Here is a 72,089-nt window from a genome sequence, read left to right on the forward strand (position 1 = left end):
AATCTAGACCGTTATTGGGGGCATTAGACTGACTTCAACATCATACACTTTGCACCACATAGTTTTCATCACTCGAATTATTGAAATTTTAATGTGCAAGTAGCTCCTATCTAAAGGGATCTTATTACCTATCAGAATGATAACATGCGCTAAAACAATCACAGGACCTTTGTCAAGTTTTCAGAATGGTTTCCTAAAATGATTTCAACATCAAACATAAAAAATCAAAATCCTTTCAAAAAATCAAAATCAAGTATTTTCAAAAATCAAAACCCGTAAAACCCTAAAACAAAAATAAAAATCCATCAAATATTTTTAAAATCCAAACCCATAGAAACCCAAAGCAAAAATCAAAATCCATAAAGTATTTTCAAAAACCAAAACTCGTAAAGCCCCAAAACAAAAACCAAAATCCATAAAAAAAAAAAAACAAAATTTAAAATCCATCAAAACACAAAACAAAAATCAAAATCCATCAAATATTTTCAAAAATTAAAAACTCAGGACAAAAATCAAAATCCATTTCCAAACTCAAATCATAAGACAAAACCCATCAAATATCCAATAACCAATTTCAAAAATCAAAACCCATAAAAATTTAAATCAAAAGTAAAAAATCACCAAATATTTAAATAAAATAACCAATTTCTAAAATCAGACCCTTAAAAATTTAAATCAAAAGCCAAAGTCCGTCAAATGTTTAATAAAATAACAAAAACTAGCACTAATTCAAATATTTAATCAAAATTCAAAATCTATGAAAATTCAAATCAAAATTGGAAATCCATCAATATTTAAATCAAAATCAAGACCTGTAAAAAACTCAAATAAAAAAATCAAAATCCATATCAACTTAGTAAAATTTCATCAAATATTTGAATCAAATAACAAATTCAATCTTCAACATCAATTATCAAAAACATCAAAATTTATAAGCTTTCATCAAATCATCAATTCAAATATCACAACATAAAGAAGGTCAAACCCATACGAACTTAACCTGAAATCTCCTATCAAATAACAAATTCAAACTTCATAACTTCAATTATCAAAAACCTAAATCCATAAAAACTCAACAATCTTTCAAATAAAAAAACCTAAGTCCATAAAAACAATCTTTATAAGCATTTGAACTTCATAGCAACAGTCAACAATCTTTCAATCTTTATAACCGGAAAGCTTCTATCAAATAACAAATTTGAACTTCATAACAACAACTATCAAAAAACCTAAATCCATAAAAAAATCAACAATCTTTCAAATCAAAATTATCCATAAAAAAATCAACAATCTTTCGAATCAAAATTTATAAGAATTCATCAAATCATAAAATCGAACTTCAAAAAATCAAGCCCAACCTATAAGCATCCAATAAATAACAAGTCCATAAAAATAAAATAAAATAAAATAACTTAACAAGCTTCATCCCATACTAAAACATTTCAAATCCTCCAAATCATCAATCACCACTACATAAATCAAAAATCAAACATCAACTAGTGCTATCTATTTTTGGGATGACACCACTATGTTTTTCTCGTGTTTGCTTGATAGTTGCAATTTCCTTCCAAAGCTTGGGATGGTACAGCACCTTCCAAATAAAAGGTTTTGCACTACATCAACTTCAACCTTGACTGAAATTCCAGCAGTGAAATCTCCACCTCCAAACTCTTTGCCCTCACAAAATCTTCGTGTGCTCTTTCTTTGTTATTTGGTAGCTTGCTACCTCCAACAAAGAGGGGCAGCAATTAGCACCCAATTTTTGCTCAGTCCCTTTGCTCAGTCCCTTGACTGAAATTTTTGCTCAAATCCAACATATCCATCACCCCCAAGATCACTAGGAAACAATCAACTAGCGAATCCCACTACGAATCTACGACAACCAACCACAAAAACATCAAGATCCCATTCCGATGGCCCTGAACGATTACCAAGATCGATCATATCTTTCTCATATCAGAACCATCCACTTGACTCCTCCCCTCAACCCATGCCTACCCACCAAATTGTAGTTCAAAATTCACTCGTTTGATTTTCCATCAAGCTAAGATCCTATTTCAACAAATCTCATTAATTAGAGCTTACCATCCATCATCCCAACTTTATATGATCACTCAGACCTTACCACTATCTTCGAAGACCCAAAAAACCCCTCCACGTCAAATTTCACGACCAAACACCTCTGTTTGACCGTTGAAAAAGTAAGATTCCATTTCAAACCCTCTTGTTAATTGAAAAACCATAAGCTAAGACCATGATCTGAACTAAATAAATCAATCTACACCTTTGATCAAAGATCCATCACTTCCATTAGATTCAGGATGTTCAAAAGTGCCAACCCACCAGATTTTATCCCAAAATTCCTCAATTTGACCCTTCATCAAACAAAGATTCTATTTCAACAAATCTCATTGACCCAAACTTGTCATCCATAGATCTCAGTCATCCCGACCCCATTTGTCCGATCAGACCTCACCACTATGTTCAGGGACCCACAAAACCCTAGCACACCAAATTTCACATCCTAATTCATTCATTTGACCGTTAAACTAGAACGATACCATTTCGATGCACCAGATTAAATTGTCACATCATTTGTCCCAACCTGAAACCTCAAAAGGGTGATGTTTGATGTTAGACCCTTTCTTGACTCATTAGAACACTTGGACCAATGAAGCAAAGCCTAATAGGCTTAAAAAGCTCAAAATACCAAATAGACCCTACTTAAAACCAAGAAAAGACAAAATGACATTTAAAAGTTCATCAAATTTATGTTTTTTGCCACTGTCAACCCCAAATACGAGACTGCAATGTCCGACACGCCCCAAGCTCCCATTGGATGCACAAAACCCATGAAAACCACCCCCAAATTGAAGAAAATGTTTCACCGAACAGGAAAGCTTGACTGAACATCTATTTTTTTAAAGAATTTTTACCTATTTTTGTGAAAACCTCTATTTAGTCCTAGGCATTGTAGCTGGGCGAATTTCAGACCCATCTCCCTCAATTTTCTCTATAAATAGAAGCCCAACTTGAATCTGAGGGGGGGAGGAGAGAAGACCTGAGGGAAAGGGAAAAGAGAAAGAGAGGAAGGAAACCCAAGAGAGGCTCATAGAGAGAGAGAGAGAGGAAGAGAACCAAAAAGAGAGACCAAGGGGGGATTAAAGGAAAGAAACCTGAGAGAGGTCCCTAGAGAAAGAAAGAGAGAAAAGGAAGGGAGAGTTTCCCAACTAGTGTGTACACCCATTCTGCTTGTGATCCCGAAATCCCTGAAGCCAAGCTCAAGCCTCATCCCTTGTCTTTCAAACTTAACATAAAAAATGTTCAGCCTAACTCCTACCTTACTCAAGTTTCGCTTGAAGTCCTTTTAGTTGCTGGAAATCTTTTGACAAGATACATACGAAAGGTAAGTCATTTTTTTAGTTTTTCTGTGTTACTTAAGGTTTTGAAATGTTGGAGAACCATTGATTGCAATTTCTTCTTGACTAAGAATAGAGGCAGAGAGGCGAGGGTTTTAGGGAAATTAATACCTAAGACCTGATAACATCACCTCAAAATCAGTATTAGGAGAAATTGAAAGCATGTTCCTCTGCATTTGAGAAGTTCTTGCAACCATTTTTGTTTTTTCTCCAAAAGAAACTAAGTCTGAATAACCCCCGTATTGGGCTACTAAAGCAACTTGGAGAGAGGGGTGCCTAATACCTTCCTTTTAACAATCCTTAGAATCCAAAATCTCTTGGTTGTGTGCCTTTTCCACAGAAAATGAAATCATTATCAAAGACCTAAATCAAGTTTTCCAAATCTGAAAATGAGGGCCCATTTCCTCTAAAAAATGGGTGGCGACTCCAACTCTTTGAGCCAGCCACGAGCTTCCTAGAGCTTAGACTCACTTAAGAAGGTTGGGCATAGTGGACCTTCCTAGCGCAATCACCTAAAGCCATTCCCATTCCAAAATCACACCTAAAAGCCATTCCCATACCTTTGTTGAAACCGCAACCAAGGTCTCACCTAAAACACTTCTTCAAAATCACACATCATTTCACCTTTGTCACAACCTTAAAGTCTAAAATCACAATTCCTTTCACATTCATCACAACCCAGAAGTTCGAAACCACACCTCCTTAGAGCCATCACAACCCAAAAGTCCAAAACCACACTTCCTTAGAGCCTCATCGCAACCTAGAAGTCCAAAATCGCACTTTCTTTCAACTTTATCGCAACCCAGAAGCCCAAAATCGCACTTCCTTTCAACCTTATCGCAACCCAAAAGTCTTAAATCGCACTGCCTTTCAACCTCATCGCAACCCAAACATCCAAAATCGCACTTCCATTCAACCTCATCATGACCCAAAAGTCCAAAATCGTAACTCAGTTCAACCTCATCATAATTCAGATCAACTTCATCGCAACTCAGTTCAACCTCAGTGCAACTTAGATCAACCTCATCGCAACTCAATTCAACCTAATCGCAACTCAGATCAACCTCATCGCAACTCAACCCCATCGCAATTGAAATCAACCTCATCGCAACTTAGATCAACCTTATCGCAACTCAAATCAACCTCATCACAACTCAGTTCAACCTCATCTCATTGCACCTTGGAGCCTACCCATCGCACTGTATTTCAGTCTTATCACACCTAATCGCATGCATCTACCATTCCCGCCCCCTGTTATCGCATTACACCCTCTATTGTAGTGCACTAAGTATCTACCACGACTAGCCTTCTATAGGTATATGCCGCTCACTCAGACCCTCAAAGAACACTTAAACACCAAGATTAATACCATAGAAGCATATGCAAACAGCTTGCAATCGACCCCCATGGTACGATGAACTTGCGACAAATTGTCACCTCTGCGATGAACTCGCAATAAACATGTGGTCCACCGACCCTAGTTAACGCCCGAACCTAAAGAAACCCCACAGGGACCCATCCAAAGGACCCAAGCCCACCTGAGCGTGCGATAAAGCTACACTCGCTACAACGTGCGATGAACTCAAAACTGATAACCCTGCATTTTGATGCTTTAAGGACATCAATTCAAGGGTATTTTTGGCCTTAGAATAGTCAAAGTGTACATTTTTCCCAATTAAAATTAATTATGTGACTTCTGAGGGTCTCTGTGAAATTATGTAGAAAACTGGGAAGTTTTCATGGCTGAAGTGTAGCTTTTGGGAAACTGGTGTAAAGACCAGCTGAGAGAGGGGGTGTTTTTGTAAGGAACTGAGAATAGGAGGGCACCTCCTATCTGCTAAACCTAGTTGGCACCCATCCTACTGTATTATCATGCTCCCCTCTCCTTAGCAAATCCTAGGGAGCCTTTTTAACCAATTCTTTTCCTCCTTAGCTAACCCTAGCTGCCCCAACTATGTAATCTCCACCATCCATTTTAGGGCTCTCCTTTGTAGCTTTTAAACCCTAAGGCACCACCTATTCTGATAATCCTCACCATTCAGCTCCCCATCATTAAATTTCAGCCACTCCCTCCATCTTATATCTCAACCATTCAATCTAGGGCACCACTTATTCTTTTAATCTTAACCCTTCAACCCTAGATGTTCTAATTTACTCCCTCCATTTCTAGGTGTCCAAATCTCAGCCTTACATGATATTAGGCACCCTCTCCTTCCATTCTCAGCAATAGGATCACCCCAAAACCATCTTAGCCATCCATTAGAAACCCTAGGGTGTCCCTAACTTTGATAAATCCTAGCTGCCACCCCCAATCTTTCTTCCTATTTCTAGTTGTGTCCACCATTCTCTATAAAAAGGGTCCCAGAGGCCCTGTAGAAGGGGTTGGTCAATTCACCCAGGTAAGAAGGAAAGGCTGATCTTGAGAAGTTCAAGGGTAGAGGAAGAGGTTGACGCCTAGGCAAGAGGAGGGGTTTCTACTTGCAGTTCGCCAACACCACTACTGCAGCCTCTAGATTTGAATCCCAACCATTTTTTCTTCAGTTTTAGAATTACTTTCTGTTCTTTAATTTCCAGTTTATTTTTCCTTCCTGCAAATTTTACTTTTATTAGATTTAATTTGTACTTTATTTCTTTTCTGCAAATCTGAAATTCGGCTAGGTAAGACGGAAGGCCTAGCTCGAGAAGTTCGAGGGTCAACAACGAGATCCGGAGACTTCAACCTCTGATCGAATTGTAGATTTCTTCTTTTTAATTTATGTTGTTTATTTATTGTTGTTATTTATTTTATTTTCAACAGTGTTCGAACAACATTTTTATTTAATTCCAATTTAATTAATGAAAATTTTGTGATTCTACAATTTCCCTTTGCATTCTTTTACCCAGATTAAGGTTTGTAATAATTTTTCCCTCGCTTCCTTGTGGATACGACCCGTTCTCACCATTTACTATGTTTATAGTTGCTATGAGAAACGGAAAAATTATAAATGTTTAAATTGGTGTTCCGGAGTGTTTAACGATGCGCTTCCGGACACACCAACAACCCGCGAGCCCACTCTTGATGATGGGTTAGAAGGGACAGTAGGCCGAGCCCATGGCGAGGCCTGCGTGTGCCCGGATCTACACGGACCCACAATAGCAAAGAAGTTGGCCATCAGAGCATTGGCAGAGGTATTCCGGTACCCTCTACAACCCTATAGTCGTGACCGCAGCAGCGTAGAGTTCATAGAGGACGACTTGTTGGTCGCTGATCCTCACCATAACAGACCCCTATACATCATGGCAAAAATAGGGGGCTTCGACATGAGAAGATCGATGGTCGACCTGGGAAGTTCTATTAATCTTATCTTCGCCCACACGCTAGAGTTGATGAACGTCCGAAAGGAGGACATCAAGGGACTATGTGACATGCAAAATCCCGGAAATCATAATAGGCACTTTGAAAAGTGGAATCGTTCATGGGGTGGGTTCTGATAACTTGCAATATGCTTCATGTTACAGCAGAATCTGTCCCAATTAAACTCCTACTTTTTCATTAAATCCTATACTTAAGATATTCAATACCTTTTAACAATATAAAACCTATATTTTTTTCTAACTTGACCTAAAATATAATACAGCCATTTGGGTCAAATGAGTTAATGATATTATAATTAAATAATAAAAATAAAAAAAGATAAAACATAAAAATTACAAAAAAAATATAAAAGTTGTAGGAAACATTTTGGAACATCTCTGATATTACATATTTACCATCATTATCATCCATATTCATGAGGGTTTAGTAGTGGTTTTAGTGCTGATTGCCAATCTGATGCAACTCCTTTATTCGGGCTTGGAACCGGCAGTATATGACAATCTACGGAGTGATATATATCATATTAAATAAAAATAAGTGTGATAAATTAGAATTTTTTTGTAGGTATAAAGATACGAAAAGAGTATATATAGAACAGTTTGGACACATATTATTACCCTTATCATCGAAAGAATGTCAGAAGTGCATTCTTTCCAGAATGATCTCATTGAGTTGCTTTAGATAAATAATACCAAATGGTACACATTTTAAGTTCTTAGACTACTCAAATCAACTTTTGAAGGACTAGCGGGACACCATTTTGCACTTAAATCTCATTCAAATTATCCAATTGAAGGAATTCTAATACCATGAGCTTTTGAAACTTTCCTGTCTGGAAACATATATAACTTTTGCCCGATATAAACGCCCATCAATTGAAGTTCCAGTGGATTAGGCAAATTCTCAAGGTCCTCCATGGGCTATCACTTAATTAATTTTGACCACTTCAGACGTAATCTAAGCAAGCTTTCAAGCGTCGAAATCCAATTCGGTAACTTCTGTAGGCGGCCTTTTAGATGTAGATGCTCAAGAAGAAAGAGGGGACGAGTGACAGTAGTGGGTAAATCCTGCAAATCCAGAATCTCCTCATGTGTTGATTTCACATCCAAAGGAGTGAAGCTTTGGCATTTCTCTGATAGGGGCATACAAAATCTTACCATTTTCTCTATCAAGATCAACTATTCCTAACTTTCACTTTCGTTGTTGAGTCAAGCTTCCCAGTTCTGTAATTATCTGTATGTTCTTGCTTGCTTTGACAAATGACAATTTCTGCAAGACTGCAAGGCTGTCAAATCCCTGATTCCTGCAGGAACTTTCAACCCTTTTTGGCCTTTTTAACTTTTTAACTATAAACAAGAAGATGGCGTAGGCGTTGAATTCAGGCAAACTAGAGACCTTTGTACGTCTAAGATTCAAGGTTTCTAGATTTAGAACCTCACCTAGGTGTGAGAAATAAAAATAAAAAAATCGAATCGATAAAAAAACTGACCGAAAATGAACAAAAAAAATTGATTAACAGAACTGGTCGGTTCAGTTTCAATTCAGTGTTTTAAAAAAATCAAAGGTACTGGTTTAGTTTTGATTAATCAATATAGAAAACTGGCGATTAACCAAACTGACTGGTATACATATATTTCTATATATTTTATATATATTTATGTATGTTATATATATATATTATAAATTAAATATGCATTCTATATAGTTATAATATATGATATATTACTTATTATTTAAAATTTAATATTATATATATATTACTTATTTAAAAGTTTGACTATTTTAACCAGAAATATAATGTAATATATTTATGGAATTTATATGCATTTTCCAGCATATCCAATTGTTTCCTTGTTTTTTTCCATATCCATGTGCTTCTAACTTATATGAATTTATATGAAGAAGCACATGGATATGGAAAAAACATGGAAACGATTGGATATGCTGGAAAATGCATATAAATTCCATAAATATATTAATAACATTATATTTCAGGTTAAAATAGTCAAAATTAATGTAACTACATAGGAAATGTATATTCTAATGGTATTTGTGAATAAATATATTACAATTAATGTAGCAGGATAAATAGGAATGGTATAATTTTATTAATATTGTATCGATCTAGAGTCTTAGAAAATATTATATAAATTTTACAAATTAATACATGTACAATGCTATTATTTATTTTCTATAGAAGTTCATGTCACAAAACACATGCAATTAATATATGTAATTATTATATCAATTATTTTTATTTTTCTATTTTTAGTTTTTATCAACTATTATCAGAGTGCAAAGTTATGGCCACCGAAAATTTGCATACATTGAGTGTGCAACCTGTGATCCGGTGACTAGGTCGAATGGGTCAGCGGTCGAACCGGCTGGGTCAAATTATTTTTGACCAAGTCAATGGTTTTTGGCCGTCTGACGGGTCTTGACTAAACCAGACCCAAAATCCTAGCCAGGTGATGGTGCGAACGGTTCGACTGATTGGGTCAATTGTGGGTTGAAAGCATTGACATCAAGTACATCAATGGTGATTCCGAGGTTCAGCCGGTTTGTGACAAATACTGAAATACATAGGCATACTACAAGAATTGTGGCCTTGTCGTATTTGTGACAACAATACATCGCGATCTGTGAAGGTGTTCAGGGATTCCGACCTTAAAACCATCAGACTTGGGATCTGAGAGATGAGTCGGATGGGTGTGTTCATAAAACTGGCTTTGTTTGTCAGCTTTAACACTGAAGGGGATGAAGCTGCCTAACAGTTCTAGGGCATTTGTAGATGAAAGCATGATTTTTGAAGAGTGCACAACCCACAGTCGAAGTAACTGTTCTTCTCCAGCTTATGCAAATACTAATGTAAACAAAGGAAGCGATGTTTTGGGTAGTTGATCTGATCCGATCTTCGGAAGTAAGATGATTTCTTCAGCAAACTCTCTTCTCCAGTGACCTCCATTACTGTTTGGATTCTGGTTGCAGCGGTGGTAGGGGTGTCAATTGGACTGGATTTGGTCCAATTCCATCCAGTCCAATGTGAGTCTATTATAAGTGGATTCTGTCCAATCCAGTCCAATGAATATTTTGGACCATTTTGGATCGGTCCAATTTAATGTCTGGACCATCCAATCTGTTCAAGTATATTTTGATTTAGATTTGTTTCAACCCAATCCTGGTCCATTGATACCTATATTTTTATCTTAAATCAATGGACTAAATATTGACTTAATCCAACCCAATCCAATATAAATTTATTACAGACGAACCAGGTCCAATCCAATATAATAAATATTTTGGATTGGATTGGTCCAATCCAATATGTCTTGTTGGTTTGTCCAATTCTTCTAAATTGATTTTGGATTGGACGAGGTCCAAACCAAAACCGGTCCATTGACACCCTTAGGCGGTGGTGATTGAAAGAGAGAAGGGCAGGGTGGGGGTGGAGGAGGAGGGGTAGTGTGCCGATGGAAGAGAGAAAGAAAAATAAGGGTAAAGAGGGGATGGGTTGGGCGGGTTAATAAAATTTGGGTAAAATACAAAAACCTCCCCTGAAGTTTCTGACAATCATAAAAACTTTCCCTATACTTTCACTTTAACAAAAGCCTCCCCTCTATTTTCGAAAAAATCAACAAATGCCTCCCTTCCGTCAATAACCAAGACGAAAAACGTTAAACCAATAAACTTTTTTTTCAACAATACCTATTTTACCCTTTTACGTGTTAATGTACACCTGTTTTTACTAAAATGCCCTTATCTATATATTATACTCTTTGCCCTCTCTTCTTATCCCAGTTCCAATTTTTTACTATCTGAATGAAGAAGAGCAACTGAAGAGGAATGAACCTGGAAGAATGACAAACCCACGAAGAACGAAGTACGAAGGAGTGCCATTAGCCGCAGCAATAGCACAACTTACAACTCCCACAAACTCTTGTAGTTCAGACGCAGAGGAGCACTTTGATGCTTAGTTCATTGACAATAGAAACCCAAGACACAAGCTTACCAACAACCAAATTAATTAACTCATCCACCTCTTTACTTCATTTACAGAACTGTCTCCTATTTTTCTCAGCCCATATAGTCCCTAACAGAGCAGCAGGGGTAGACTTTTTTTTGATCGATAGCAGGGATAGACTTCCAAACAAATTTCCCCTTCCCACTCAGGTTCCAGCACCAGAAGAGCTCCTTAACTGAATTTGTCATGACCTAAAAACATGTCCCTACAGATTTGATGAAATGCCACCAGATTTGAGAAGAAACCGAACAGTGAATGCACAGATGGTCAAGAAATTCCATCACCTGCTTACACAAGCTATAGTTCAGATCTTGAATTTGCACATCCCTCATAAGAAAATTCTCCTTGGTCAAACACTTATCCAGTGCCATGGCCTAGACTAGGAAATTGACCTTCAACGAATTGACAGGGTTCCAGATTTGCTTGGTGGGAAGGCAATCCTGCTGACTGCCACCACTCAGCCTGGATGCTAGAGACTTCACAGAGAAAAGACCACCCCCACTCCACTTCCACCTCACAGAGAATAGTTCGAATACTATCACTGCTGCAAAATAAGCGAAAAGAAAGTCAAGAAAGTCACAGTCGTTATCCGGTGAAAAAATCGAATTTCAGGGTGAAAAACGATCATTGTCAGGGAAGAAATCGAACTCTAGGGGTGAAGAACAGTCGTTGTTGGTGAAGAACAGTAGTCGCCAGAAAATGAATGGAATATTTTGCGAAGTGGGATATTTCAAGTGCTATGAAAAAGTATGGAATTGTAATGAATTGGCCAAGTAAGGGCAAAAATGGTATTTCACAAATAGCTCAGATGATGCCCAAGGGTAAAAATGTATTTCTACATGTTTTCTGTCTTAATCATTGATGGAAGGGAGGTATTTGTTGATTTTGTCGAAAATAGAAGGGAGGCTTTTGTTAAAATGAAAGTATAGGGGAGATTTTAATGATTGTCAGAAACTTCAGGGGAGGTTTTTGTATTTTATCCATAAAATTATAATGAATTTAGGATTCGAGCCATTAAGTATCAACTTCCCTTAAATTTAAGTTTCAAATGTAAAAGATGACGTGGCAATTTTCTATTGGATGGGACAAAAAATTTTCTGTCCCTAGAGGACAAACCATGTGATCTTTCTAAACTTTCATACATAAAAAAGCGATCATGTATAAGGATAAGGAAAAATTTCAGATTAGTATCATGTACTTTGGCTCAAGTGACAATTTAGTCCCCAAACTTTAAAATGCAACAATCCAATAACCGAACTTTCGAAATGCGACAATCTAATACCTATTGTTAACCATGTTTTAATAGCATGTGGAAATACACAAATTCCCTTCGGGTGTTATCTAATTTTCTTCACCAACCATCCGTTCAAAATAGAACCAACTGTCAAATTTTTGATCCATTTTAATTTTTCCATCTAAAATCAAATCCTGGTCTTCACCATCAGATTTTGTATCTCTTCTCAGCAGTTTCTTCACCTTTGTCTTCATCTTTAATACTACTTGCGTTAGCCTGAAGAGACGAAATGAAGAGTCCTCTTCATCGACTAATTTCTTTGGATGATCATCACTCCCTTCTTAATATGTCAACAAACGGATTTTTTTGGATCCTACAACATAGAATGATTACCAAATTCTAACAATACAAAGTTGATTCACATATGCTCTAACCAAGACTCCAGGTTTCGTTTACATATTTAATAGTGAGAGAGACCACCATAATCTGAAGCTCCTATCCCATGGCATATTTCTGTGTCCAAGAATGGGTAGTTGCTTCATTCTTTTCTCTATCAGTCTTGTACATGTGGGCAATCTCAGTAAACAGTGGATCGTCTGGGTTTGGAGCAAAAAGATACCTTTGCTCTTTCAGAATGTCAATACAGATTCTCCCATTATTGTTGTTGATGCTGGAATGGAATACATTGGTACAAAAAGAAACCTTTGGCGACTTGAATGGGTAATCTGGTGGAAAATGAATAGTTACTAGAAACACACCACGACAAAGGGACTGTTCGATGATTGTTGCTTGCCAGTGGAACATGTCTTCTGCCGGACCAGCACTGCAAGAGGTGGGAGGATCTTTCTTCAGATCCTTCAGCCTCTTTTGAATCCATTTTGAAGCCATTGATGATTATAAAATGTCAAAAGAAAGAAACAAGGTTAACACTAAGTGGAGAGAATTTTAGCATATGCTAGGGTTCTTCCCCTTTTTCTGTTTATTAGTGTTTTGTTCTTCTCATGATGGTTTATAGGGAGAAAACATGAAGTGCATTGCACTGCTAGGGATTTCATGGAGAGATCAAATGGAGTATCTGATAGTTTTTCAGAATTTAGATTAAGAGCTGCTGTAGGAAATGCACAAAACTTGCTTCTGTTTTATTTTCTCGAGAAAGAAGATGAACAGTATTTTATTTTTAAGAGATATTTTTAACATTTTCAAAAGTATTAATAGCAGATGATGTCACATGATACACAACATAATTGACAGTGGTTGGTTAACCATAGATACTAGATTGTCGCGTTTCCAAATTGTCACTCAAGGCAAAGAGCGAGGCAAACTGGCAAAGTAGAGATCGAATGGTTGAATGGAATTGTTTTGGACGTCTTAGAAAAAAGAATAAAAAGACAACAAACTTTTGACTCTGATCCGTTCGAGACTTCTTGTTTTATTTGAATTGCCAAATTCTTTTACAAGGATGAATTATTAAGAAGGCTTAAGCAAGGAAATAGTAGAAAATCAAACGTGAACTATATATTAATTTAAAAAAAAGAAGATCGGAGAGATTTTTAATTCTCTCGATCGGTAGAACCTTCACGTCTTAAAGTTTGATTATTTATACAAACAAACCTTGTTTGAATCCAAATGATAAGCAAATTGATACACCCACAACAAAATAGAAGAAAAAAAATATTACAGACAACTAATCCCAAATATGTATTTTTTCTTCCAGCTTCTCCGTGTGTTCTCAGGGTCACCACAACCATCCCTTCAGTCCTTGGGTTATCAATCTGTGGAGAAACTACATTCAAGTAAGCGCATGAGATAACCTGAGAGGAGAAGATCCATATGTTAAAGAAGATACATAACGTGGCCATGTATAAGAATCATGAGAGAGAGAGAGAGAGAGAGAGAGAGAGAGAGAGAGAGAGAGAGAGAGACCAATTTAGAAGGAAATTAAAGATATTAAACAATAAGAGAAATGGCAACGTTTATGCTTACCAAACTGGTGTCCTAACCTCTGCAACTTAAAGGTTGCAATCTACACGAATCAAATATATTCACGAATCATGGTTCCATCACTTTCCAGACGATAGTTAACAATCCTCCCCCCATTAATGGAGGAAATATGCTGGACCAACGGACGATCTTCCCCTCCATGTCGAAGCTTTGCCACAAGTTCCTCGGGCATTATTTCCAGAATCAATTCTTTGAGTTGAAATAGATAAATGGTACCAACTGGCACGCATTTTAAGTTCCTGCAACTCCTCATGATCATTTTCTCAAGGCTTGGCATGGAACCATCTTGCACTTCAATTTCATTCAAATTATCCAATTGAAGGAATTCCAGTACCTTAAGCTTTCGAAACTTTCCTTTCTGGAAACATAATTTTTGCCCAATATAAGCGTCCATCAATTGGAGTTCCAGTAGCTCAGGCAAAGACTCAAGGGGCCCCAATGGGCTACCACTTAATTTTGACCACTTGAGACGCAATTTAACCAAGCTTTCAAGCGAAGAAATCCAATTCGGCAACTTCTGTAGACGCCCTTTTAGATATAAACGTTGAAGAAGCAGGGGATGATCAGTAGTGGCCGGAAAATACTGCAAATCCAGAATCTCCTTCATGCATGTTGATTTCACATCCAAGGATCGAAGCTTTCGCATTTGTCCAATGGAATGGCATAAAACCTTACCATTCTCTCTTTTCAGATCAATTATTCCTAGCTTTCTTAGTTGTGTCAAGCTTCCCAGTTCCGTAATTATCTGTTTGTTCTTGCTTGCTTTGACAAATGACAACTTCTGCAACGCACTCAAATCCTTGATTCCTGGAAGAACTTCCAACCCTTCAACACAATCAAAGTCTAATAAATTCTGCATCTTGTAACTATAAACAAGAAGGTGGCGCAGGCGTTGAAGCTTGAAGATCTCCACAGGCAACCTAGAAACCTTTGTGTGTTTAAGATCCAAGGTTTCTAGGTTTAGAAGATTACCAACAGCTTTCGGTACCTCACTAACTGTTGTATTTCTCAAGCTTAGATACCTTAGTCGATATAGAACTTTAATTTCTTCCGGAAATTTCTCTATTGGGGCTTTTTCCAAATCTAAAACCCTTAATGATTGAAATCTGGAAAGAACGGTTTGCCCAGATGAGTCTAGCAAAAAGTCAGCTACAGGGAACTCGAAAAGAGAGCGTGTGTAGTTAAAGCTCATGTTTTTTGTAACACTCCAGCAGTTCCTGTGGATGCTTAGGCGACGAATTTTCTCAAGGTCATCCCCATTTGTATTGTTCTGTTGGTGAAGAACCAAACTGAAGTTATCCTCCTTGCATTTTTGAAGAAGGATCAGACGCATAATTGGATGAACACAACACTCTCTGGGTCGACCATCGAGATCTGTTTTCACTGCTTGAACCAAGTTTCTATAGATGAGCTCCATGAGGCAGTCATCAGCAACCTCCTCGGATGATCGATCATCCTTGGGCTGCAGAAATCCTTCGGCAATCCACAGTCGGATCAGCCTTGTACGTCTGATGGGTAGGTCCTGTGGGAAGACGCTGAAATACAGGAAACAATATTTAAGTTGGACAGGCAGATGGCTGTAGCTCAGTTCTAAAGTCATTGCTATATTTCTAAGGACGATGTTGCTTTGTAGGTATGAAGGAAGCCCATTTAGCAGTTCCTGCCATTCACCAATAGGTTTGTCTTTCACTGTGTTTGATAGGAATTCACCCATGGCCACGACTGCTAGTGGCAACCCTTGACAGATTTTCTCACACTTGTTTGCCAATTTAATGAAGGAATCTCTTAGATCCAAAGGGCAACATTTGCTGGGTGTTGACCGGAAAACCTTTTTTTCCAACAGTTGTAAAGCTTTTTCTTTGTTGAGAGGCTGAAGATGATAATAAAGTGTGGGGGATTGCAGGCATGAGACAATTTTCTGGTTACGTGTTGTGATCAATATCCTACTACGGAGGTTATTATCTGGCAATGCGATTCTTATCCTTCTAATATCCTCCCATGTATCTAGACTCCATGCATCGTTGAAAACAATAACGTACCTCCTTTGCTGCAAGATTTCTTCCAACCCTTGGGCCAGTGCGTCCTCTTCCATGTCGTCAATCCCTTCATAAGCTTTTCCCATGCATTCTTCGGTGATCTGCTTTAGCATTTCCTGTAGGATCTGCTTGGATTTGTATGACTGTCGAACATTGATCCAAGCATGGCTTTGGAAGTGATGATTCTTCACGCTCTTGCTATCATATATTCTCTTAACGAGAGTGGTTTTGCCTGAACCAGCAGGCCCCGTCACTAAAATCACAGTACGCCTTGGGTCCTCTGCACCTGTTAACAGCTCATTTAGTTCCTGCATGGGCCTCTCAATTCCGACAATCTCATCATCCTGAGCCATGATCAGTTTGCTGGACATTTGGCACCGGGAACTGAAACTTGATTCTGGTTGGGGGCCAGATGAAGAAGGATGCCCATGGAGGCTTAACTTTTGCATCTGCATATTGGCATTCAACTTGTCGATGTCTTGCATCTTGGTGTTGATTTTCTTCATTCGATGGGCTATCTCACGGAGGGGTATGTGGTGTATGAGATTGTGGAGAAACCGAGACCGTGAAGAAGACCCAAGAGACTGCGGATGCACATGAAGCATGAGATCATCAAGAACATCCTCCATGTCGTAAGCTAGATCTCGCAACTCCAGAACCCATTGTTTCCCAACTCCATGAACTTGCTTTTTTTCTGCCACCTCTAGAATTGCTTTCAGGGTGTTTAGCCCTTGTTTGATTTTTTCAAGATCATCTGGAAGTCCTACATGAACTTCCATTTCTTGGCCGAGCAAGGCGACAACCCTTTCGAGCAGAAAGGATACTGCTCCATCTGCCATAGCTCTCTCTCTCTCTCTCTCTCTCAGACGGACACAACTCACAATGGTCAAATTAAGAAGTTGCTGAAGAGTGAAGGACCTTAATTTAAACAGGGTGAGACCTCCTCTCTCTGGTTCACAACTCACAATGATCGAAGAGCTTGTTGAAGACCTTTAAATAGGGTACGATTATGATTTTCCTCCTATTAAAATGGGTTTCTGCTACGCGGTTTAATTTAATTTTTTTAGTTATTATATTTTTCTTTGACTGAGTAAGAAAGAAAACAAGGGCTGATACACCGGAATATCAGCCAATTCCCCAAGGAACAAAAGTACTGTTGATTTTACTTTGATTAGTGAGGACTGAGGACTGAGGAATTGGGGTAGGGTTGGTGGAACTATGAACCATGGTTAAATGACGGTTTTTTCACGGTTAAACGGTCTAAGCGTCCAATTTACCTGTACCCATAGAGATTAGAGCATTGAAGTACGGTTTTCACGTTTCAGTCAGGTCCAAAACTCCAAGACTTCCAACATTAACGACACCATAAATTTGGATGAGTCCAACTCCAGATCCCCTAGCTTCCAACGAACTATACGACGCTACCCACTGTTCCCAAAATAAAATAAAACAGAATAAAAAATATATAAAACACTAGTCTATGAATGACAGACCGAATCTACTACCCACTTGCTACCAACATGACCCCATATTGTGTGTCGGCCATCAATGGAGATGTGCGGATGTAGTGTCTTATGGGTATAGAGCAGATCCGGTCTCAAATTGAATGGATATTAGACTATAACCTGTGGGTGCTACTGGTACATATTAAATATGAGTAAGCCAAATATAAATTATTTTCATTTGATCGATACATTGGTTTAAAACATTTAATTTTTTATACATTTAATTTATATTTTTTTATATTATATACGACACACTACAGGGTTGTGGGGTGGGCCAGAACAGATTACATGTGAGGCTTGTTGATCATACCATGGAGAACCTATGGTTCCACACTCCATGGGTTTGATCCTGCACTTCCTATTTGGAGAACAAGGATTGGTTAAATTTAATGGCTGTTTGGCGAGCTGTGGACCAATAACAATAAGCCACGACAGTCATAAATGTGACAAGTGACCCTCTCGACTACTGGGTGAAATTTTCTTTTGTTTTATATGTAAATATATATACAAAATATATTAAATATTTGCTTATTTAAAATTATTTATATAACTCAAATTTTCCAAAAGTTGGATAGCATACATATTTTGGAAATTTCATAATATTCACTTATTATATGATTTTCTTCTCCAACTGACTGGTTATAGGTTTTTCTAGTCTTTTTGACATGATGGTCCATTAAACAAGGAACTAAAGTAAATTAAAATTTACAAATCCATTTGCACCGCAGACAAGTACATCCTGAGATTGGCTTCCATCAGGGCAAACCTGTGCCCACACCGTTCTGATAGCCTTTCCCAATCTTGCATTGGGAATATATCTCCATGAAATTAAAGCACATAAGGATGGAGATATTCTGAATGCAAAGCAGTAAAGGCTGCACGAACGGACTTTGCCGTGATTGAAGCCAAACTTGCACATCCTATGATGCAATTATGATGACCAATAAAAATGAGTTTGTAATTTCATGATAAAGTTCTTCACATCTTCTCTTAATTTACAAACTTTTTTATCATATAGGAGTGCAAATCATAGTTACATACAAATGAATGCAAAATTGAATTGCCTATTTTATATATTTTAAAAAATAAGCAATTTGGATTTTTTTAATACAAGTAAGAATAGAATACATGCATATATTGTATGGAGAGAATCTTTATGGTGGTGGACCTAGATTTGCCTCATCTTTTCTTCTCTTATTTTATTGGAAGATTTTGCCTTATTTAATCACTAATAAACAGCTAGAGCAGTTTAATTAAATGGTATCCAATATCCACATCGAATAAGGGGATTACTCTGACCAAGTCAACATTGACCTTGCAGAACCAGCCTGGGACATTTGTAAGTGAAAGGTGTCCACCAATTAATAAGTAGACTTCACTATGACCCAGTCAAAATTGACTTTGGCACTAGCTGTTTCTCATCCTCAACTTCAATGGTACTCATTGCATAACAAACAATTTTTTTTTTTTTAATTCTTGATAAATGTTCTCATTTCTCTCCTCAATATGTTGAATTGGTGATGGAACACACATGACTTCTAAGTGAAAGAGTAGCACCTTGATCAACAATATACTACAGCTCCCCTCCACTTGTCGGGATTATAGCTACAAGTACAACTCTTCACCTTGTTCAAATTACAAGCAAATGTGTGCTGCATGTGACAATTTCTAATAATATGAATTCATGCAAAAGAGACATAGTTATCAATGCAGCTAGCATTGAGCTTAACAATTGAATTGCTTGATCTGTCTGTCACTTGAACAGATTCTTGAGACAGTTTCAATCCAAACCACTTTGATGCAAAAGAAAAAGAAAAAGGAAAAATTGTTGGTGAATTGGTCAACAAGTTGACAACCAAATTGGTTAAATCACTGACTTGTTTGACCTGATCAACGAGTCATGGGTTAGAGATGTTAATTTTTTTTTCTATTTTTATTCATTTTTATCTTTAATAACAATAACTCTCATTTATTACATATATTTTTGTTTAATAACATGAACATATGATCTTAGAGACATGCATGCCTAATTTTCTAACACCACATACCAGAGTTGAGTTGTTTAACCCAAAAGGGAAATACATTCTCAATCAGTTTTTAAAACAACTGTGTTGGATCAGTTTTTTAATCCTATGATTAATATGTTAATATCAACCAATTGAACTGGTTGATTGCTTGACCAAACTTTACTTGGTCGCAGAAAACTGTTGACTCAGACAACAACTATTGGCTATCGGTGATCTAGCTCCTGTGCTGGTCAATCGATTCTGTTGATTAATATGGGAATGGAAATTGCCAGCCCAGGCCAGGTGAGCAAGAATGGGCCATTACTGGGCTCCCCCAAGCCCAGAATGGCCCTTTCCCACTGAGCAGACCCCAAATCACCACCTTAATTATTGCATAATTATGTATTTTAAAATATACAAATTAAATATTTATGTTTAAGAAACTAATTTTTTCTTTGTTTTAACTGGGCTTTAATGCTGGCCCAGAATGACCGCAGCTGCACATGCATGGACCAGTTTCTGTGCCTAGCATGCTATTGCTATGGTCTTTTTTTGGGTTACGTTCGTTCTCTTTGTATGTAAGTTCATAGGCTATGAGACGAGGGATTCTGTTGACTATCCATCTGGAGATAAAGCGACCCCTTTGGTGTATATAATGGCTGAAGTGCCTGAAATGTATGACTTACCTGTTACCATTGCTATGTCTTTTAGGCTGTGTTTGTGTTTGGTTTGAAGGAATACAAAGGGAAAGCGCAGGAAGAAAAAACTGTACAAACCTTATATAGGTTTCTTTACCTTATATCCTAACTATTTTATTACGTACTGTTCTATCCACTTTTGTGTGTACCCTCTTAATTAACTATCTACCACTCTTGGTTGGGTAAATGAGTATAGATATTTTGGTAAGTGTGGAGATAATGGATTGGTATATTCTGATAAATCTTGTAAAGATCATCCATCTAACAAGGTTTTTTGCACTTAGGAGCTATTGAAAAGTCAATGTAAGTTTAAGAGAATCCCCGAAAAATGAGGGGAAGTTTAAAGTAAATTAAACCTATAATCTTGTGATAGCTTATCAATAATAAGAGGTTCTCATCTGTTCATGACTTTTTTTTTTTTTCCTTTTAATACTTGTTTTATTTGAATTGGTAAATTATTTCAGAAGGATGCGGATTATTGAGAAGGCTCCAAACAAAGAAGTAGTAGAAAATCCAATATGAACTATTAATTTAAAGAAAAGAAGAAAGAAGATATTTTCTCTCCCTATGACATTCAATCTTTCACGTCTTAAAGTGTGACACTTTGGATCCTTTTCTCCTGGCATCTCTACGTGTTGGAAATCATTACAATAAGTAGCGCATGAGATATACGAGAGGAGAAGATCCATGAATTTTACTCAGGCTATGTTTGGTTTGAAGGAAAAGGTAGAAAAAGAAACGGAAAGGTAAGGAAACATTTACAAACCTTGTAAAGGCTATATTAGCTCAGGCCATATTTTACAGGATTATGACTTGTAATGGCTATATTAGTTCACCCACTCACCGATTCAGACGGAAGTGGGCAACCTTACCGGTTGGTGGCATTATCCCCACCTAACATGAAAACAGGTCCCATCAACGGGAATCCAGGAACTACTCCACCAAACCCACGAAGACTCCAGTATATAAAGACCCCAGGGAAAAAGAAGAGATAAGTTAGTAATCTCTGCTCTCTAGCTCTCCCATTCTCTAATATCAGCTCACAACTAAGTGCTGACTTAGCTATCATAGTGACCTCGCCGGGTAAACACCCCCGGGTTCTCTGATTTAGTTCTTGCAGGTTCCTCAGTTCCCGCCGTCTACAAAGATGAATAAATCATCTCCTACAGGGAACAGCTAGGTTGCGCTACGCTAGAGAGCTCAACTTTAGCCTCTGAGTCATTGGCCACTTGGGAGCAGACGAGATGACAAGGTTATCATGACAAGAAACCATTACATCATGAACTACTAATAATTTAAATAAAAGAGGATATAGGAGAGACTTTTCTCTCCGTGAAATAACCTTCACGTCTGGAAGTTTGATTAAAATACTAACAAACCTGAATTCAAATTGATAAGAAAATTGACACACCATCAACAAGAAAGAAAAAAAAGTCACAAACATGTAATCCCAAATATGCCATTTTCTTCCAGCTTCTCTGTGTGTTCTCAGGGTCACCACAAACATCCCTTCAGCCCTTATTGGGTTTTCAACCTGTGGAGAAATTAGATTCAAGTAAGCACATACATGAGATAACCTGAGAGGAGAAGATCCATCAATATTATTAAAGAAAATACATAACATGGCCATGCATAAGAATCATGAGATGAGAGAGAGAGAGAAGTACCTACACTGTGATTTCACAAATTAGAGCTTGAGTACAAATATGAAACATCCTGCAGCCAAAAAATAATGAACTCTGAATTTAAAATGTTGTTGCTAGCTAACTCAATAAGATAAATGTTTACATAAAATGCAACTAAATAACAAATTTTGATCATTAGGCTGTGTTCGGTTGCAAATTGCAATGCAGATAAATTAGTTTGCACTGATGCAAAACTATGGCAGTGCAAATGATTTGAGTGTAAATTCTGACCTATTTTTGTTTCAAATTTTAGCTTATTTTGTTTGATTGCAATACAAATGAAATAAATTAAGAATCGGAATGGCAGTGGCGGCCGTTGGGTCCGGATCTACACGGACCCACAATAGCAAAGAAGTTGGCCATCAGAGCATTGGCAGAGGTATTCCGGTACCCTCTACAACCCTATAGTCGTGACCGCAGCAGCGTAGAGTTCATAGAGGACGACTTGTTGGTCGCTGATCCTCACCATAACAGACCCCTATACATCATGGCAAAAATAGGGGGCTTCGACATGAGAAGATCGATGGTCGACCTGGGAAGTTCTATTAATCTTATCTTCGCCCACACGCTAGAGTTGATGAACGTCCGAAAGGAGGACATCAAGGGACTATGTGACATGCAAAATCCCGGAAATCATAATAGGCACTTTGAAAAGTGGAATCGTTCATGGGGTGGGTTCTGATAACTTGCAATATGCTTCATGTTACAGCAGAATCTGTCCCAATTAAACTCCTACTTTTTCATTAAATCCTATACTTAAGATATTCAATACCTTTTAACAATATAAAACCTATATTTTTTTCTAACTTGACCTAAAATATAATACAGCCATTTGGGTCAAATGAGTTAATGATATTATAATTAAATAATAAAAATAAAAAAAGATAAAACATAAAAATTACAAAAAAAATATAAAAGTTGTAGGAAACATTTTGGAACATCTCTGATATTACATATTTACCATCATTATCATCCATATTCATGAGGGTTTAGTAGTGGTTTTAGTGCTGATTGCCAATCTGATGCAACTCCTTTATTCGGGCTTGGAACCGGCAGTATATGACAATCTACGGAGTGATATATATCATATTAAATAAAAATAAGTGTGATAAATTAGAATTTTTTTGTAGGTATAAAGATACGAAAAGAGTATATATAGAACAGTTTGGACACATATTATTACCCTTATCATCGAAAGAATGTCAGAAGTGCATTCTTTCCAGAATGATCTCATTGAGTTGCTTTAGATAAATAATACCAAATGGTACACATTTTAAGTTCTTAGACTACTCAAATCAACTTTTGAAGGACTAGCGGGACACCATTTTGCACTTAAATCTCATTCAAATTATCCAATTGAAGGAATTCTAATACCATGAGCTTTTGAAACTTTCCTGTCTGGAAACATATATAACTTTTGCCCGATATAAACGCCCATCAATTGAAGTTCCAGTGGATTAGGCAAATTCTCAAGGTCCTCCATGGGCTATCACTTAATTAATTTTGACCACTTCAGACGTAATCTAAGCAAGCTTTCAAGCGTCGAAATCCAATTCGGTAACTTCTGTAGGCGGCCTTTTAGATGTAGATGCTCAAGAAGAAAGAGGGGACGAGTGACAGTAGTGGGTAAATCCTGCAAATCCAGAATCTCCTCATGTGTTGATTTCACATCCAAAGGAGTGAAGCTTTGGCATTTCTCTGATAGGGGCATACAAAATCTTACCATTTTCTCTATCAAGATCAACTATTCCTAACTTTCACTTTCGTTGTTGAGTCAAGCTTCCCAGTTCTGTAATTATCTGTATGTTCTTGCTTGCTTTGACAAATGACAATTTCTGCAAGACTGCAAGGCTGTCAAATCCCTGATTCCTGCAGGAACTTTCAACCCTTTTTGGCCTTTTTAACTTTTTAACTATAAACAAGAAGATGGCGTAGGCGTTGAATTCAGGCAAACTAGAGACCTTTGTACGTCTAAGATTCAAGGTTTCTAGATTTAGAACCTCACCTAGGTGTGAGAAATAAAAATAAAAAAATCGAATCGATAAAAAAACTGACCGAAAATGAACAAAAAAAATTGATTAACAGAACTGGTCGGTTCAGTTTCAATTCAGTGTTTTAAAAAAATCAAAGGTACTGGTTTAGTTTTGATTAATCAATATAGAAAACTGGCGATTAACCAAACTGACTGGTATACATATATTTCTATATATTTTATATATATTTATGTATGTTATATATATATATTATAAATTAAATATGCATTCTATATAGTTATAATATATGATATATTACTTATTATTTAAAATTTAATATTATATATATATTACTTATTTAAAAGTTTGACTATTTTAACCAGAAATATAATGTAATATATTTATGGAATTTATATGCATTTTCCAGCATATCCAATTGTTTCCTTGTTTTTTTCCATATCCATGTGCTTCTAACTTATATGAATTTATATGAAGAAGCACATGGATATGGAAAAAACATGGAAACGATTGGATATGCTGGAAAATGCATATAAATTCCATAAATATATTAATAACATTATATTTCAGGTTAAAATAGTCAAAATTAATGTAACTACATAGGAAATGTATATTCTAATGGTATTTGTGAATAAATATATTACAATTAATGTAGCAGGATAAATAGGAATGGTATAATTTTATTAATATTGTATCGATCTAGAGTCTTAGAAAATATTATATAAATTTTACAAATTAATACATGTACAATGCTATTATTTATTTTCTATAGAAGTTCATGTCACAAAACACATGCAATTAATATATGTAATTATTATATCAATTATTTTTATTTTTCTATTTTTAGTTTTTATCAACTATTATCAGAGTGCAAAGTTATGGCCACCGAAAATTTGCATACATTGAGTGTGCAACCTGTGATCCGGTGACTAGGTCGAATGGGTCAGCGGTCGAACCGGCTGGGTCAAATTATTTTTGACCAAGTCAATGGTTTTTGGCCGTCTGACGGGTCTTGACTAAACCAGACCCAAAATCCTAGCCAGGTGATGGTGCGAACGGTTCGACTGATTGGGTCAATTGTGGGTTGAAAGCATTGACATCAAGTACATCAATGGTGATTCCGAGGTTCAGCCGGTTTGTGACAAATACTGAAATACATAGGCATACTACAAGAATTGTGGCCTTGTCGTATTTGTGACAACAATACATCGCGATCTGTGAAGGTGTTCAGGGATTCCGACCTTAAAACCATCAGACTTGGGATCTGAGAGATGAGTCGGATGGGTGTGTTCATAAAACTGGCTTTGTTTGTCAGCTTTAACACTGAAGGGGATGAAGCTGCCTAACAGTTCTAGGGCATTTGTAGATGAAAGCATGATTTTTGAAGAGTGCACAACCCACAGTCGAAGTAACTGTTCTTCTCCAGCTTATGCAAATACTAATGTAAACAAAGGAAGCGATGTTTTGGGTAGTTGATCTGATCCGATCTTCGGAAGTAAGATGATTTCTTCAGCAAACTCTCTTCTCCAGTGACCTCCATTACTGTTTGGATTCTGGTTGCAGCGGTGGTAGGGGTGTCAATTGGACTGGATTTGGTCCAATTCCATCCAGTCCAATGTGAGTCTATTATAAGTGGATTCTGTCCAATCCAGTCCAATGAATATTTTGGACCATTTTGGATCGGTCCAATTTAATGTCTGGACCATCCAATCTGTTCAAGTATATTTTGATTTAGATTTGTTTCAACCCAATCCTGGTCCATTGATACCTATATTTTTATCTTAAATCAATGGACTAAATATTGACTTAATCCAACCCAATCCAATATAAATTTATTACAGACGAACCAGGTCCAATCCAATATAATAAATATTTTGGATTGGATTGGTCCAATCCAATATGTCTTGTTGGTTTGTCCAATTCTTCTAAATTGATTTTGGATTGGACGAGGTCCAAACCAAAACCGGTCCATTGACACCCTTAGGCGGTGGTGATTGAAAGAGAGAAGGGCAGGGTGGGGGTGGAGGAGGAGGGGTAGTGTGCCGATGGAAGAGAGAAAGAAAAATAAGGGTAAAGAGGGGATGGGTTGGGCGGGTTAATAAAATTTGGGTAAAATACAAAAACCTCCCCTGAAGTTTCTGACAATCATAAAAACTTTCCCTATACTTTCACTTTAACAAAAGCCTCCCCTCTATTTTCGAAAAAATCAACAAATGCCTCCCTTCCGTCAATAACCAAGACGAAAAACGTTAAACCAATAAACTTTTTTTTCAACAATACCTATTTTACCCTTTTACGTGTTAATGTACACCTGTTTTTACTAAAATGCCCTTATCTATATATTATACTCTTTGCCCTCTCTTCTTATCCCAGTTCCAATTTTTTACTATCTGAATGAAGAAGAGCAACTGAAGAGGAATGAACCTGGAAGAATGACAAACCCACGAAGAACGAAGTACGAAGGAGTGCCATTAGCCGCAGCAATAGCACAACTTACAACTCCCACAAACTCTTGTAGTTCAGACGCAGAGGAGCACTTTGATGCTTAGTTCATTGACAATAGAAACCCAAGACACAAGCTTACCAACAACCAAATTAATTAACTCATCCACCTCTTTACTTCATTTACAGAACTGTCTCCTATTTTTCTCAGCCCATATAGTCCCTAACAGAGCAGCAGGGGTAGACTTTTTTTTGATCGATAGCAGGGATAGACTTCCAAACAAATTTCCCCTTCCCACTCAGGTTCCAGCACCAGAAGAGCTCCTTAACTGAATTTGTCATGACCTAAAAACATGTCCCTACAGATTTGATGAAATGCCACCAGATTTGAGAAGAAACCGAACAGTGAATGCACAGATGGTCAAGAAATTCCATCACCTGCTTACACAAGCTATAGTTCAGATCTTGAATTTGCACATCCCTCATAAGAAAATTCTCCTTGGTCAAACACTTATCCAGTGCCATGGCCTAGACTAGGAAATTGACCTTCAACGAATTGACAGGGTTCCAGATTTGCTTGGTGGGAAGGCAATCCTGCTGACTGCCACCACTCAGCCTGGATGCTAGAGACTTCACAGAGAAAAGACCACCCCCACTCCACTTCCACCTCACAGAGAATAGTTCGAATACTATCACTGCTGCAAAATAAGCGAAAAGAAAGTCAAGAAAGTCACAGTCGTTATCCGGTGAAAAAATCGAATTTCAGGGTGAAAAACGATCATTGTCAGGGAAGAAATCGAACTCTAGGGGTGAAGAACAGTCGTTGTTGGTGAAGAACAGTAGTCGCCAGAAAATGAATGGAATATTTTGCGAAGTGGGATATTTCAAGTGCTATGAAAAAGTATGGAATTGTAATGAATTGGCCAAGTAAGGGCAAAAATGGTATTTCACAAATAGCTCAGATGATGCCCAAGGGTAAAAATGTATTTCTACATGTTTTCTGTCTTAATCATTGATGGAAGGGAGGTATTTGTTGATTTTGTCGAAAATAGAAGGGAGGCTTTTGTTAAAATGAAAGTATAGGGGAGATTTTAATGATTGTCAGAAACTTCAGGGGAGGTTTTTGTATTTTATCCATAAAATTATAATGAATTTAGGATTCGAGCCATTAAGTATCAACTTCCCTTAAATTTAAGTTTCAAATGTAAAAGATGACGTGGCAATTTTCTATTGGATGGGACAAAAAATTTTCTGTCCCTAGAGGACAAACCATGTGATCTTTCTAAACTTTCATACATAAAAAAGCGATCATGTATAAGGATAAGGAAAAATTTCAGATTAGTATCATGTACTTTGGCTCAAGTGACAATTTAGTCCCCAAACTTTAAAATGCAACAATCCAATAACCGAACTTTCGAAATGCGACAATCTAATACCTATTGTTAACCATGTTTTAATAGCATGTGGAAATACACAAATTCCCTTCGGGTGTTATCTAATTTTCTTCACCAACCATCCTTCAAAATAGAACCAACTGTCAAATTTTTGATCCATTTTAATTTTTCCATCTAAAATCAAATCCTGGTCTTCACCATCAGATTTTGTATCTCTTCTCAGCAGTTTCTTCACCTTTGTCTTCATCTTTAATACTACTTGCGTTAGCCTGAAGAGACGAAATGAAGAGTCCTCTTCATCGACTAATTTCTTTGGATGATCATCACTCCCTTCTTAATATGTCAACAAACGGATTTTTTTGGATCCTACAACATAGAATGATTACCAAATTCTAACAATACAAAGTTGATTCACATATGCTCTAACCAAGACTCCAGGTTTCGTTTACATATTTAATAGTGAGAGAGACCACCATAATCTGAAGCTCCTATCCCATGGCATATTTCTGTGTCCAAGAATGGGTAGTTGCTTCATTCTTTTCTCTATCAGTCTTGTACATGTGGGCAATCTCAGTAAACAGTGGATCGTCTGGGTTTGGAGCAAAAAGATACCTTTGCTCTTTCAGAATGTCAATACAGATTCTCCCATTATTGTTGTTGATGCTGGAATGGAATACATTGGTACAAAAAGAAACCTTTGGCGACTTGAATGGGTAATCTGGTGGAAAATGAATAGTTACTAGAAACACACCACGACAAAGGGACTGTTCGATGATTGTTGCTTGCCAGTGGAACATGTCTTCTGCCGGACCAGCACTGCAAGAGGTGGGAGGATCTTTCTTCAGATCCTTCAGCCTCTTTTGAATCCATTTTGAAGCCATTGATGATTATAAAATGTCAAAAGAAAGAAACAAGGTTAACACTAAGTGGAGAGAATTTTAGCATATGCTAGGGTTCTTCCCCTTTTTCTGTTTATTAGTGTTTTGTTCTTCTCATGATGGTTTATAGGGAGAAAACATGAAGTGCATTGCACTGCTAGGGATTTCATGGAGAGATCAAATGGAGTATCTGATAGTTTTTCAGAATTTAGATTAAGAGCTGCTGTAGGAAATGCACAAAACTTGCTTCTGTTTTATTTTCTCGAGAAAGAAGATGAACAGTATTTTATTTTTAAGAGATATTTTTAACATTTTCAAAAGTATTAATAGCAGATGATGTCACATGATACACAACATAATTGACAGTGGTTGGTTAACCATAGATACTAGATTGTCGCGTTTCCAAATTGTCACTCAAGGCAAAGAGCGAGGCAAACTGGCAAAGTAGAGATCGAATGGTTGAATGGAATTGTTTTGGACGTCTTAGAAAAAAGAATAAAAAGACAACAAACTTTTGACTCTGATCCGTTCGAGACTTCTTGTTTTATTTGAATTGCCAAATTCTTTTACAAGGATGAATTATTAAGAAGGCTTAAGCAAGGAAATAGTAGAAAATCAAACGTGAACTATATATTAATTTAAAAAAAAGAAGATCGGAGAGATTTTTAATTCTCTCGATCGGTAGAACCTTCACGTCTTAAAGTTTGATTATTTATACAAACAAACCTTGTTTGAATCCAAATGATAAGCAAATTGATACACCCACAACAAAATAGAAGAAAAAAAATATTACAGACAACTAATCCCAAATATGTATTTTTTCTTCCAGCTTCTCCGTGTGTTCTCAGGGTCACCACAACCATCCCTTCAGTCCTTGGGTTATCAATCTGTGGAGAAACTACATTCAAGTAAGCGCATGAGATAACCTGAGAGGAGAAGATCCATATGTTAAAGAAGATACATAACGTGGCCATGTATAAGAATCATGAGAGAGAGAGAGAGAGAGAGAGAGAGAGAGAGAGAGAGAGAGAGAGAGACCAATTTAGAAGGAAATTAAAGATATTAAACAATAAGAGAAATGGCAACGTTTATGCTTACCAAACTGGTGTCCTAACCTCTGCAACTTAAAGGTTGCAATCTACACGAATCAAATATATTCACGAATCATGGTTCCATCACTTTCCAGACGATAGTTAACAATCCTCCCCCCATTAATGGAGGAAATATGCTGGACCAACGGACGATCTTCCCCTCCATGTCGAAGCTTTGCCACAAGTTCCTCGGGCATTATTTCCAGAATCAATTCTTTGAGTTGAAATAGATAAATGGTACCAACTGGCACGCATTTTAAGTTCCTGCAACTCCTCATGATCATTTTCTCAAGGCTTGGCATGGAACCATCTTGCACTTCAATTTCATTCAAATTATCCAATTGAAGGAATTCCAGTACCTTAAGCTTTCGAAACTTTCCTTTCTGGAAACATAATTTTTGCCCAATATAAGCGTCCATCAATTGGAGTTCCAGTAGCTCAGGCAAAGACTCAAGGGGCCCCAATGGGCTACCACTTAATTTTGACCACTTGAGACGCAATTTAACCAAGCTTTCAAGCGAAGAAATCCAATTCGGCAACTTCTGTAGACGCCCTTTTAGATATAAACGTTGAAGAAGCAGGGGATGATCAGTAGTGGCCGGAAAATACTGCAAATCCAGAATCTCCTTCATGCATGTTGATTTCACATCCAAGGATCGAAGCTTTCGCATTTGTCCAATGGAATGGCATAAAACCTTACCATTCTCTCTTTTCAGATCAATTATTCCTAGCTTTCTTAGTTGTGTCAAGCTTCCCAGTTCCGTAATTATCTGTTTGTTCTTGCTTGCTTTGACAAATGACAACTTCTGCAACGCACTCAAATCCTTGATTCCTGGAAGAACTTCCAACCCTTCAACACAATCAAAGTCTAATAAATTCTGCATCTTGTAACTATAAACAAGAAGGTGGCGCAGGCGTTGAAGCTTGAAGATCTCCACAGGCAACCTAGAAACCTTTGTGTGTTTAAGATCCAAGGTTTCTAGGTTTAGAAGATTACCAACAGCTTTCGGTACCTCACTAACTGTTGTATTTCTCAAGCTTAGATACCTTAGTCGATATAGAACTTTAATTTCTTCCGGAAATTTCTCTATTGGGGCTTTTTCCAAATCTAAAACCCTTAATGATTGAAATCTGGAAAGAACGGTTTGCCCAGATGAGTCTAGCAAAAAGTCAGCTACAGGGAACTCGAAAAGAGAGCGTGTGTAGTTAAAGCTCATGTTTTTTGTAACACTCCAGCAGTTCCTGTGGATGCTTAGGCGACGAATTTTCTCAAGGTCATCCCCATTTGTATTGTTCTGTTGGTGAAGAACCAAACTGAAGTTATCCTCCTTGCATTTTTGAAGAAGGATCAGACGCATAATTGGATGAACACAACACTCTCTGGGTCGACCATCGAGATCTGTTTTCACTGCTTGAACCAAGTTTCTATAGATGAGCTCCATGAGGCAGTCATCAGCAACCTCCTCGGATGATCGATCATCCTTGGGCTGCAGAAATCCTTCGGCAATCCACAGTCGGATCAGCCTTGTACGTCTGATGGGTAGGTCCTGTGGGAAGACGCTGAAATACAGGAAACAATATTTAAGTTGGACAGGCAGATGGCTGTAGCTCAGTTCTAAAGTCATTGCTATATTTCTAAGGACGATGTTGCTTTGTAGGTATGAAGGAAGCCCATTTAGCAGTTCCTGCCATTCACCAATAGGTTTGTCTTTCACTGTGTTTGATAGGAATTCACCCATGGCCACGACTGCTAGTGGCAACCCTTGACAGATTTTCTCACACTTGTTTGCCAATTTAATGAAGGAATCTCTTAGATCCAAAGGGCAACATTTGCTGGGTGTTGACCGGAAAACCTTTTTTTCCAACAGTTGTAAAGCTTTTTCTTTGTTGAGAGGCTGAAGATGATAATAAAGTGTGGGGGATTGCAGGCATGAGACAATTTTCTGGTTACGTGTTGTGATCAATATCCTACTACGGAGGTTATTATCTGGCAATGCGATTCTTATCCTTCTAATATCCTCCCATGTATCTAGACTCCATGCATCGTTGAAAACAATAACGTACCTCCTTTGCTGCAAGATTTCTTCCAACCCTTGGGCCAGTGCGTCCTCTTCCATGTCGTCAATCCCTTCATAAGCTTTTCCCATGCATTCTTCGGTGATCTGCTTTAGCATTTCCTGTAGGATCTGCTTGGATTTGTATGACTGTCGAACATTGATCCAAGCATGGCTTTGGAAGTGATGATTCTTCACGCTCTTGCTATCATATATTCTCTTAACGAGAGTGGTTTTGCCTGAACCAGCAGGCCCCGTCACTAAAATCACAGTACGCCTTGGGTCCTCTGCACCTGTTAACAGCTCATTTAGTTCCTGCATGGGCCTCTCAATTCCGACAATCTCATCATCCTGAGCCATGATCAGTTTGCTGGACATTTGGCACCGGGAACTGAAACTTGATTCTGGTTGGGGGCCAGATGAAGAAGGATGCCCATGGAGGCTTAACTTTTGCATCTGCATATTGGCATTCAACTTGTCGATGTCTTGCATCTTGGTGTTGATTTTCTTCATTCGATGGGCTATCTCACGGAGGGGTATGTGGTGTATGAGATTGTGGAGAAACCGAGACCGTGAAGAAGACCCAAGAGACTGCGGATGCACATGAAGCATGAGATCATCAAGAACATCCTCCATGTCGTAAGCTAGATCTCGCAACTCCAGAACCCATTGTTTCCCAACTCCATGAACTTGCTTTTTTTCTGCCACCTCTAGAATTGCTTTCAGGGTGTTTAGCCCTTGTTTGATTTTTTCAAGATCATCTGGAAGTCCTACATGAACTTCCATTTCTTGGCCGAGCAAGGCGACAACCCTTTCGAGCAGAAAGGATACTGCTCCATCTGCCATAGCTCTCTCTCTCTCTCTCTCTCTCAGACGGACACAACTCACAATGGTCAAATTAAGAAGTTGCTGAAGAGTGAAGGACCTTAATTTAAACAGGGTGAGACCTCCTCTCTCTGGTTCACAACTCACAATGATCGAAGAGCTTGTTGAAGACCTTTAAATAGGGTACGATTATGATTTTCCTCCTATTAAAATGGGTTTCTGCTACGCGGTTTAATTTAATTTTTTTAGTTATTATATTTTTCTTTGACTGAGTAAGAAAGAAAACAAGGGCTGATACACCGGAATATCAGCCAATTCCCCAAGGAACAAAAGTACTGTTGATTTTACTTTGATTAGTGAGGACTGAGGACTGAGGAATTGGGGTAGGGTTGGTGGAACTATGAACCATGGTTAAATGACGGTTTTTTCACGGTTAAACGGTCTAAGCGTCCAATTTACCTGTACCCATAGAGATTAGAGCATTGAAGTACGGTTTTCACGTTTCAGTCAGGTCCAAAACTCCAAGACTTCCAACATTAACGACACCATAAATTTGGATGAGTCCAACTCCAGATCCCCTAGCTTCCAACGAACTATACGACGCTACCCACTGTTCCCAAAATAAAATAAAACAGAATAAAAAATATATAAAACACTAGTCTATGAATGACAGACCGAATCTACTACCCACTTGCTACCAACATGACCCCATATTGTGTGTCGGCCATCAATGGAGATGTGCGGATGTAGTGTCTTATGGGTATAGAGCAGATCCGGTCTCAAATTGAATGGATATTAGACTATAACCTGTGGGTGCTACTGGTACATATTAAATATGAGTAAGCCAAATATAAATTATTTTCATTTGATCGATACATTGGTTTAAAACATTTAATTTTTTATACATTTAATTTATATTTTTTTATATTATATACGACACACTACAGGGTTGTGGGGTGGGCCAGAACAGATTACATGTGAGGCTTGTTGATCATACCATGGAGAACCTATGGTTCCACACTCCATGGGTTTGATCCTGCACTTCCTATTTGGAGAACAAGGATTGGTTAAATTTAATGGCTGTTTGGCGAGCTGTGGACCAATAACAATAAGCCACGACAGTCATAAATGTGACAAGTGACCCTCTCGACTACTGGGTGAAATTTTCTTTTGTTTTATATGTAAATATATATACAAAATATATTAAATATTTGCTTATTTAAAATTATTTATATAACTCAAATTTTCCAAAAGTTGGATAGCATACATATTTTGGAAATTTCATAATATTCACTTATTATATGATTTTCTTCTCCAACTGACTGGTTATAGGTTTTTCTAGTCTTTTTGACATGATGGTCCATTAAACAAGGAACTAAAGTAAATTAAAATTTACAAATCCATTTGCACCGCAGACAAGTACATCCTGAGATTGGCTTCCATCAGGGCAAACCTGTGCCCACACCGTTCTGATAGCCTTTCCCAATCTTGCATTGGGAATATATCTCCATGAAATTAAAGCACATAAGGATGGAGATATTCTGAATGCAAAGCAGTAAAGGCTGCACGAACGGACTTTGCCGTGATTGAAGCCAAACTTGCACATCCTATGATGCAATTATGATGACCAATAAAAATGAGTTTGTAATTTCATGATAAAGTTCTTCACATCTTCTCTTAATTTACAAACTTTTTTATCATATAGGAGTGCAAATCATAGTTACATACAAATGAATGCAAAATTGAATTGCCTATTTTATATATTTTAAAAAATAAGCAATTTGGATTTTTTTAATACAAGTAAGAATAGAATACATGCATATATTGTATGGAGAGAATCTTTATGGTGGTGGACCTAGATTTGCCTCATCTTTTCTTCTCTTATTTTATTGGAAGATTTTGCCTTATTTAATCACTAATAAACAGCTAGAGCAGTTTAATTAAATGGTATCCAATATCCACATCGAATAAGGGGATTACTCTGACCAAGTCAACATTGACCTTGCAGAACCAGCCTGGGACATTTGTAAGTGAAAGGTGTCCACCAATTAATAAGTAGACTTCACTATGACCCAGTCAAAATTGACTTTGGCACTAGCTGTTTCTCATCCTCAACTTCAATGGTACTCATTGCATAACAAACAATTTTTTTTTTTTTAATTCTTGATAAATGTTCTCATTTCTCTCCTCAATATGTTGAATTGGTGATGGAACACACATGACTTCTAAGTGAAAGAGTAGCACCTTGATCAACAATATACTACAGCTCCCCTCCACTTGTCGGGATTATAGCTACAAGTACAACTCTTCACCTTGTTCAAATTACAAGCAAATGTGTGCTGCATGTGACAATTTCTAATAATATGAATTCATGCAAAAGAGACATAGTTATCAATGCAGCTAGCATTGAGCTTAACAATTGAATTGCTTGATCTGTCTGTCACTTGAACAGATTCTTGAGACAGTTTCAATCCAAACCACTTTGATGCAAAAGAAAAAGAAAAAGGAAAAATTGTTGGTGAATTGGTCAACAAGTTGACAACCAAATTGGTTAAATCACTGACTTGTTTGACCTGATCAACGAGTCATGGGTTAGAGATGTTAATTTTTTTTTCTATTTTTATTCATTTTTATCTTTAATAACAATAACTCTCATTTATTACATATATTTTTGTTTAATAACATGAACATATGATCTTAGAGACATGCATGCCTAATTTTCTAACACCACATACCAGAGTTGAGTTGTTTAACCCAAAAGGGAAATACATTCTCAATCAGTTTTTAAAACAACTGTGTTGGATCAGTTTTTTAATCCTATGATTAATATGTTAATATCAACCAATTGAACTGGTTGATTGCTTGACCAAACTTTACTTGGTCGCAGAAAACTGTTGACTCAGACAACAACTATTGGCTATCGGTGATCTAGCTCCTGTGCTGGTCAATCGATTCTGTTGATTAATATGGGAATGGAAATTGCCAGCCCAGGCCAGGTGAGCAAGAATGGGCCATTACTGGGCTCCCCCAAGCCCAGAATGGCCCTTTCCCACTGAGCAGACCCCAAATCACCACCTTAATTATTGCATAATTATGTATTTTAAAATATACAAATTAAATATTTATGTTTAAGAAACTAATTTTTTCTTTGTTTTAACTGGGCTTTAATGCTGGCCCAGAATGACCGCAGCTGCACATGCATGGACCAGTTTCTGTGCCTAGCATGCTATTGCTATGGTCTTTTTTTGGGTTACGTTCGTTCTCTTTGTATGTAAGTTCATAGGCTATGAGACGAGGGATTCTGTTGACTATCCATCTGGAGATAAAGCGACCCCTTTGGTGTATATAATGGCTGAAGTGCCTGAAATGTATGACTTACCTGTTACCATTGCTATGTCTTTTAGGCTGTGTTTGTGTTTGGTTTGAAGGAATACAAAGGGAAAGCGCAGGAAGAAAAAACTGTACAAACCTTATATAGGTTTCTTTACCTTATATCCTAACTATTTTATTACGTACTGTTCTATCCACTTTTGTGTGTACCCTCTTAATTAACTATCTACCACTCTTGGTTGGGTAAATGAGTATAGATATTTTGGTAAGTGTGGAGATAATGGATTGGTATATTCTGATAAATCTTGTAAAGATCATCCATCTAACAAGGTTTTTTGCACTTAGGAGCTATTGAAAAGTCAATGTAAGTTTAAGAGAATCCCCGAAAAATGAGGGGAAGTTTAAAGTAAATTAAACCTATAATCTTGTGATAGCTTATCAATAATAAGAGGTTCTCATCTGTTCATGACTTTTTTTTTTTTTCCTTTTAATACTTGTTTTATTTGAATTGGTAAATTATTTCAGAAGGATGCGGATTATTGAGAAGGCTCCAAACAAAGAAGTAGTAGAAAATCCAATATGAACTATTAATTTAAAGAAAAGAAGAAAGAAGATATTTTCTCTCCCTATGACATTCAATCTTTCACGTCTTAAAGTGTGACACTTTGGATCCTTTTCTCCTGGCATCTCTACGTGTTGGAAATCATTACAATAAGTAGCGCATGAGATATACGAGAGGAGAAGATCCATGAATTTTACTCAGGCTATGTTTGGTTTGAAGGAAAAGGTAGAAAAAGAAACGGAAAGGTAAGGAAACATTTACAAACCTTGTAAAGGCTATATTAGCTCAGGCCATATTTTACAGGATTATGACTTGTAATGGCTATATTAGTTCACCCACTCACCGATTCAGACGGAAGTGGGCAACCTTACCGGTTGGTGGCATTATCCCCACCTAACATGAAAACAGGTCCCATCAACGGGAATCCAGGAACTACTCCACCAAACCCACGAAGACTCCAGTATATAAAGACCCCAGGGAAAAAGAAGAGATAAGTTAGTAATCTCTGCTCTCTAGCTCTCCCATTCTCTAATATCAGCTCACAACTAAGTGCTGACTTAGCTATCATAGTGACCTCGCCGGGTAAACACCCCCGGGTTCTCTGATTTAGTTCTTGCAGGTTCCTCAGTTCCCGCCGTCTACAAAGATGAATAAATCATCTCCTACAGGGAACAGCTAGGTTGCGCTACGCTAGAGAGCTCAACTTTAGCCTCTGAGTCATTGGCCACTTGGGAGCAGACGAGATGACAAGGTTATCATGACAAGAAACCATTACATCATGAACTACTAATAATTTAAATAAAAGAGGATATAGGAGAGACTTTTCTCTCCGTGAAATAACCTTCACGTCTGGAAGTTTGATTAAAATACTAACAAACCTGAATTCAAATTGATAAGAAAATTGACACACCATCAACAAGAAAGAAAAAAAAGTCACAAACATGTAATCCCAAATATGCCATTTTCTTCCAGCTTCTCTGTGTGTTCTCAGGGTCACCACAAACATCCCTTCAGCCCTTATTGGGTTTTCAACCTGTGGAGAAATTAGATTCAAGTAAGCACATACATGAGATAACCTGAGAGGAGAAGATCCATCAATATTATTAAAGAAAATACATAACATGGCCATGCATAAGAATCATGAGATGAGAGAGAGAGAGAAGTACCTACACTGTGATTTCACAAATTAGAGCTTGAGTACAAATATGAAACATCCTGCAGCCAAAAAATAATGAACTCTGAATTTAAAATGTTGTTGCTAGCTAACTCAATAAGATAAATGTTTACATAAAATGCAACTAAATAACAAATTTTGATCATTAGGCTGTGTTCGGTTGCAAATTGCAATGCAGATAAATTAGTTTGCACTGATGCAAAACTATGGCAGTGCAAATGATTTGAGTGTAAATTCTGACCTATTTTTGTTTCAAATTTTAGCTTATTTTGTTTGATTGCAATACAAATGAAATAAATTAAGAATCGGAATGGCAGTGGCGGCCGTTGGGTCCGGATCTACACGGACCCACAATAGCAAAGAAGTTGGCCATCAGAGCATTGGCAGAGGTATTCCGGTACCCTCTACAACCCTATAGTCGTGACCGCAGCAGCGTAGAGTTCATAGAGGACGACTTGTTGGTCGCTGATCCTCACCATAACAGACCCCTATACATCATGGCAAAAATAGGGGGCTTCGACATGAGAAGATCGATGGTCGACCTGGGAAGTTCTATTAATCTTATCTTCGCCCACACGCTAGAGTTGATGAACGTCCGAAAGGAGGACATCAAGGGACTATGTGACATGCAAAATCCCGGAAATCATAATAGGCACTTTGAAAAGTGGAATCGTTCATGGGGTGGGTTCTGATAACTTGCAATATGCTTCATGTTACAGCAGAATCTGTCCCAATTAAACTCCTACTTTTTCATTAAATCCTATACTTAAGATATTCAATACCTTTTAACAATATAAAACCTATATTTTTTTCTAACTTGACCTAAAATATAATACAGCCATTTGGGTCAAATGAGTTAATGATATTATAATTAAATAATAAAAATAAAAAAAGATAAAACATAAAAATTACAAAAAAAATATAAAAGTTGTAGGAAACATTTTGGAACATCTCTGATATTACATATTTACCATCATTATCATCCATATTCATGAGGGTTTAGTAGTGGTTTTAGTGCTGATTGCCAATCTGATGCAACTCCTTTATTCGGGCTTGGAACCGGCAGTATATGACAATCTACGGAGTGATATATATCATATTAAATAAAAATAAGTGTGATAAATTAGAATTTTTTTGTAGGTATAAAGATACGAAAAGAGTATATATAGAACAGTTTGGACACATATTATTACCCTTATCATCGAAAGAATGTCAGAAGTGCATTCTTTCCAGAATGATCTCATTGAGTTGCTTTAGATAAATAATACCAAATGGTACACATTTTAAGTTCTTAGACTACTCAAATCAACTTTTGAAGGACTAGCGGGACACCATTTTGCACTTAAATCTCATTCAAATTATCCAATTGAAGGAATTCTAATACCATGAGCTTTTGAAACTTTCCTGTCTGGAAACATATATAACTTTTGCCCGATATAAACGCCCATCAATTGAAGTTCCAGTGGATTAGGCAAATTCTCAAGGTCCTCCATGGGCTATCACTTAATTAATTTTGACCACTTCAGACGTAATCTAAGCAAGCTTTCAAGCGTCGAAATCCAATTCGGTAACTTCTGTAGGCGGCCTTTTAGATGTAGATGCTCAAGAAGAAAGAGGGGACGAGTGACAGTAGTGGGTAAATCCTGCAAATCCAGAATCTCCTCATGTGTTGATTTCACATCCAAAGGAGTGAAGCTTTGGCATTTCTCTGATAGGGGCATACAAAATCTTACCATTTTCTCTATCAAGATCAACTATTCCTAACTTTCACTTTCGTTGTTGAGTCAAGCTTCCCAGTTCTGTAATTATCTGTATGTTCTTGCTTGCTTTGACAAATGACAATTTCTGCAAGACTGCAAGGCTGTCAAATCCCTGATTCCTGCAGGAACTTTCAACCCTTTTTGGCCTTTTTAACTTTTTAACTATAAACAAGAAGATGGCGTAGGCGTTGAATTCAGGCAAACTAGAGACCTTTGTACGTCTAAGATTCAAGGTTTCTAGATTTAGAACCTCACCTAGGTGTGAGAAATAAAAATAAAAAAATCGAATCGATAAAAAAACTGACCGAAAATGAACAAAAAAAATTGATTAACAGAACTGGTCGGTTCAGTTTCAATTCAGTGTTTTAAAAAAATCAAAGGTACTGGTTTAGTTTTGATTAATCAATATAGAAAACTGGCGATTAACCAAACTGACTGGTATACATATATTTCTATATATTTTATATATATTTATGTATGTTATATATATATATTATAAATTAAATATGCATTCTATATAGTTATAATATATGATATATTACTTATTATTTAAAATTTAATATTATATATATATTACTTATTTAAAAGTTTGACTATTTTAACCAGAAATATAATGTAATATATTTATGGAATTTATATGCATTTTCCAGCATATCCAATTGTTTCCTTGTTTTTTTCCATATCCATGTGCTTCTAACTTATATGAATTTATATGAAGAAGCACATGGATATGGAAAAAACATGGAAACGATTGGATATGCTGGAAAATGCATATAAATTCCATAAATATATTAATAACATTATATTTCAGGTTAAAATAGTCAAAATTAATGTAACTACATAGGAAATGTATATTCTAATGGTATTTGTGAATAAATATATTACAATTAATGTAGCAGGATAAATAGGAATGGTATAATTTTATTAATATTGTATCGATCTAGAGTCTTAGAAAATATTATATAAATTTTACAAATTAATACATGTACAATGCTATTATTTATTTTCTATAGAAGTTCATGTCACAAAACACATGCAATTAATATATGTAATTATTATATCAATTATTTTTATTTTTCTATTTTTAGTTTTTATCAACTATTATCAGAGTGCAAAGTTATGGCCACCGAAAATTTGCATACATTGAGTGTGCAACCTGTGATCCGGTGACTAGGTCGAATGGGTCAGCGGTCGAACCGGCTGGGTCAAATTATTTTTGACCAAGTCAATGGTTTTTGGCCGTCTGACGGGTCTTGACTAAACCAGACCCAAAATCCTAGCCAGGTGATGGTGCGAACGGTTCGACTGATTGGGTCAATTGTGGGTTGAAAGCATTGACATCAAGTACATCAATGGTGATTCCGAGGTTCAGCCGGTTTGTGACAAATACTGAAATACATAGGCATACTACAAGAATTGTGGCCTTGTCGTATTTGTGACAACAATACATCGCGATCTGTGAAGGTGTTCAGGGATTCCGACCTTAAAACCATCAGACTTGGGATCTGAGAGATGAGTCGGATGGGTGTGTTCATAAAACTGGCTTTGTTTGTCAGCTTTAACACTGAAGGGGATGAAGCTGCCTAACAGTTCTAGGGCATTTGTAGATGAAAGCATGATTTTTGAAGAGTGCACAACCCACAGTCGAAGTAACTGTTCTTCTCCAGCTTATGCAAATACTAATGTAAACAAAGGAAGCGATGTTTTGGGTAGTTGATCTGATCCGATCTTCGGAAGTAAGATGATTTCTTCAGCAAACTCTCTTCTCCAGTGACCTCCATTACTGTTTGGATTCTGGTTGCAGCGGTGGTAGGGGTGTCAATTGGACTGGATTTGGTCCAATTCCATCCAGTCCAATGTGAGTCTATTATAAGTGGATTCTGTCCAATCCAGTCCAATGAATATTTTGGACCATTTTGGATCGGTCCAATTTAATGTCTGGACCATCCAATCTGTTCAAGTATATTTTGATTTAGATTTGTTTCAACCCAATCCTGGTCCATTGATACCTATATTTTTATCTTAAATCAATGGACTAAATATTGACTTAATCCAACCCAATCCAATATAAATTTATTACAGACGAACCAGGTCCAATCCAATATAATAAATATTTTGGATTGGATTGGTCCAATCCAATATGTCTTGTTGGTTTGTCCAATTCTTCTAAATTGATTTTGGATTGGACGAGGTCCAAACCAAAACCGGTCCATTGACACCCTTAGGCGGTGGTGATTGAAAGAGAGAAGGGCAGGGTGGGGGTGGAGGAGGAGGGGTAGTGTGCCGATGGAAGAGAGAAAGAAAAATAAGGGTAAAGAGGGGATGGGTTGGGCGGGTTAATAAAATTTGGGTAAAATACAAAAACCTCCCCTGAAGTTTCTGACAATCATAAAAACTTTCCCTATACTTTCACTTTAACAAAAGCCTCCCCTCTATTTTCGAAAAAATCAACAAATGCCTCCCTTCCGTCAATAACCAAGACGAAAAACGTTAAACCAATAAACTTTTTTTTCAACAATACCTATTTTACCCTTTTACGTGTTAATGTACACCTGTTTTTACTAAAATGCCCTTATCTATATATTATACTCTTTGCCCTCTCTTCTTATCCCAGTTCCAATTTTTTACTATCTGAATGAAGAAGAGCAACTGAAGAGGAATGAACCTGGAAGAATGACAAACCCACGAAGAACGAAGTACGAAGGAGTGCCATTAGCCGCAGCAATAGCACAACTTACAACTCCCACAAACTCTTGTAGTTCAGACGCAGAGGAGCACTTTGATGCTTAGTTCATTGACAATAGAAACCCAAGACACAAGCTTACCAACAACCAAATTAATTAACTCATCCACCTCTTTACTTCATTTACAGAACTGTCTCCTATTTTTCTCAGCCCATATAGTCCCTAACAGAGCAGCAGGGGTAGACTTTTTTTTGATCGATAGCAGGGATAGACTTCCAAACAAATTTCCCCTTCCCACTCAGGTTCCAGCACCAGAAGAGCTCCTTAACTGAATTTGTCATGACCTAAAAACATGTCCCTACAGATTTGATGAAATGCCACCAGATTTGAGAAGAAACCGAACAGTGAATGCACAGATGGTCAAGAAATTCCATCACCTGCTTACACAAGCTATAGTTCAGATCTTGAATTTGCACATCCCTCATAAGAAAATTCTCCTTGGTCAAACACTTATCCAGTGCCATGGCCTAGACTAGGAAATTGACCTTCAACGAATTGACAGGGTTCCAGATTTGCTTGGTGGGAAGGCAATCCTGCTGACTGCCACCACTCAGCCTGGATGCTAGAGACTTCACAGAGAAAAGACCACCCCCACTCCACTTCCACCTCACAGAGAATAGTTCGAATACTATCACTGCTGCAAAATAAGCGAAAAGAAAGTCAAGAAAGTCACAGTCGTTATCCGGTGAAAAAATCGAATTTCAGGGTGAAAAACGATCATTGTCAGGGAAGAAATCGAACTCTAGGGGTGAAGAACAGTCGTTGTTGGTGAAGAACAGTAGTCGCCAGAAAATGAATGGAATATTTTGCGAAGTGGGATATTTCAAGTGCTATGAAAAAGTATGGAATTGTAATGAATTGGCCAAGTAAGGGCAAAAATGGTATTTCACAAATAGCTCAGATGATGCCCAAGGGTAAAAATGTATTTCTACATGTTTTCTGTCTTAATCATTGATGGAAGGGAGGTATTTGTTGATTTTGTCGAAAATAGAAGGGAGGCTTTTGTTAAAATGAAAGTATAGGGGAGATTTTAATGATTGTCAGAAACTTCAGGGGAGGTTTTTGTATTTTATCCATAAAATTATAATGAATTTAGGATTCGAGCCATTAAGTATCAACTTCCCTTAAATTTAAGTTTCAAATGTAAAAGATGACGTGGCAATTTTCTATTGGATGGGACAAAAAATTTTCTGTCCCTAGAGGACAAACCATGTGATCTTTCTAAACTTTCATACATAAAAAAGCGATCATGTATAAGGATAAGGAAAAATTTCAGATTAGTATCATGTACTTTGGCTCAAGTGACAATTTAGTCCCCAAACTTTAAAATGCAACAATCCAATAACCGAACTTTCGAAATGCGACAATCTAATACCTATTGTTAACCATGTTTTAATAGCATGTGGAAATACACAAATTCCCTTCGGGTGTTATCTAATTTTCTTCACCAACCATCCGTTCAAAATAGAACCAACTGTCAAATTTTTGATCCATTTTAATTTTTCCATCTAAAATCAAATCCTGGTCTTCACCATCAGATTTTGTATCTCTTCTCAGCAGTTTCTTCACCTTTGTCTTCATCTTTAATACTACTTGCGTTAGCCTGAAGAGACGAAATGAAGAGTCCTCTTCATCGACTAATTTCTTTGGATGATCATCACTCCCTTCTTAATATGTCAACAAACGGATTTTTTTGGATCCTACAACATAGAATGATTACCAAATTCTAACAATACAAAGTTGATTCACATATGCTCTAACCAAGACTCCAGGTTTCGTTTACATATTTAATAGTGAGAGAGACCACCATAATCTGAAGCTCCTATCCCATGGCATATTTCTGTGTCCAAGAATGGGTAGTTGCTTCATTCTTTTCTCTATCAGTCTTGTACATGTGGGCAATCTCAGTAAACAGTGGATCGTCTGGGTTTGGAGCAAAAAGATACCTTTGCTCTTTCAGAATGTCAATACAGATTCTCCCATTATTGTTGTTGATGCTGGAATGGAATACATTGGTACAAAAAGAAACCTTTGGCGACTTGAATGGGTAATCTGGTGGAAAATGAATAGTTACTAGAAACACACCACGACAAAGGGACTGTTCGATGATTGTTGCTTGCCAGTGGAACATGTCTTCTGCCGGACCAGCACTGCAAGAGGTGGGAGGATCTTTCTTCAGATCCTTCAGCCTCTTTTGAATCCATTTTGAAGCCATTGATGATTATAAAATGTCAAAAGAAAGAAACAAGGTTAACACTAAGTGGAGAGAATTTTAGCATATGCTAGGGTTCTTCCCCTTTTTCTGTTTATTAGTGTTTTGTTCTTCTCATGATGGTTTATAGGGAGAAAACATGAAGTGCATTGCACTGCTAGGGATTTCATGGAGAGATCAAATGGAGTATCTGATAGTTTTTCAGAATTTAGATTAAGAGCTGCTGTAGGAAATGCACAAAACTTGCTTCTGTTTTATTTTCTCGAGAAAGAAGATGAACAGTATTTTATTTTTAAGAGATATTTTTAACATTTTCAAAAGTATTAATAGCAGATGATGTCACATGATACACAACATAATTGACAGTGGTTGGTTAACCATAGATACTAGATTGTCGCGTTTCCAAATTGTCACTCAAGGCAAAGAGCGAGGCAAACTGGCAAAGTAGAGATCGAATGGTTGAATGGAATTGTTTTGGACGTCTTAGAAAAAAGAATAAAAAGACAACAAACTTTTGACTCTGATCCGTTCGAGACTTCTTGTTTTATTTGAATTGCCAAATTCTTTTACAAGGATGAATTATTAAGAAGGCTTAAGCAAGGAAATAGTAGAAAATCAAACGTGAACTATATATTAATTTAAAAAAAAGAAGATCGGAGAGATTTTTAATTCTCTCGATCGGTAGAACCTTCACGTCTTAAAGTTTGATTATTTATACAAACAAACCTTGTTTGAATCCAAATGATAAGCAAATTGATACACCCACAACAAAATAGAAGAAAAAAAATATTACAGACAACTAATCCCAAATATGTATTTTTTCTTCCAGCTTCTCCGTGTGTTCTCAGGGTCACCACAACCATCCCTTCAGTCCTTGGGTTATCAATCTGTGGAGAAACTACATTCAAGTAAGCGCATGAGATAACCTGAGAGGAGAAGATCCATATGTTAAAGAAGATACATAACGTGGCCATGTATAAGAATCATGAGAGAGAGAGAGAGAGAGAGAGAGAGAGAGAGAGAGAGAGAGAGAGACCAATTTAGAAGGAAATTAAAGATATTAAACAATAAGAGAAATGGCAACGTTTATGCTTACCAAACTGGTGTCCTAACCTCTGCAACTTAAAGGTTGCAATCTACACGAATCAAATATATTCACGAATCATGGTTCCATCACTTTCCAGACGATAGTTAACAATCCTCCCCCCATTAATGGAGGAAATATGCTGGACCAACGGACGATCTTCCCCTCCATGTCGAAGCTTTGCCACAAGTTCCTCGGGCATTATTTCCAGAATCAATTCTTTGAGTTGAAATAGATAAATGGTACCAACTGGCACGCATTTTAAGTTCCTGCAACTCCTCATGATCATTTTCTCAAGGCTTGGCATGGAACCATCTTGCACTTCAATTTCATTCAAATTATCCAATTGAAGGAATTCCAGTACCTTAAGCTTTCGAAACTTTCCTTTCTGGAAACATAATTTTTGCCCAATATAAGCGTCCATCAATTGGAGTTCCAGTAGCTCAGGCAAAGACTCAAGGGGCCCCAATGGGCTACCACTTAATTTTGACCACTTGAGACGCAATTTAACCAAGCTTTCAAGCGAAGAAATCCAATTCGGCAACTTCTGTAGACGCCCTTTTAGATATAAACGTTGAAGAAGCAGGGGATGATCAGTAGTGGCCGGAAAATACTGCAAATCCAGAATCTCCTTCATGCATGTTGATTTCACATCCAAGGATCGAAGCTTTCGCATTTGTCCAATGGAATGGCATAAAACCTTACCATTCTCTCTTTTCAGATCAATTATTCCTAGCTTTCTTAGTTGTGTCAAGCTTCCCAGTTCCGTAATTATCTGTTTGTTCTTGCTTGCTTTGACAAATGACAACTTCTGCAACGCACTCAAATCCTTGATTCCTGGAAGAACTTCCAACCCTTCAACACAATCAAAGTCTAATAAATTCTGCATCTTGTAACTATAAACAAGAAGGTGGCGCAGGCGTTGAAGCTTGAAGATCTCCACAGGCAACCTAGAAACCTTTGTGTGTTTAAGATCCAAGGTTTCTAGGTTTAGAAGATTACCAACAGCTTTCGGTACCTCACTAACTGTTGTATTTCTCAAGCTTAGATACCTTAGTCGATATAGAACTTTAATTTCTTCCGGAAATTTCTCTATTGGGGCTTTTTCCAAATCTAAAACCCTTAATGATTGAAATCTGGAAAGAACGGTTTGCCCAGATGAGTCTAGCAAAAAGTCAGCTACAGGGAACTCGAAAAGAGAGCGTGTGTAGTTAAAGCTCATGTTTTTTGTAACACTCCAGCAGTTCCTGTGGATGCTTAGGCGACGAATTTTCTCAAGGTCATCCCCATTTGTATTGTTCTGTTGGTGAAGAACCAAACTGAAGTTATCCTCCTTGCATTTTTGAAGAAGGATCAGACGCATAATTGGATGAACACAACACTCTCTGGGTCGACCATCGAGATCTGTTTTCACTGCTTGAACCAAGTTTCTATAGATGAGCTCCATGAGGCAGTCATCAGCAACCTCCTCGGATGATCGATCATCCTTGGGCTGCAGAAATCCTTCGGCAATCCACAGTCGGATCAGCCTTGTACGTCTGATGGGTAGGTCCTGTGGGAAGACGCTGAAATACAGGAAACAATATTTAAGTTGGACAGGCAGATGGCTGTAGCTCAGTTCTAAAGTCATTGCTATATTTCTAAGGACGATGTTGCTTTGTAGGTATGAAGGAAGCCCATTTAGCAGTTCCTGCCATTCACCAATAGGTTTGTCTTTCACTGTGTTTGATAGGAATTCACCCATGGCCACGACTGCTAGTGGCAACCCTTGACAGATTTTCTCACACTTGTTTGCCAATTTAATGAAGGAATCTCTTAGATCCAAAGGGCAACATTTGCTGGGTGTTGACCGGAAAACCTTTTTTTCCAACAGTTGTAAAGCTTTTTCTTTGTTGAGAGGCTGAAGATGATAATAAAGTGTGGGGGATTGCAGGCATGAGACAATTTTCTGGTTACGTGTTGTGATCAATATCCTACTACGGAGGTTATTATCTGGCAATGCGATTCTTATCCTTCTAATATCCTCCCATGTATCTAGACTCCATGCATCGTTGAAAACAATAACGTACCTCCTTTGCTGCAAGATTTCTTCCAACCCTTGGGCCAGTGCGTCCTCTTCCATGTCGTCAATCCCTTCATAAGCTTTTCCCATGCATTCTTCGGTGATCTGCTTTAGCATTTCCTGTAGGATCTGCTTGGATTTGTATGACTGTCGAACATTGATCCAAGCATGGCTTTGGAAGTGATGATTCTTCACGCTCTTGCTATCATATATTCTCTTAACGAGAGTGGTTTTGCCTGAACCAGCAGGCCCCGTCACTAAAATCACAGTACGCCTTGGGTCCTCTGCACCTGTTAACAGCTCATTTAGTTCCTGCATGGGCCTCTCAATTCCGACAATCTCATCATCCTGAGCCATGATCAGTTTGCTGGACATTTGGCACCGGGAACTGAAACTTGATTCTGGTTGGGGGCCAGATGAAGAAGGATGCCCATGGAGGCTTAACTTTTGCATCTGCATATTGGCATTCAACTTGTCGATGTCTTGCATCTTGGTGTTGATTTTCTTCATTCGATGGGCTATCTCACGGAGGGGTATGTGGTGTATGAGATTGTGGAGAAACCGAGACCGTGAAGAAGACCCAAGAGACTGCGGATGCACATGAAGCATGAGATCATCAAGAACATCCTCCATGTCGTAAGCTAGATCTCGCAACTCCAGAACCCATTGTTTCCCAACTCCATGAACTTGCTTTTTTTCTGCCACCTCTAGAATTGCTTTCAGGGTGTTTAGCCCTTGTTTGATTTTTTCAAGATCATCTGGAAGTCCTACATGAACTTCCATTTCTTGGCCGAGCAAGGCGACAACCCTTTCGAGCAGAAAGGATACTGCTCCATCTGCCATAGCTCTCTCTCTCTCTCTCTCTCTCAGACGGACACAACTCACAATGGTCAAATTAAGAAGTTGCTGAAGAGTGAAGGACCTTAATTTAAACAGGGTGAGACCTCCTCTCTCTGGTTCACAACTCACAATGATCGAAGAGCTTGTTGAAGACCTTTAAATAGGGTACGATTATGATTTTCCTCCTATTAAAATGGGTTTCTGCTACGCGGTTTAATTTAATTTTTTTAGTTATTATATTTTTCTTTGACTGAGTAAGAAAGAAAACAAGGGCTGATACACCGGAATATCAGCCAATTCCCCAAGGAACAAAAGTACTGTTGATTTTACTTTGATTAGTGAGGACTGAGGACTGAGGAATTGGGGTAGGGTTGGTGGAACTATGAACCATGGTTAAATGACGGTTTTTTCACGGTTAAACGGTCTAAGCGTCCAATTTACCTGTACCCATAGAGATTAGAGCATTGAAGTACGGTTTTCACGTTTCAGTCAGGTCCAAAACTCCAAGACTTCCAACATTAACGACACCATAAATTTGGATGAGTCCAACTCCAGATCCCCTAGCTTCCAACGAACTATACGACGCTACCCACTGTTCCCAAAATAAAATAAAACAGAATAAAAAATATATAAAACACTAGTCTATGAATGACAGACCGAATCTACTACCCACTTGCTACCAACATGACCCCATATTGTGTGTCGGCCATCAATGGAGATGTGCGGATGTAGTGTCTTATGGGTATAGAGCAGATCCGGTCTCAAATTGAATGGATATTAGACTATAACCTGTGGGTGCTACTGGTACATATTAAATATGAGTAAGCCAAATATAAATTATTTTCATTTGATCGATACATTGGTTTAAAACATTTAATTTTTTATACATTTAATTTATATTTTTTTATATTATATACGACACACTACAGGGTTGTGGGGTGGGCCAGAACAGATTACATGTGAGGCTTGTTGATCATACCATGGAGAACCTATGGTTCCACACTCCATGGGTTTGATCCTGCACTTCCTATTTGGAGAACAAGGATTGGTTAAATTTAATGGCTGTTTGGCGAGCTGTGGACCAATAACAATAAGCCACGACAGTCATAAATGTGACAAGTGACCCTCTCGACTACTGGGTGAAATTTTCTTTTGTTTTATATGTAAATATATATACAAAATATATTAAATATTTGCTTATTTAAAATTATTTATATAACTCAAATTTTCCAAAAGTTGGATAGCATACATATTTTGGAAATTTCATAATATTCACTTATTATATGATTTTCTTCTCCAACTGACTGGTTATAGGTTTTTCTAGTCTTTTTGACATGATGGTCCATTAAACAAGGAACTAAAGTAAATTAAAATTTACAAATCCATTTGCACCGCAGACAAGTACATCCTGAGATTGGCTTCCATCAGGGCAAACCTGTGCCCACACCGTTCTGATAGCCTTTCCCAATCTTGCATTGGGAATATATCTCCATGAAATTAAAGCACATAAGGATGGAGATATTCTGAATGCAAAGCAGTAAAGGCTGCACGAACGGACTTTGCCGTGATTAAAGCCAAACTTGCACATCCTATGATGCAATTATGATGACCAATAAAAATGAGTTTGTAATTTCATGATAAAGTTCTTCACATCTTCTCTTAATTTACAAACTTTTTTATCATATAGGAGTGCAAATCATAGTTACATACAAATGAATGCAAAATTGAATTGCCTATTTTATATATTTTAAAAAATAAGCAATTTGGATTTTTTTAATACAAGTAAGAATAGAATACATGCATATATTGTATGGAGAGAATCTTTATGGTGGTGGACCTAGATTTGCCTCATCTTTTCTTCTCTTATTTTATTGGAAGATTTTGCCTTATTTAATCACTAATAAACAGCTAGAGCAGTTTAATTAAATGGTATCCAATATCCACATCGAATAAGGGGATTACTCTGACCAAGTCAACATTGACCTTGCAGAACCAGCCTGGGACATTTGTAAGTGAAAGGTGTCCACCAATTAATAAGTAGACTTCACTATGACCCAGTCAAAATTGACTTTGGCACTAGCTGTTTCTCATCCTCAACTTCAATGGTACTCATTGCATAACAAACAATTTTTTTTTTTTTAATTCTTGATAAATGTTCTCATTTCTCTCCTCAATATGTTGAATTGGTGATGGAACACACATGACTTCTAAGTGAAAGAGTAGCACCTTGATCAACAATATACTACAGCTCCCCTCCACTTGTCGGGATTATAGCTACAAGTACAACTCTTCACCTTGTTCAAATTACAAGCAAATGTGTGCTGCATGTGACAATTTCTAATAATATGAATTCATGCAAAAGAGACATAGTTATCAATGCAGCTAGCATTGAGCTTAACAATTGAATTGCTTGATCTGTCTGTCACTTGAACAGATTCTTGAGACAGTTTCAATCCAAACCACTTTGATGCAAAAGAAAAAGAAAAAGGAAAAATTGTTGGTGAATTGGTCAACAAGTTGACAACCAAATTGGTTAAATCACTGACTTGTTTGACCTGATCAACGAGTCATGGGTTAGAGATGTTAATTTTTTTTTCTATTTTTATTCATTTTTATCTTTAATAACAATAACTCTCATTTATTACATATATTTTTGTTTAATAACATGAACATATGATCTTAGAGACATGCATGCCTAATTTTCTAACACCACATACCAGAGTTGAGTTGTTTAACCCAAAAGGGAAATACATTCTCAATCAGTTTTTAAAACAACTGTGTTGGATCAGTTTTTTAATCCTATGATTAATATGTTAATATCAACCAATTGAACTGGTTGATTGCTTGACCAAACTTTACTTGGTCGCAGAAAACTGTTGACTCAGACAACAACTATTGGCTATCGGTGATCTAGCTCCTGTGCTGGTCAATCGATTCTGTTGATTAATATGGGAATGGAAATTGCCAGCCCAGGCCAGGTGAGCAAGAATGGGCCATTACTGGGCTCCCCCAAGCCCAGAATGGCCCTTTCCCACTGAGCAGACCCCAAATCACCACCTTAATTATTGCATAATTATGTATTTTAAAATATACAAATTAAATATTTATGTTTAAGAAACTAATTTTTTCTTTGTTTTAACTGGGCTTTAATGCTGGCCCAGAATGACCGCAGCTGCACATGCATGGACCAGTTTCTGTGCCTAGCATGCTATTGCTATGGTCTTTTTTTGGGTTACGTTCGTTCTCTTTGTATGTAAGTTCATAGGCTATGAGACGAGGGATTCTGTTGACTATCCATCTGGAGATAAAGCGACCCCTTTGGTGTATATAATGGCTGAAGTGCCTGAAATGTATGACTTACCTGTTACCATTGCTATGTCTTTTAGGCTGTGTTTGTGTTTGGTTTGAAGGAATACAAAGGGAAAGCGCAGGAAGAAAAAACTGTACAAACCTTATATAGGTTTCTTTACCTTATATCCTAACTATTTTATTACGTACTGTTCTATCCACTTTTGTGTGTACCCTCTTAATTAACTATCTACCACTCTTGGTTGGGTAAATGAGTATAGATATTTTGGTAAGTGTGGAGATAATGGATTGGTATATTCTGATAAATCTTGTAAAGATCATCCATCTAACAAGGTTTTTTGCACTTAGGAGCTATTGAAAAGTCAATGTAAGTTTAAGAGAATCCCCGAAAAATGAGGGGAAGTTTAAAGTAAATTAAACCTATAATCTTGTGATAGCTTATCAATAATAAGAGGTTCTCATCTGTTCATGACTTTTTTTTTTTTTCCTTTTAATACTTGTTTTATTTGAATTGGTAAATTATTTCAGAAGGATGCGGATTATTGAGAAGGCTCCAAACAAAGAAGTAGTAGAAAATCCAATATGAACTATTAATTTAAAGAAAAGAAGAAAGAAGATATTTTCTCTCCCTATGACATTCAATCTTTCACGTCTTAAAGTGTGACACTTTGGATCCTTTTCTCCTGGCATCTCTACGTGTTGGAAATCATTACAATAAGTAGCGCATGAGATATACGAGAGGAGAAGATCCATGAATTTTACTCAGGCTATGTTTGGTTTGAAGGAAAAGGTAGAAAAAGAAACGGAAAGGTAAGGAAACATTTACAAACCTTGTAAAGGCTATATTAGCTCAGGCCATATTTTACAGGATTATGACTTGTAATGGCTATATTAGTTCACCCACTCACCGATTCAGACGGAAGTGGGCAACCTTACCGGTTGGTGGCATTATCCCCACCTAACATGAAAACAGGTCCCATCAACGGGAATCCAGGAACTACTCCACCAAACCCACGAAGACTCCAGTATATAAAGACCCCAGGGAAAAAGAAGAGATAAGTTAGTAATCTCTGCTCTCTAGCTCTCCCATTCTCTAATATCAGCTCACAACTAAGTGCTGACTTAGCTATCATAGTGACCTCGCCGGGTAAACACCCCCGGGTTCTCTGATTTAGTTCTTGCAGGTTCCTCAGTTCCCGCCGTCTACAAAGATGAATAAATCATCTCCTACAGGGAACAGCTAGGTTGCGCTACGCTAGAGAGCTCAACTTTAGCCTCTGAGTCATTGGCCACTTGGGAGCAGACGAGATGACAAGGTTATCATGACAAGAAACCATTACATCATGAACTACTAATAATTTAAATAAAAGAGGATATAGGAGAGACTTTTCTCTCCGTGAAATAACCTTCACGTCTGGAAGTTTGATTAAAATACTAACAAACCTGAATTCAAATTGATAAGAAAATTGACACACCATCAACAAGAAAGAAAAAAAAGTCACAAACATGTAATCCCAAATATGCCATTTTCTTCCAGCTTCTCTGTGTGTTCTCAGGGTCACCACAAACATCCCTTCAGCCCTTATTGGGTTTTCAACCTGTGGAGAAATTAGATTCAAGTAAGCACATACATGAGATAACCTGAGAGGAGAAGATCCATCAATATTATTAAAGAAAATACATAACATGGCCATGCATAAGAATCATGAGATGAGAGAGAGAGAGAAGTACCTACACTGTGATTTCACAAATTAGAGCTTGAGTACAAATATGAAACATCCTGCAGCCAAAAAATAATGAACTCTGAATTTAAAATGTTGTTGCTAGCTAACTCAATAAGATAAATGTTTACATAAAATGCAACTAAATAACAAATTTTGATCATTAGGCTGTGTTCGGTTGCAAATTGCAATGCAGATAAATTAGTTTGCACTGATGCAAAACTATGGCAGTGCAAATGATTTGAGTGTAAATTCTGACCTATTTTTGTTTCAAATTTTAGCTTATTTTGTTTGATTGCAATACAAATGAAATAAATTAAGAACCGGAATGGCAGTGGCGGCCGTTGGGTTGAATTTTCTTAGTTCTTATAGAGACAGACACAGAGGAAAGGGTTGAATTTTCCAACTTGGCGGCCGCTGTGGTACTCATGTTCAAACTTGGCCAGTTGGCTGTATTCTGTATCCTGTAGCCTGCCTCTTCTACAGTTCTACCTGCTTACTTTTACCGTCAATTTCCTATTTATACCTTCTGAGATGGAACTCAGTAAAATAACACGTGTCTCTCAACACGGTGGTACTAACCGATAGCCTCCCACGTCTATTCCCTATGTAATCTCTCTTAAGTCTTAATTGATACGTGTCTTATATGCAGTGGTCGTACAGCCACACCGCACAGGACTCTGGGTCCGGGAAGAACACCGCCCTTCCCTTAATTGCCACGTGTCCTGCTCATCACTGTCGAATTGTCAAGTACACACCTGTCACGGGGTTAATCGACGAGGCCCCGTGCGACGCTTGATGGGGTCGAGAAAGCCTACGAATGCAAGCAACAACACACAAAAGGCAACAAGAACGCACACAGATTAGACAGCCTGCCTCTTCTACAGTTCTACCTGCTTACTTTTACCGTCAATTTCCTATTTATACCTTCTGAGATGGAACTCAGTAAAATAACACGTGTCTCTCAACACGGTGGTACTAACCGATAGCCTCCCACGTCTATTCCCTATGTAATCTCTCTTAAGTCTTAATTGATACGTGTCTTATATGCAGTGGTCGTACAGCCACACCGCACAGGACTCTGGGTCTGGGAAGAACACCGCCCTTCCCTTAATTGCCACGTGTCCTGCTCATCACTGTCGAATTGTCAAGTACACACCTGCCACGGGGTTAATCGACGAGGCCCCGTGCGACGCTCGATGGGGTTGAGAAAGCCTACGAATGCAAGCAACAACACACAAAAGGCAACAAGAACGCACACAGATTAGACAAAAGGTAACTTGTATTGCATTAATAAGTGGTAAACACAAGCACACAGTACAGTGTCGAGGGGATCTCGTGCTTAACCTTTACACGCTTATGAACTCACTCGACTACCTACCTCCCCTCAAAGAGTACGTTAAGCTTTTGGGGGAGTGACAATAGGAAACGTAAAAAGGATGAAAAATCATACTATGTATTTACAATAACACCCTTGGTGGTCCCCCCTTACAAAATACATGAGTAGCCCACCCTAGACACACATGCTGACACCTTGAAGGCACGCGGTTGGCACTCTGATGGCTCATGGTAGGTGCTTGATGGCACGGCAAAGGAGTCACTCGTGACATTCTCCCCCACTCAATTTGATCTACGTCCTCGGAGATCGGCTTCGGCTGGTCCCTTAGAGTCACTATTGCGGAATGAAGGTTCTTCTGCTGCTCCCGAACCGGCTGTCGTCCAAGGCCGAGGTGTATAGTTTGGTAGCAGGGTTGGGTTGGCCTATTCTGTTGGGGTTTCCTATGGCTAAGCCCTTTCCTGGCAGCCTCAAGGTATGTTAATGGCTGATTCAGCTTGGTTATAGGGTAGGTTTGGGCCAAGTAAGGGTCAAAATGATGTTTTGGATTGCTGGGGTGTTGGTTCCCATGAATTTTTCCCCAAGGGTGACTCACAAGGCTACTACGTGATTCAGTTTGAGGGATGGTGCGAAAGTGGTCCCTAGGCGGCTTGGGTGGCACTCGCTTTCCCCTGTGGTTGTGGTAGTAGGTGATGTTAAACTTGGACACGGCCTTGGGTCTTCTGCTTTGCTTGATGGTTGTCGACGCGCACGAACTCTGTTGCTAGAGAGGTGTAGACGGCTGGATGGCCTACTGCTTTCTGCTGCTGCTGTAGTTGTTGGCTTGAGGGGCGGCTTCTTTAGCTAGTGGAGTGGGGAACTTCTCTGCTTCCTTCATGTTGGCATTGACTAAGGCTTCTCCATGAAAAAGTTGTAGTGCAGAAACTTGCTTCCCATGAACCCTAGTAGAAGTCACAACTGGTACCATGCAAGGGGAGCGCTCGTCCAAGATGCACAGAGAGTTGATATGAGGCAAGAGTGCTGCTTCGGCTTGTCTCATGAAGTCCATTCCCAAGACAACTCGGAAGTCATCCAGGGGTACCACTGAAAAATTAATCTTGCTTGTCCACGGCCCAACTTGCAGGTCAACCCCACGAGCCATGCCTTCAATCGCCTTTGCCCCGGAGTTCACGGCCTTGAGCCACCTTGTCTCTTTCACAGTAGTCAAATTGAGTAGCTTGGCCTCGACAACTGAAATGAAGTTGTGGGAGGCCCTTGTATCAACAAGGACTTGAGTCGGCTTCCCGCCGAGGATGATGTCTACATACTTCAACCCCCTTTGGGCTTTCTTTGGCCTTCCATGGTTGGCCTCTTTCTTCACCATGGTGTTGAAGAGTTGAAGGGCGCCCACTCTTGGCGCCTGCACAGACTTTTCCTCATCACTTTGCTCATCATCACTGAGCTTGACAACAAAGGCATTGGTCTTCTTCTTGGTTGGGCAGTTGCGAACCAAGTGATTTCCCCCACAAAGGAAGCAAGAAATTGGAGACCCAGCGGTTCTGCGCTTGTAATGGTGCTGAGGGCCTTGCTCTCCTTGTGGCTTCTTCCCATAGTCTTGTTTTGCTGTCTTGTTGAAGCTGGAGTTGTCGTACGGAGGGCGTGGGCGACTTACTCCCCCACTCAAATTAGGGGAACGCGGACTTTCTGGCTTAGGGGCTTCTTCATCTAACAAGTTGGTCTCATTGAGTTGCTCTGCCACTGCCATTGCCGAGGTAGGTCCTGTATGTTGCGGCATTGGAGTTCTAGTTCTGCCCATGGCTTCAGTCCATCCATGAAGTTGAACAGTAGATCCTTGTCGGATATGTCCATGATCTCCAAGGTAAGGGCTGAAAACTCTTTAACATAATCGTGGAGTGAGTCCCCATGCTTGAGTGCTTTCAACTTCTTCCGTGCAAGGTACTCCACGTTTTTTGGGTAGAATTGCCACTTTAGTTCTCGCTTGAAATCAGCCCATGTCTTAATGGTGCACGTACCCCGTTCAATGTCTTGGCATCGCCTGCGCCACCATAGCATAGCAATGTCAGTCAAATACATGATAACTGTACGAATTTGCATTAGGTCCTCATCAATGCCAGCGGCATGGAAATATTGTTCCATTTGCCACAAAAAGTTGTCAAGTTCTCTCGCATCTCGGGAGCCAGCATAAGGTGTGGGCTCCCGAATCTTCACACGAGTAGGGGCCAGTGTTGTGGAGGGGCTTGGAGCGCTGGCCACTAATCTCTTGAGGAGCGTCATGTCTCCTCTTAGTTCATCCATTTGAGTCTGGAGGTCAGAAGGAGAGGCCATGGCTACTTTCATGGCCATCCATTCAGCTCTCATCTCATCCACCTGGTCTTGGATGTCGGATTGAGATGAACTCCCTTCTTGTCGGGATTTTGTTCCAAGCACTTCCTTGAGGGTTCTATTCAGGACGTCTTGGACCTCGTTTATAATGCCATTTAAGCGGGCTTCTAGCTCCACCACGGAGCTCTCAATTGTTTCCACATTCAGGTGGATTTCCTCTACTCGGTCACGCATCTCCCCAACAGTCACTTCACAGCGAAGGATGCGTGTGTCGAAGGTAGCAAGCGTGTCAACTGACTTGTCAAGCTTGCTTGTCTTGGCTGTGCGACCCCTCGGGGCCTTCTCTGCTGAGGCTTCATCGCCTAGAGCCTCATCGGTCTCTCTCGCATGGGCAAGGCCATGCCCAATCTCGTCGGTGAGTTCCTTGTTGTGCTTCATTGCGCCACAACTAGTGTTGCTGTACAAGGGTCACGAGCGTTGAGGAGCAACCTGCTCTGATACCAACTGTCATGGGGTTAATCGACGAGGCCCCGTGCGGCGCTCAATGGGGTCTAGAAAGCCTACGAATGCAAGCAACAACACACAAAAGGCAACAAGAACGCACACAGATTAGACAAAAGGTAACTTGTATTGCATTAATAAGTGGTAAGCACAAGCACACAGTACAGTGTCGAGGGGATCTCGTGCTTAACCTTTACACGCTTATGAACTCACTCGACTACCTACCTCCCCTCAAAGAGTACGTTAAGCTTTTGGGGGAGTGACAAATGGAAACGTAAAAAGGATGAAAAATCATACTATGTATTTACAATAACGCCCTTGGCGGTCCCCCCTTACAAAATACATGAGTAGCCCACCCTAGACACACATGCTGACACTTTGAAGGCACGTGGTTGGCACTCTGATGGCTCATGGTAGGTGTTTGATGGCGCGGCAAAGGAGTCACTCGTGACACACCGTCACTGTGGTATTGGTTCTTCGAAAAGGGTGGAGTGGTCCCTGCCAGCAATGGACCCCAGATTTGCCTCATTTTATTTGATAGAAAATTTGCCTCATTTAATTTCTAACAGCATCCAATGACTTTCTACTAGTTGTTTCCTTTCTCATTCTCAATTGCAGTTATAACTAATAATTGCTTAAGCTAAGTTTGAAAGGAGTACAAATACAAATATGTAGAGTGCAAAAACTTGTATTTTATATTATTTTATATGCATTTATATTGTATATATTTATATTTGTATTTGTACTCTTTCTAATATATGTTCATCACCTTTTTTTAAATAATTGTTTTATTTGAATTGGTAAAATCTTCACAGGGACGAATTATTGAGAAGGGTCCAATCAAGGAAATAGTAGCAAATGCAACAAGATGAACAAGGAAGAAAAAAATGGATTTTTCTCTCCCATGGCTTTGGCATCTTAAAGTTTGACACCGACTCAAATACAGACAAACCTGAATCCAAATTAACCAAATATGCCCTTTCCATTCCGGCTTCTCTACGTGTTCTCAGGGTCGCCCCATAACCATCGATCCCTTCAGTCCTTGGTAGCTATCAATCATGTCGAAATTTCATTAAGGAGCGCTTGAGATAACCCGAGAAAGGAGAAGACCCATGAATATTAACGAAAATACATAAGACCATGACCATGTATGAAGGATCATAGGAGAGAGAGAGAGAGATTTCCCTACGCTGAAATTTAACAACCTGCAGCCAAAACATTAATTCTGAATTTAATAATTGTTGCTAACTCAATAAGAGAGATTAATGTTTACATAAAATATAACTAAATAACAAGTTTTGATCGTTGGAGGCTTAGTAATGTCGACTATACAACTAGAATTGTGAAAAGAATCTTCCTGACCATTGTAGAGATGCAAATCACTACAATGAAAACATTATACTTACCAAGTGGTGTCCTGACCACCACAACTGCAAGTTAAAGGTTGCAATCTACACAGATCAAAGATTTTCAGATTCCCAGTTTCCATCACTTTTAAGACGATAGTTAACAATCTTACATCCATTAATGGAGGGAATATGTTCGACCAACGGACGATCTTTCCCTCTATTTCGAAGCTTTGTCACAATTTCCTCAGGCATTCCTTCCAGAATCAGTTCTTTGAATTGCTTTAGATAAATAATACCATTCTCACTTTTCAGATCAATTGTTCCCAATTTCCTTAGTTGAGTCAAGCTTCTCAGTTCCGTAATTATCTTGGTGTTCTTGCTTGCTTTGACAAATGACAACTTCTTCAAAGCCCTCAAATCCTTGATTCCTGGAAGAACTTCCAACCCTTCAACACAATCAAAGTCTAATAAATTCTGCATCTTGTAACTATAAACAAGAAGGTGGCGCCGGCGTTGGAGCTTGAAGATCTCCACAGGCAACCTAGAAACCTTTGTATGTTTAAGATCCAAGGTTTCTAGGTTTAGAAGCTTACCAACAGCTTTCGGTACCTCACTAACTGTTTTATTTCTCAAGCTTAGATACCTTAGTCTATGTAAGATTTCAATTTCTTCAGGAAATTTCTCTATCGGTGCGTCTTCCAAATCTAAAACCCTTAATGACTTAAATCTGGAAATAACGGTATGCCCAGATGAGTCTAACAAGTCAGGTACACCGAACACCAGAAGAGAGCGTGTGTAGTGAAAGCTCATGTTATTGGTTACACTGCTGAAGTTTTTGTGGGTGGTTAGGCGACGAAACTTGTCCATATCTTGCCCATCTATATTGCTGTTCAGTTGGGGAAGGACCAGATTGAAGTTCTCCTCCTTGCATTTCTGAAGAAGGACCAGGTGCATAACTGGATGTGGACGACACATTTTGGGCCGACCATCAACATCTCTTTCCACTGCCTGAACCAAGTCTATAGAGATGAGGTTGGTTAGGTAGTCATCAGCAACCTCCTCTGATGTTCGGTTGTTCTTGGGCTGCACAAATCCTTGGGCAATCCATAGTCGGATCAGCTGTGTACGTCTGACAGGAAGGTGATCAGGTGGGAAGACGCCAAAATACAGGAAGCAATATATAAGCTGGAAAGGAAGATGGGTGTAGCTCAGTTCTAGAGTCAATGCCATACTTCTAAGCATGAGATCGCTTTGTAAGTATGAAGAAATCCCATCTAGCAGTTTCTGCCAATTTTCAATGGGTTTTTCTTTCACAGTGTTTATGGACAAGAACTCATCAATGGCTGTATTGCTAGAGGCAATCCTCCACATAATTTCTTATTACAATTCTTAGCGAATTCGTAGAATTCTGTTCTTAGATTCAAAGGGCAACATCTCCCTGGAGGTGACTGCTGGAAGATCTTTTTGCTCAACAGTTCTAAAGCTTTGCCATCGTCTAGAGGCTGAAGATGGCAATGAAGTGTGGGAGATTGAAGGCTTGAACCCATGTTCTTGTTACGTGTTGTGATCAATATCCTACTATGGAGGTTGTTATCTGGCAATGCTTCTCTTATCATTCTAAGATCTTTCCATTTATCTAGATTCCATGCATCGTTGAAAACAATAACATACCTCTTATGCAGTAAGATTTCTTTCAACCCTTCAACCAGTTCGCCCTCTTCCATGTCCTCAATCCCTTGATAAGCTTCTCCCATCCATTGTTTGGAGAGATGCTTTAGCATTTTCTGTAGGATTTGGCTGGATCTGTAAGACTGTCCAACATCGATCCAGGCACGGCTTTGGAAGATGCGATTCACCTTCTTGCTATCATAGACACTCTTAACGAGAGTGGTTTTGCCTGAGCCAGGGTCTTTAAATCTTCTATGATTCTTTCACGAGCTTTTGGAAGTTCTACGTGAACTATTTCATGGCCGAGCAAGACCACAACCCTTTCGAGCAGAAAAAATACAGCTCCCTCTGCCATAGCTACTAGCTCTCTCTCTCTCGGTCACGGTCACTTGCAACTTAACTCACAATTAATGATGAAAGAGATTGCGGTAAGACCTTTAAATAGGATGAGAATCATGAGATGATACTTACTCCTTTCAAATTTGGGTTTCTGCAACGCGGTTTGTTTATTTATTTATTTTTATATTTTTCCTTTGGCTGAGTAAGAAAGAGAAGAGGGGCTGATACACAGTTTGAACCTCATCTAGTTCTTCCAAGCAATAAGACTTGGTTTTTCTTTGATCTCTTTTTTTTTTTTTTGTGCTTTTATCGAGGACTTGGGGTGGGGATGATGTAGGTAAATAGAGCTATATTGAATTTGAACTTTCTGAAAAGACGAGATAATTGAACTTTTGTTCTTCTTAATTGGTCTTAAGTTGCAGAAAATTCTTGCAACGACCAATGAAACAGGGATACGATCCCACCTAGTTCTATTGCTAGAATATCCTTTTTATTAGAGGTGATCTCCAGGGTTCTTGAAACTTCAAATTAATGACTCTTCAAATGATTCGGTGAGTGATCTCCAGGGTTTTCCTACGACCGTGGTCCGTGGCTGCTGGCTGCAGGAAATGCGAATTCAATTTTATTGCATTGAATAATGGGCAGCTACGGTCCATTGGAAAAGAAATTTCAGAGCTGTTGCCTATTGGGAAACAGATTAAAATATTGGATTTTAAGCTCAGTTTGGAAGGATTATAAATGCAAATATGTAGACTACAAATATAAGAACAAAACCATATTGATGCTTCCGGATTATCCCACGAGACCCCACCCAGAAGAGTTAAAAGGAAAAGAAAAGAAGAATACCCCGTAACCAGAAGACGTTACAGATCTCGTTTCACACAATTCCTCGTGTCCTCAACAATGATAGGGGTAGGATCTGCTACCCACAAGAGAGTTCGGATTTGATTCCCGCAGAGTGATATTTACAAAAACCCCACAGCATATTGAAGCCGCACAAATCTTATTTCAATGTTTAAATTTTAAGTTAAACTGAAAAAGGATTTAACTTAAAACCTTAATATTTTCATACATGATGAGAAATTCAATGCATATATTTGCAAGGTCGATAAAGATAGAGATTAAGAGATCAAATTACATAGATGTTTATAGGAGAAAGTTTTACATGGGAGATAGTTTGGGAGAAAAGATGATTTAGGTAATTGAGAGAGAGAGAGAGAGAGAGAGAGAGAGAGAGATTTTAGGAAAACAGGGGTGTTGAATTGGCAAGCTGAAGAATAATATTTTGAAGAGAGGAAGGGAACTAAGGCTCCTTTGGTTTGTGGGATGCGGATGAGAAAATGGGAATATTCCAAAAATATTCCTTTTTCTTTCATTTGTTTAGAGGAAAAGAGAGGATGGGATGAGAAAAATGTGGGATATCAAATCACACGATTTTGGTGCGACCCCGATGGAAAAATGTAAGAAACGACTGTTCCCTCTCTCCTTCGGTGAAACTAGTGACGATGGCACCCCCTCCCCGTTCGAACCTAGAAACAGAGCAGTAGCGGCAGCACCCCCTCTCAACCACTCCCTTCCTCCCTCTATCCTCTCTTCTTCTCTTTCTTCTTCTAGGTTCGTAGACATAGATCTGGGTTCGCAAACACAGAACGGAGACACTTCCTTCCTCCCTCTCTCCTCTCTTCTTCTCTTTCTTCTTCTGGGTTCGTAGACACAGATAGGAAACACTCCCTTCCTCTCTATCTCATCTCTTCTTCTCCTTCTTCTGGGTTCGCAGATACAGATCTGGGTTCATAAACATTGATCTAAGTTCTGCCATGGTAGAACTTAGGTCTGGGTTTGTAGACCCAGATAGGAGCTCCCTCCATATTCCTCTTCTCTCTTCTCCCTCACCTTCTTCTCTCTTCTCCCTGGAAACAGTGTTTTCCTATTATTTTCCCATGTATAAAACCAAACAATGGAAGCGTAAGTTTTTACATTTTCCCATCCCATCTTTTCCCATCCCACCCAAATCTTCCTACAAACCAAACGGAGCTTAAGGAAAAACCTCGGTTGGATAAGGGGAGAAAGAAGAGGTCATATGATATGGCTATCTTGGTTTTAATATATGGTAATAGTGAAATTGATTTCCATGAAAAGAAAGAATTGACTTGCTAACATGTTGTATATTCAAACCCCCTACCCATTATATTTGGGTAAAATACAAAAACCTCCCTTGAATTTTTGAAAAACTCAATATAACTTTAGAAAAACTCAACAAAACCTCCCTTTTGTCACCTTCCCAGATGGAAAACGTTAGATTAATGTCCCAATTATTTCTAAATGCCCATTCTACCCTTTTATAAATTATTTTACATACAAAATCACTTAAATAACCCTATTTTAATTTGACAAAAACCTCCTTTAACATTCATCTTCTAACGTTTTTGCCGAGTTAAAACATGGTTATTTTAGAAATTTTGTATGTAAAATAATTTATAAAAGGGTAGAATGGGTATTTGGAAAAAACTGGTGCATTAGTCTAACGTTTTATGTTTGGAAAGGTGACGAGAGGTTTTTATTGAATTTCTCAAAAGTTCAAGGGAGATATTTGTTAAAATCAAACTATAGGAGAGGTTTTTATCATTATCAAAAACTTAAGGGGATGTTTTTGTATTTTACCCATTATATTTTGAGACAAATCGCAAGTTGCTAAGGTTAGGGGTCATGTGATTTGTGGTGCTCGAATCTAGGTACCAATTTGGATCAAAGGAGGGGCTAGGTATGAGATTTTTGCATTGTGGAGGGGGTTGTTGTATGTTCACCGTGGTAGGAAGCATCGGAACAAGGACAACAGGTGAAAACAATATGTCTAGACCTTCTCTAGTTTCTAGATTTCATCAAGATCAAAGCAATGTCCTAAGTGATAAAGCCACTGTTGGGATTGCTCTCATCTTGATGAAATCTATATTGTTACAATATAAATTATAATTATATGAATTATTCAATTTAACTATAATTATATAATTATATATTATTACAATACAAATTATAATTATTATACAAATTATTCAATTTAAATATTATTCAAATAATAAGAACTTAAAATAAAAAAATATTATTTAAAAATTTCAATAACTAAAAATTATAAATAACAAAATATTAAAAATAGCTAAATATTATATAAACAAATATTTAATATTATGTAATAACTTAATAATAAATAAAATTTAAATATTTGAATAACAAAATATTTAACATAACTAAATTTTGAATAGTTAAAATAACAAAATAATGTAATAAACTTAAAAATTTTATTAAAAGTAGAAAATCGTTTTAATATATTTAATAATATTTGAGTTAATAATAATTTTATGTTTTACAAAATTATAACTAAATCATATTTTAAATATAATTCAAAAAATAAAATAGATTTAATAAAGAAATTATGTAATAACCTTAAAAATTTTATCAAAAACACAATAATAATTATAATATATCTAATAATATTTTTAAATGTTTTAAAATCAAAAAATTTAATACTAAATCATATTTTAAAACAAAAAAATAGATTAAATAATGAAATTACGTGATAACTTTTAAATATTTATCAAAGACACAAAATTATTTATAATATATTTAATAATATTTCATAATAAGAATATTAAATATAAATAATTGAAAATATTATTGAAATATTGAAAGTATATTAAATAATTTAGAGGTATTGAAGCTTTATTAATTATTTATTGTATTTTCACTATAATTTTCAATAATTAATGAAAATTAAACTATTGTTATTTGTTAGAGATTAGACTATCAATTTAGTTGAAATTAGGAATGTTCACTAGGTGGTTTAATTTGGTTGCAGATTGTTTAGCCAATCAAACTAATTTGGTCCGGTGACTTGGGTTGGGGAGTTAGTCACTCAAAACTATCCAATCATTAGTGAAAACCAGTTCAACCATCCTGGTTGAACAAATTAAACTGTTCAACGTCATCACTCTATATATTTAAATAAATATATATTTGTATACATAGACAAATGTGCATATATGTATATATGTGTGCAAATACATATTTTATCAATAAATAGTGTATAATTATGTTTACCATATAATATATGTATTATTTTATATTTTATTTATATTTTTAATTCAATTTTTGTTTATAAAAATTGTTAAAAGTTGCAATTTGAGGACAAAAAATGGTTTTTTTGCAAAAAAATAGCAGGGTAAGGCACCCATGGATGCATAGATCTTGAAAACTTACCCAAAATAAAAAAAAAAAACAGATCACCTCAATTGGAATGTTTGCACATGCATTAAGTGTACAACCTATAACCCAGTGACCGGGGCAAATGGGTCAATAGTTGAACCCTCCAAGTCGGGTGGCCTTTTACCAAGTCAACGGTTTTTGATTGAAGGGTGGGTTTCATTAGAACTAGACCAAGAATCAAGGTCAAGTGAATGCTTAAATGGTTTAACTAGTCGGGTCAATGGCGGGTTGAAAACAATGGTATCAGTTTGGGCCGGTTTTTAGTTTGGTTGGTTGGTTCAAAAGATTTAAACTTAAAAGTTAAATTATATTTAAAAAATATAATGATATTATTACAAGAATAAATTTAAAATATTTAAGTCTACAATATAAAATATTTCAGACTAAGAAATATGAGAATTTTACCACTTTCATGTATTAAAAAATTATATTTGAAATATAAAATACTAATATATATTTATAATCGGGCCGGTTTAATTTTGGTTAGTTTACAAATGGCCAAACCTAAACTAGCCTGACTTGGTTGGGTTGAGAAATTGCTGAACTAAAGCCAATTAGAAATACTAGCAGTGTCCAACTCAGGGCGAGTTGGGTGATCAATTTGGTAAATTTCATCAATTTGATGAACATCCTTAGATGAAATTAATTATTTCTATTTTGTATTGCAAAAATTATTAAAAATAGTATATAAAATATAAATAATTATTTAATTATTTTAAAATTAAATTATAAAACATTTGCCTAGTCTTATGCATTTTTATTATTTAACTTTCGCTTAACAAAGTCTGTGCATTGCACAAGTCCCCACTAGTATTTATTTTATGATAAAATAAAAGGTTATATTGCAATGACTAGTGGATGTTCAAACTAGTTACCCACCACTACAACAGAATAGTGGTTTTAGTTGATTTTAAATTTTGTATTCCATTATCTTCATTAATAAGTTTTATTTATTACAATGACTATATGACATTAGATCATGCCCAAAAGTTTATAATTTCAATTCATTTTAAAATTATTACACATCATGAATTGATTAACTCATTTAACCAAAATGGTTGATCCATTGACCCATCTCTTGTGGGGGTATAGTTATTGCTCCTAAAAACAACCTTACCTCACTAACTTTACACAGGAATCCTTCATTAAATTAATATGATATTTTTTTCTTGAGAAACATTGAAGCTTTTATTAACAAACGCATCTGAATAGTCTTCTAATTCATTTAGTAGGGAATTAATATAAGTTATTTTTTGTTGCATTTCACTTCAATTGCATTAATGGGTGTCAACTAGCAACTTTATTTAATGCATAGGGCAGTATTTGTCTTTTAACACAATGTATTAAATAGATTTTGAAAAATCATTTTCGTCCTTACTCTATTGTGTCGTTAACAAAAATTCCAATACCTCATTTACATGAGATTGGTTAAAAAAGTGGGCTGAGGTGGCAGCCCTAATCTTAGACTATAGATAACCGTACCTAGGGAGAAAGGGAATCTCTTTTGACAACCACACAAACACATTTGAGAGTTCTCAGAATCTCACACCAATACTTGTAACCACAGTCTCTCGCAAACTTCAAAGCTACTGCAAAATGGCTATTTTTAAAAAAGCATTTTCACAACCAATCAAGCATGAAGCCCAGAGCGAAGAAATTTACATAAACTCTTCAAAAAATTAAAGAAATCTACATCAACATCAGAAGTACAAATACACTAACGACCCTTGCTTTCACCAAATTAGACTGTTAACCAGAGGTTGCTCACATCATTAGGTGAAAACAAAGAGAGTTTCATCCCATTGTATTTTTCTTTATTACAAATTTATTTTATAATTTGTCTCTATATTTGTCCTAATCAAATATTTGTGTTGAAACAAAGACTTAGGATTGAATATCACATGCACTTGATAACCAAATTGGTTAAATCATTCACTTGTTTGACCTAATCAACGAGTCATGGGTTAGAGATATTAGTTCTCTTTTTATTTTTTCTTCTATTTTTATTCATTTCTATTATTAACAATAATAAATCTCATTTATTACACATTTATTTCGTGTTTTGATATTTAATTTATAACATCACATACCACAGTTGACTTGTTAAACTCAAAGGGAAACACATCCCCAATCAATTAAATTAAAACAATTGTGTTGGATCAGTGCTTTAATCCTATGATTAATATGTTAATATAGGCTAAGTGAACTGATTGATCACTTGATTGCTTGACCAAGCTTTCAAATCCATTTCAACAACAATCTACTTGTTCGCAGAACAACTGTTGACTCAGACAACAACATGGTGATTTAGCCAATTGAATCATTTGGCTTGGTCAACAGGGTGACAGGTCAGTAGGGTGACAGTTTGGAAACACATTTATCGTCCTCTGTTAACTGTTTCTGTTGATTAATATGGGAATGGAAATTGCCAGCCCGGGCCTGGTGAGCAAGAATGGGCCATAACTCGGCTGCCCCAAGCCCAGAATTGGCCCTTTCCCACTGAGGCTGAGAAGACCCCAAATCACCACTTTACTTATTGCATAAATATGTATTTTAAAATATACAAATTAAATATTTATCTTTTAGAAACTATTTTTATTTTTATTTTAACTGGGCTTTAAGGCTGGCCCAGAATGACCGCAGCTGCACATGCATGGACTAGTCCAGTCCAAAATTTAAACTAGGCTTTGAGGCTGGGCTGCACCAAGGCATAAAAATCCAGTCCCATCCTGACCCTAACTCTGTACTAGGCCGGCCTTGCTGGAAAGTGAGAATTGTTCAGATTCCGGGCTTCTTCTATTAGGTCCAATTCCACGCGCAAATCTTCGTTAGTTTGCCCTATGGGGACTATGGCCTCGGTCCTGTAGGTCAGGTTAAAAAGGGTCTCTCCGGTGGCGGTCCTCGAGGTCGTCCTGTATGCCCAATGTATGCTTGGTAGCTCCTCAACCCACTTTCCCTTGGCTTGATCTAGGCGTGTTTTTAGGCCATGTAGTAGGGTTCGGTTGGTTATCTCGGTCTACTTGTTACTCTGGGGTCGATGCACTGTGGTAGTCCGATCATCGATCTTTAGGTCGGCACAGAGGGTTTTGAACTTCTTGCCGATGAACTATGTCCCATTGTCTGTGATGAGCATGTGAGGGATGCCGAAGCGGCAGATAATACCCTGCTAGAAGAAGTTTTGGGCATTATGGGCGGTGATGCGTGCCAAGGCTTTGGCTTCCACCCACTTCGTGAAGTAGTCCACTACTACAAGAAGGAATTTCTTCTGCGCAACCGCAGTGGGAAAGGGGCCGAGGATGTCCACTCCCCATTGGGCGAACGACCACGGGTTGGTGATCGACTTCAGGGGGCCACTGGCTGGTGATGTAGATTGGAGTGTCATTGGCAATTGTCGCACCTCCGAACTAATTGGGTGGTGTCCTGCTTCATCGTCAGCCAAAAGTAGCCCTACCGGAGTGCCTTATGGGCCAATGTGCACGCGCCAGAGTGATCTCCGCAAATGCCCTCATGTATCTCCCTAAGGACGTAGTCTACTTCGGCTGGGGGAGACACTTCAGGTACGGGAGAGTGTGGGAGTGGCGGTAGAGCTGGCCTTGGATAAGGCAGTACCAGGCTGCTCTATGTTGGAGCTTCTTCGCTTCTGTTCACTCTTCTGGGAGAGCGTCTTCTCGAAGATACTCGGTTATGGGGTCCATCCAGGATGGGTCATGCTGTACTAGGAGGACGAAAAGGGCCGTTGGTGCAATGCTCGGCTTGGCTAGTGTATCCAATCGTACAGTCGAGTCAAGGTTAGTCTGTGGTGAGTTGGCTAGCTTCAAAAGGGTGTCGGCTTGGGTGTTCTCAACTCAAGGGATCTGCTAAATATTGAAATGCTCGAGTTGTTGAGTGAGCTCGTGCAACTTTTGTAGGTAACTCGCCATGGAGGGAGTCCGAGCCTCAAACTGACCGTGGATTTGGTTGACCACTAGCTACAAGTTGTTGAAGGCCTCGATTCTTCGGGCCCCGAGGTCCAAGGTAAGGCAGAGCCCAACAATCAAGGCCTCATACTCGGCCTCGTTGTTGGATGCCTTGAACTCGAACCTGAGGGTGTGTTCCAACACTACGTCATTTGGGCCGAGGAGGATGAGGCCGGCGCCGCTGCCCTGCTGGTTTGACAAACCACCTACATGCAGAATCCATACTAGGGGTAGCGGGACTAGTTCCTCTGTGGTGAATGTACATTCTGCGATGAAGTCTGCCAGGGACTGTGCTTTAATCACCGGTCGGGGTGCGTACTCAATGTCAAACTCAGTTAGTTCCACGCTCCACTTGACTAGGCGGCCAGATACTTCCAGCCTCTGTAGTATCTACTTAAGGGGCTGGTCAATAAGTACTCGAATGTTGTGGGCCTAGAAATAGGGTCTGAGCTTTTTGGCGGTTGTGACGAGAGCTAAAGCTAACTTTTCCAGGTTGGAGTACTGGGTTTGTACGCCGCTGAGGAGTTTGCTAGTGTAGTAGATTGGCCTTTGTACCCGGTCTTCTTCCTTATTCAATATCGAGCTGACGACCTCGTCTCCAGCCGAGAGGTAGAGCAATAGCTCGTCCCCTGGGTTCGACTTGGTTAGGAGGGGCAGTGAGCTCAAGTATTGCTTTAGCTCCTGGAAAGACTGCTCACATTCTTCAGTCCAGTGGAAGCCTTTTGGTCGCTTAAGGGCTTTAAAGAAAGGGAGATGGCGGTCTGCGGATTTGGACATAAATCTGCTAAGGGCGGCTATTCTTCCGGTGAGTCGTTGCACCTCTTTATGGGTCCAGGGAGATGGCATGTCAATGACGACCTTTATCTTTTTCGGATTCTCTTCAATCCCTCTATGTGTCACCATGAACCCTAGGAACTTGCCGGAGCCAACCCCAAAAGCGCACTTGGTTGGGTTTAGCTTCATCTTGTATTTTCTGAGGGTGCCGAAGACTTCACGTAGGTCGGCCAAGTGATGCTCGCCTTTCTTTCTCTTCACGAGCATATCGTCGACATACTCTTCTACAATCCGACCGAGTTGTTCTTTGAATACCTCATTCACCAACCGCTGATAAGTGGTGCTAGCATTCTTAAGGCCGAAGGGCATTACCCTGTAGCAGTACAGGCCGCGGTCGGTGATAAAAGCTATCCGCTCCTAATCATCCGGGTGCATCTAGATTTGGTTGTAACCTGAGAAGGCATCCATGAAGCTCAGTAGCTCATGCCCTACCGTTGCGTCGACGAGTTGGTCGATCCTTGGCAGGGGGAAGCTATCTTTGGGGAGGCCTTATTTAGGTTAGTGAAGTCGATGTAGATCCTCCACTTTCCGTTGGCCTTCTTCACCATTATGGCGTTGGCCAGCCAATTGGGGTACTTGACTTCCCGAATAAAGCTGGTATCGAGCAGTTTCTATACTTTGTTGGCGATCACTTGCCACCGCTCTATGGCGAAACTCCTCTCTTTCTGCTTCACAGGTTAGTAGCGTGGGTTGACGTTCAGCCAATGTGTGATAAGTTCAAGGTCAATCCCGGGCATGTCCGCTGCCGACCAAGCGAACACGTCGGCGTTGTTCCTCAGTAGTTGCATAAGTTCTTCTCGAAGGTGGTCGTCTAGAGGGGGACTTGGATGAAGTCTTCCATGAATTCGCCGCACTGTGCCTTTACTTCGTCGAACAAGTCATAGGCCTCTGCCATCAGTGTCTCGACGGTTGCATGGCGTTGAGGAATGAAATGAATTTTCAATTAAGTGAGTAACTCAAAATTTTTATGACCTATTCAATTAAATGAATCTTTTGTACTTCTTATAGTGAGCATATCAAACTTCATAATAGCTCACCCAAATACTGTTAGCATGAAAACTAATTAGATTTCCTATATTATATGACATCTAATGTTTGAAAGACTAGTTGAATGGTTTTCCAAGGTCCCATGACCTGAAGCAGTTGTAGAAAAGCTTAATTTGTCACATTAAGTTGTCTTAGATTTTAGGGCACTGGTTTTGTTGTTTTCATATTAACTCCAGGCTGTTAATAAAATACTCAGACAAGTTTCAAAGCAAATCAGACCTAGATGCTTGGCCACTCCATATTCAATTTCACATTTGAGACATATATCGACATGATGTACTGATATGGCACTTTGCATGCTCTTTCTTGATTCCAGAGGCTTCAGGAAGGGTTCAGATGCAAATCTTTGTTAATTCATCACCTACTGTCCTTCTGTACATTGAGAATATATTCCTTTCAAGGGGATTAGGTATAGATTGGTGACATGAATATATTTTATTTGTTGCCTAAATTGTTTCTATTTATATACTCTTTTTTTTTTTTTCCTTTCCTGTAACTTGGATTGATCTGCCATTGTAAGTACCCATGTAAATCAGCATGCATTATACAGAATGTTGCATTTAAATTCCTCTACACGTGAGAAGTTCTCCTATCTAACATATAAACTACATTTACTGTGGACAGTTTACACCTGGAACATAATGTGTGATTTAGAATGGATAAAATGGCGGCTCTTTATTGCACTTGTTAATTATACTTCTGAATGAAAGATAAGGATTTAAATTGAAAATTGATACAGACTGTGTTCGACTCTGGCCAATAGCTGCAACAGTTGTGTACAGCTACTGTATAATAAAAGGCTACTTGGAATATGGACAGAGAATCTAAGCATGCTTAGCGCAAAACCAAATTCACTGCAGAACTTTTGATGAGAAAAACCACCAGTTGCAGCCAGTGCAACCACTATTTCAGTACAGTTATATGAATGAAAATATTGCTAGCCACAGAGTCAGTGACATGCAAAATCTAGGAAATCATAATAGGCACTCTGAAAAGTGGAATCATTCATGGGGTGGGTTCTGATAACTTGCAATATGCTTCAGCAGA

The 72,089-nt window shown here is 38.1% G+C and overlaps 3 protein-coding genes and 3 pseudogenes across 3 annotated transcripts; all 6 read right to left on the bottom strand.

Annotated features, from left to right (window-relative positions):
• Positions 1–12,524: 12,524 nt before the first annotated feature.
• LOC148845260 (ubiquitin-conjugating enzyme E2 8 pseudogene) lies at positions 12,525–12,917 on the bottom strand (annotated as a pseudogene).
• A 771-nt stretch (positions 12,918–13,688) lies between these two features.
• LOC148845261 (disease resistance protein RPM1-like) lies at positions 13,689–16,905 on the bottom strand. The gene is made up of 2 exons (XM_088955858.1): positions 14,013–16,905; positions 13,689–13,840 (listed from the first exon to the last, which is right to left on the bottom strand). Exon 1 carries the CDS (start codon positions 16,903–16,905, stop codon positions 14,062–14,064), a length of 2,844 nt encoding a protein of 947 aa, XP_088811984.1. The 3' UTR covers positions 13,689–13,840; positions 14,013–14,061.
• Positions 16,906–28,275: 11,370 nt separating this feature from the next.
• On the bottom strand, positions 28,276–28,668 carry LOC148845262 (ubiquitin-conjugating enzyme E2 8 pseudogene; annotated as a pseudogene).
• Positions 28,669–29,439: 771 nt separating this feature from the next.
• On the bottom strand, positions 29,440–31,734 carry LOC148845263 (disease resistance protein RPM1-like). Its single transcript, XM_088952865.1, has 2 exons — positions 29,764–31,734; positions 29,440–29,591 (listed from the first exon to the last, which is right to left on the bottom strand). Exon 1 carries the CDS (start codon positions 31,493–31,495, stop codon positions 29,813–29,815), a length of 1,683 nt encoding a protein of 560 aa, XP_088808991.1. The 5' UTR covers positions 31,496–31,734; the 3' UTR covers positions 29,440–29,591; positions 29,764–29,812.
• LOC148845264 (disease resistance protein RPM1-like) lies at positions 31,567–32,656 on the bottom strand. The gene is made up of 2 exons (XM_088955861.1): positions 31,821–32,656; positions 31,567–31,651 (listed from the first exon to the last, which is right to left on the bottom strand). Exons 1-2 carry the CDS (start codon positions 32,654–32,656, stop codon positions 31,567–31,569), a joined length of 921 nt encoding a protein of 306 aa, XP_088811987.1.
• An 11,371-nt stretch (positions 32,657–44,027) lies between these two features.
• On the bottom strand, positions 44,028–44,420 carry LOC148845265 (ubiquitin-conjugating enzyme E2 8 pseudogene; annotated as a pseudogene).
• Positions 44,421–72,089: the final 27,669 nt, after the last annotated feature.

The sequence above is a fragment of the Nelumbo lutea genome, chromosome 7, assembly GCF_056320005.1.
Source record: "Nelumbo lutea isolate HS-2025 chromosome 7, American lotus-T2T, whole genome shotgun sequence".
Classification (NCBI taxonomy): Eukaryota; Viridiplantae; Streptophyta; class Magnoliopsida; order Proteales; family Nelumbonaceae; genus Nelumbo; species Nelumbo lutea.

What these genes read in the sequence shown, in the direction of transcription:
- LOC148845261 (XM_088955858.1), bottom strand. Translation starts at nt 16,905, where the DNA reads ATGGCAGATGGAGCAGTATCCTTTCTGCTCGAAAGGGTTGTCGCCTTG.
- LOC148845263 (XM_088952865.1), bottom strand. Translation starts at nt 31,495, where the DNA reads ATGGGTGAATTCCTATCAAACACAGTGAAAGACAAACCTATTGGTGAA.
- LOC148845264 (XM_088955861.1), bottom strand. Translation starts at nt 32,656, where the DNA reads ATGGCAGATGGAGCAGTATCCTTTCTGCTCGAAAGGGTTGTCGCCTTG. An exon ending in GAAATCTTGCAGCAAAGGAG is followed by an intron (nt 31,652 to 31,820) that starts GTACGTTATTGT and finishes TATCATCTTCAG; the next exon opens with CCTCTCAACAAAGAAAAAGC.